Consider the following 70,789-nt stretch of genomic DNA (forward strand, 5'->3'; position numbering starts at 1 on the left):
TAGGGAAGGAGAGATCAAGGTGAGACAGAATGGCCCTGGCTCAGCTCACACCGTGGAGAGCGACCAACATGGACATTAACCCCGGCTGGCCCCGGAGCTGGCTGCGACTTCACGGCCTCCCAACCCAGCTCCTCCCGGGCCCGCTGCTGCCCGCTCTGGGACCCAGAGGTCACCTGGGTTGTGGGTGCCCTCACCAAGGTGGAGCTCCGAGCCTTCTCCCTGGGTAAGGTCACAGGGCATGTAGCTCTGGACACTGGAGTCTGCCTCTTGGCCCAACTGTGTAGCCCCTCAGCCTCAGTCTCCCCCTGCAGTGGGGTAGTAAGGGGCCCAGGCCAACCCGGCTGTGAAGCTAGTGTCACTGTCCCTATTTTATGACTATGAAGACTGAGGGTTAGAGAGACTGGGTGAGTTGCTAAAGGTCTCCCAAGGCAGAGCAGGATGTGGGCCCTGGTTTATCTGACTTCAAAGCCTGTACTTTAATCTACTTTGTTGTGCTACCTCTTCTACTGTCTGGAAGTCCTTCCTAGTGTCACGACTTGATCCCTCTGGTTGTGATCTCAGTCAGGGCCTTCATGCTTGGCACAAAAAGGAGCCCACAGCACTAGGAATTCCCCCAGCACATACACGCACATGCACATACGCGCACACACACAGAGACATACACGCACACACACGCTCTGAGGATGAACCACATGGCCCCCTACTCCTTTACACACACAGGTATGCACTCACCCTCTCACAGGTACATGTGCACACGTGCAGGCAGTGTGTGCAAGTGCATGGGCCTGTATACACACAAGCCCACCCTCACACAGGCGCATTCAGACTCACACCCTGCTATGCCCCGCCCCTTGCTCCCTACCTGCTCCTCGGAGTTCCAGGCCCTTCCCCAAGGTGCACAGCAGGCTGCGCCCTGAGCTTGCTCCCTCTTCATGTCGTCCCAGCCTCTGAGCTCTGCAGAGAAGAACGTGGTGGCCACCCTCAGCTGGGATAAGGTGACAGGCTTTGTGACCGAGTCACGGTAAGGGCTGGGGTCAGGGTCAACATGGGACGTGAGGTAGAGTGACTGTGTTACCTCCAATCAGCGGGAGGCCAGGGGCTTGAGGGAGGAAAGGGAAGTGGTGGGGCTTGGAAGAAGGTCAAGTTCAGAGAAATTATAGAATGAAATTTAGATTATGTTAGGGTCAAAACTCAGATAAAATTAGGATAAGATTCAAGGTCAAAATCCAGAAAGTAAAGTCAAGGTCAGATCAGGATTAGAATAAGAGTCTTGGTCTACTTTCTGTGGGAGGCTGGAAAGAGATTCAAGGTCAGGGTTCAAAGCAGGATGAGAGTCAGAATTCAGGTCAGCATAGGATTAGGCTGAGGTCAGGATCAAGGTCAGGTTAAGGTCAGACCAGGTCAGAGTCCACAGGAGGACCAGGCGGGGCTGGGGCAGGGGTCCTGGCAAGGCCAGGCAGGGGTCCTGACTGGACGGGGGCCCGTGCATGCACCACGTACTCCTGCTTGAAGCCATAGCCCTCGGCTGTCTTCATCTGGTTGATGTGCTGCAGGAGGTCCGCCACCCGCACTGCAGGGTGCAGCTGCCCCGTGTGTTACGGGGAGCCCTTCTGGACACATAGACTCCAGGGTGAGCCCTCAGGAGGCTGCTGGCCTCAGTGCTCCTGATGCTGCACTGGTCTCCTGTGGTCAGAGGAAGGAGAGGGGTTCTTGATATGCCCAAGCCCCAGCCTAGGAACCCCAGGTGGACTCCATATTGGCAGGGAATACAGCCAATGTGGTGGACATCTGGATTGTTCCCTGGGGCCAAGAGACCTCACTAGGCCCGCCCTGTGTGACACTGGGCAAGTCCCTTCCCTTCTGCATCTCGGGTTTCTCAGTTGTGAAACGAGTGGGCCTTAGGCCTCCTTCAGTGGGTGGGTGGATAAGGAAAATGTGGTTGGAATATCATGAAATACCAAAGAGCTAAGCCCTGTCATTTGCAGCAACATAGCTGAGCCTGGAAGATGTTATATTAAGTGAAATAAGCCGGGCCCAGAAAGACCCATGCCGCCGGGTCTTACCTGTGGCTGTGGGGCAGGAGAGAGGACGGCAGGGTGTGGGGGGGCAGCTGGCAGGAGGAATGACTTCTGATGTTCTCTAGCACAGCAGGAGAACTAGGGTTGGCAATAATTATTGTATATTTCAAGATAACAGGGGAGAGGATTGTGAATGTTACCAACCCAAGAAAGGGTGAATGTGTTATAAGGTGATGGATACATGATTTTTACAATGTGGTATACACATACGGAAGTATTGCACTGTTCCCCATAAATAAGTATAATTATTGTGTGTCAAGCAGAAGTTTAAAAAAAGAAAAATGGAATGAATGGTTTGATCAGATGACTCCTGGGACCCTGTGACGGGCCACCTCATGGGACTTCTCCATGCGGCCTGCAGGGGGCAGTGCTCAGCAGAGAGCCCCCGACAGCTGCCCTTATCCTCCCTCTTCCAGGGGATAATTTGGATCACTGGCCCCTCCCAGCAGCCCCCGCCCTGTCCCCCCACCATTTTAAACACTAACAGAATTAGCTGCCACCCCCCCACTGCCCCCTCTGCGAGGAACGAGGAACGTGAGGCATCTGAATAGACACATTTCTCCTGTGAAGGACTTTCATTGTCAGTCTGTACAATGTCCCTCCAGGGGGACAGGTTGGGAGGTTCACAGGGCCCCCCACACCTCCTGGGTGAGTTAGCTTTTGTTGCTGTGACCAAAAAACCTGACAAGGAGAACCTGAGGAGGGAAGCTTACTTTGGCTGACGATGTCAGAGGTTGGGCCCTTGGTGGGCGGGCTGCCTGGCTCTGGGCGCAAGGTGAGCAGAACGTCATGGCGGAGGGTGTGGGGGAGCAAAGCTGCTCAGCCTTAGACCAGGAGGCAGAGAGAGGGGGGAAGGTGGACCTTCCTAGGCCACCTCCCGTGACCTTCCTCCTCCAGCCCGCCCCTTCTGTCCACAGCTACCACCCAGTCCGTCCATTCGGACCAGGACAGACTGACGGGGCTGCAGCCCTCCCAGTCCAGTCACTCGGCCTCATTCACACAGGAGCTCCTGGGGGACCCCTTATGGCCAAGCCATGGCAGCTCCTTCCCCCAAACCCACCCCCGGACCCAGCTCGTTGGGTCAGCATCCCCAGGGACACCCCACCCTGGTTCTCTGTCAAGTCTGCGGTGGAGAAAGCAGCCGGCTGTCCCTCCTGTCTTGACACACAGGCACTCATGGGCCTCACCTTGTTGGTCTCCTCTTCTTGGGCACCACTGTCCCCAGCTGCCCAGGGCGCTATCTGAAAACGATTGTTGCACACCTTCTGTTCATCTCCTAGGTGCTCACGGTGGGGGGAAGCACTGTCACTTCAGATGGCCAGAGGCTCCAACCTGGGTGTGGAAGTGACACGGCCACCTTGGTGTCTGCACAGGGTGCTCTGGGGGGCGTGGGCCGAGTGCCTTGACATCGCTGTGCACACCCTCCAGAACAGGTGCACCTTGCAAAACCGAACCCCCAAACCCACCAACAAGCCCCTTCTCCCCTTCCCCAGCCCCATCACCCCCGTTCTGCTTTGTGTTTCTATGAACTTGACTCCTCTAGAAACCTCATATAAGTGGAATCAGGTAGCATTTGTATTTCTGCGACCAGTTTATTTCACGTAGCGTGACATCTGCAGGTTTCATCCACGTAGCGTGTCTCAGAACTTCCTTCATTATTTAAGGCTAAATAACATTCCGTGGTGTGATATATGTGTCTATCCCATTTCCCTTACCCATTCATCCATCAGTGATCACTTGGTGGCTTCTTCCACTTCTCGGCTCTTACAACAGTGCGGCACTGAACACGGGGTACAAATGTCGTTTTGAGACTCTGCCTTAATTCTTTTTGACATTCTGTGTACCTAGAGAGAGAGAGGGTAGATTGTCATTTAGTTCTATCTGCGAACTCTTTGAAGAGCTGTCGGTTTTAGCTCATGGTTGCTGAGGTTTCAAGTTCATGGTCACTTGGGTCTGTTATTTTTTGGGGCCTGTGGTGAAGCTGCTTACCTCATGGTGGCCGAGAGAGAGAGAGAGAGAGAGAGAGAGAGAGAGAGAGAGAGAGAGAGAGAGAGAGAACAAGAGATATCATTCAAAAACATGCTCCTGTGACCCACCTCCTGAAGTCTATGCCACCTCTCACAGGGCCACTAGCTAAGGACAAGGCCCTCAACAGATGAGCCTTCGGGCAACATTATTTTACATTCTCAACAACAGAGTGCAAGTTTTCTAATTTTCCCACATCCTGGCCAACACTCATCATTTTCATTTTTTAAGATTTTCTTTTATTGAACCCATTCTAATGGGCCTGAGCTCTTTATTCCTTTACGTGACTGCATACATGTGGATATACCACGTTGTGTTTTTCTACTCATCACTTGGAGGACATGGGGCTATTTCTATTTTGGGGCGATTATGAATAATACTGTCCCTCCTGTCTTGACACATAATATGAATATTTGTGTGCAAACTTTTGTCTGGATATGTTTTCAGTTCTCTTGGGTGTGTGTCGGAGTGGGATTGCTGGGTCCTGTGGTAACTCTGTGCTGAACTTTCTGAGGAGCTGTCAAAATTTTCCCAAAGCGGCCTTAAGTATTTTTATATTCTCAAAGCAATATATTTCTTTGAGCAATATATTTCCAATTTCCCTGTATCCTTATATTTTTATTTTTCCATATTTTTATTATAACAACGCTGGTGGGTATGCAGTGGTTTTTATTGATTTTTGATTTGCATATCCCCAGTGGCCAAGGCTCTGGAGGGTTTTTTTTTTTTTAATTCTTATTGGCTGTTTGTGTATCTTCTTTGGACACATGTCTATGCAAACCCTTTGTCCGTCCGGTTTTAAGTTGGGTTGTCTTTATATTGTTGATTTGAAAGAGTTCTTTACATATTCTGGATACGAGGTCCTTATCAGACATTTGCAATGCCCTCTGCCGTTCCCCAGGGGGTCTTTTCACTGCATTGAGTGTCCTCTGAGTCCCTTCTTTGTCTCTGGTCACTGTGCGAGTCCTCTGTGGAATCCAAGGTCAAGGTGATTTACGCCTCTGTTTTCTTCTAGGGGTTTTAAACTGTAGTTCTTACCCCTGGCGGCCCCCTCCCTCGGGCCTCAGGAGAGTCTGGGCTCTGGCCAGAGCTCAGCACGTGCTGCTTCCCCTCAGACACCGGCAGGCCTAGGCCCGTCACCGAGGACCCCGAGTGGAAGCTCCTGGAGGCCCTCTGCCGCCACCTCCCATCAGCCCATCTGGCCACCGAGCAACGGGTGACAGGGCCCAGTCCCTCCACCCTCCAGATGGGTAGAGCTTCTGAAGAGCCCCTGGACAGGCCTGGCTTGGTGGTGGGGACAGCGGTCACAGGGGAGACTTCTGCAGCAGGGAGCCAGCAGGCAGCACCTGCTGAGAGCCAGAGCCCCCTGCCCAGGCCTGCTCTCTGCAGGGGCCCAGGACGGGCGAGAGCCCTGAGTTGGGGGGACACGTGCAATGTGCTCTCCCTCACCTCCCCGCAGGTGCAGAGTCACTCATTTCTAAGGTCCAGTCCCTTCCCGACCTCCTCCCTTAACCGAATCCCGCCCCCATCCCAGCATTTCCACGGAGACGGAGGCAGACAGGAGACCTTCCCAAACCAGACGGGACCATGCCCGTCCCTCTGCGGAAGCCCCTGTGACTTCCCATCTCCCTCCTCCATGGTCTACGGAGACTTAAGTGATCTGTTTCCATGCTTTTCTCTATGCTCTGGGAACACGCCAGACTTGTCCCCACTGTGGATCTTTGTCACTTGACCTTCTTTCTGGTGGGAAGCTCAGAGCGATACCTGCCTGGCTCCACTGTCTTCCTGGTCTCAGACTAAACGTCCCCATATCCCACCTGCTGTGCTCTTAGCCCATCTCCTGGCTTCCCTCTGTGCTGGGTGTGGAGGACTCGGGACAGTTCCCTGTCTCTGACCCTGAAGGCTCTATTGAGAAGAAGGAAGGACGAGAACAATGTCAGTCACACACACACACACACACACACACACACACACACACACACGAATGAATACAAATGCAACTGATTCAGCCACACAGGAAGCACATGGGTGGCATGGAGTGTGTGCTGGGACCTGGCCTATGGCAAGGGTTGGGGAGGGCGTCCTTGTTTCTGTATTCAATGGTAAGATTTCTGTTTCCCCCAAGATGAGCCCCGGTCCCCCAGGCTGTGTTGTTATGTTTTGGTTGCTGTGACCGAATTCCTGAGAAGGATCAACTTAGAGGAGGAAGATGTACTTTGGATCATGGTTCCAGAGGTGTAGTCCGCTGGTTCCATTCTGGAAGGGGGCGCATCGTGGTGGAAGGGGGTGCTCGCCTCATGGCAGCCAAAGAGGAAAAAGAGAAGAAGAAGGAAGAGGAAGGGGAGGGGAGGGGGAGGGGGAAAGGAGTCAGGGACAAAACACACCTTTCCTAGGCACACACTCGCTGCCCATCTCTTCCAACCAGTCTCCACCTCCCTGGCCTCGGGAGACAAACTACAACCCAGGTCGTTGCCATTACAACAGCAGCAGCTTCAGTGACCACAACAAAGGACAGACACACTCAGTGACAAACGGAGTCTGCAGACGGAGAAGGTGGACAGCCTGGAGACCTCAGTACCTGAGAGCGCAAGGGCAGCGGGTCCCTGGTCTCCTCGTTGCCTCCAGTCATCTTGGACCCAGTGCTGCTGAGGCTCCAGTCCAGAGCCACCAGCACAGACTAAGAGAGCAAGAAACAGGACAAAACGACACCAACCAGCCACCACCAACAACAAAAACCCTGTCGCTCTCCCAAGCAACCAGGAACACTGCTCCTGCTGCTCCTGCCTCAGCAAGATGGAGTAGGAGCCTGGTTTCCACCCACCCCTCTTCTGGCCCGGGGTAGCAAGCGTGGGTGCTCTGACTCCCCCACCAGGTGGAGACAGCCCTGACGCTGAGCTGAACACCTCTCCACCACCTCCCCACCCCTGGGGGGCAATGGGACTTAAGGTGCTGATGCCAACTCAATGCCCCCAATCCCCTCCAGCTGGCAGACGTGAGCAGCTCCTGACAGAGACTTGCATATTGTCTGACTGACATCCAGGAAGTAGGATGTGGGGGGAGGCAGGGATGGTTGGTGCTTTCGCTCCCAGCTTCCCCTCCCGTGGTGTCAGCAGGTCGAGGAGCTGAGCTTCTGCCCCGTCTCCTGAAGGAACAGAGTGGTATGAATTTGTCCTCAGTTTCCTCTGTCCCTGGGCTCAATAGGGCACCATGGGAAGCTGAGCCTAACACCACCTCCATTCAGCAGCCACAAGGAGCTCAGTGAGGGTCCTGTTTTTGTAGCAGCTGCAGGAGCTGAGCACACACACACATGGGTAGCCCTCTTGCTATAAACTGTTGGGGGTGGGGAGGAAAGAAAATAGAAATCCAGAGTCTTACAATCTATGAAATGTTCAGAATACAATCACAGAAGAATTACTCATTGTATCATATCAAGAACAGGGAAATTGCAACTTGAATGAGGAAAGATAATCAACAGATGCTGAAGCAGAATCAAATGGCAGAATAATTCTGACAAGAACTTTAAAGCAGCCGTCGTAAAAATGATTCAACAGGCAATTATGAATTCTCTTGAAACAAATGAAGAAAAAATATAAAACATCTCTGCAAATAAATAGAAGCCATAAAAAAAAAGGAGCAAGATGGAAATTACAGTCCTGAAATACACAATGACCAGAATCAAAATGCAGCGGTGGATCCACCCACGGAGAGGGCAGAGATGGAATCCATTAATTGGAGGACAGATCAGTCCCATTTACTCCCTCTGGGCAGCAGGGAGAAAATAGATTGAAGAATCAAACAGACACCAGAGTGTCACACCCCCCCCCCTGTTCCTCTTGAGTGTGCACCTCAGTGATCCCACCAGGAGGCCAGCAGCACAAGAACTAATGGTTATGTCATTGGAGTCTCAGAAGGAGAGGAGAGAGAGCGGGGCTGAAAAAGTATTTGAGGAAATACTGGTTAAAAATCCCCCCAGTTTAGAGAAGGACATGCGCCCATAGAGTCAAGACGCTGAACAAACCTCGAGTAGGGTACAGCCGAAGAGGTTCACGTCAGGACATGTCATCATTCCACCTCTGAAAACTAAAGGCGATGGAGACATCTCGGAAGCACTTAAAAAAGAAACCACACGCTCCTTATGAGGTACAGAGATGCGAATGTCAGCAGATGTTTCTTTCGAAACCAAGGAGGCTCAAATTAAGTGGCAGATCAGTTTTTCAAGTTCAGAGAGAAAAGAACTGTAGACGACCAATTCTACACGTGGTGAAAGTAGACTTCAAGAAGGAAGGGAAGATGAAAGGTGTTCTGAGGTGGAGAAGAGAGTTTGTTGCCAGAAAATGTATCCTTAAAGAACATCCAAGAGACATTATTTAAACTGAAAGGAAACGATGCCAGGAGACTTGGGATCCCAGAAGGGAAACAAAGAGGATTAGAATTGGCAGAGATGGACAGACTAGATCGCCCTTTTCCTCTCAGGTTTCTTCAATCCTATTTGGGAGTTGAAGTAAAAAAATTCAGAACAATCTAATGTGTTGTCCAATGTATGCAAAAGAAGTAGTTAAGACAATTACTTATAAGGTAGGGAGGGTAAAGGGACCTGAATGAAGTAAAGTGTCTACATTTTACAGTGTAAAATAGCAATGCCCATAGAGTAGGATGAGCTATGTCTGTAGGCCGTAATATGTAGAGAAAATAGTAAGAAAACTATACAAAGTGATGTTTTCAAAAATACTACACCCAGATCAACATGGAATCCTAAAAATGTTTAGGACAGCAATACTGAGGAATGAAAAGCAAATAAAATATAGAAGATGAAACAGCACACTTAAGTCCTGACAGTTGTTAAATATAAATCATCTAAATGCATCAATTAAAAGACAGAGATTAGCAAGGTGGAGCAGAAAACAAACTAACAAACAAAATCTCAAAAGAAAAAACCACCCACAATCCAACAATATGCTATATGTAACTCATTTCAAATACATAGGTGATTAAAATTTAAAACATGGAAAAAGATCTATGAAAATGTTAATAAAAAAGCAAGAGTGCTATATTAACAAGAGGAGAAGTAGACTTCAGAGCAAAGAATATTAATAGAGACAAAGAGGGAAATCACATAATGATAAAAGGATAAATCCACAAAGAAGACATAGCAATCCTAAATATTCATGCGCCAAATAATAAAGACTCAAAATACATAAGAAAAAAAATCTAATAAAGTTGTAAGGAGTAATAGGCAAAACCAGAATCTCAGAAACTGATATAATCAATAGAAAGACAATTATCAAAGTCACAGAAGATCAAAAGGATCTAATGGACATGTATCCTACGCTCTACCCCCCAAACATACATTGATTTCTAAATGCCCAATGGGACGTTCACAAAGATAGTCTATCTTGTGCCACGAATAATAATCACTAAAATGGAAAGTCGACCAATGGTTTCAATGAACAAATGAAGCTGGAAGGAAAAGAATTGTCAACTTGAAGACAGAACAACAGAAGTCACCCCATCCGAACAACAAAACAAAATCAGACTTAAAGGACTATAAACAAAGATCTGACATTCATGTCATCAGAGTCCCAAAAGGAGAAGACCAATGGGAGGGTGTGGAGGCTGAAAAACACTCAGAGAAATAATGGCTGAAAATTCCTCAAATTTGACAAATGACACAAACCTACAGATTTGAGAATGAACCCCAGACAGGATAATTTCAAAGAAATCGACACCAAGTCACATCGCAGTCAAAATCCTGAAAATTAAAGACAAATTATCTCGAAAGCAATAAGAGAGAACTGATACCTTAACCTTATCTTTAGGGCACACAGATTTGAATAACAAAGATTTCTCATCAGAAACCATGGAGGCTCAAATGAAGGGGCCCAACATTTTCAGCTGCTGAAAGAAGGAACTGTCAACCCAGAATCCCAAGGTCCAGGGAATGTATTATTCAAGAAGGAGGAGGAAAGTCAGGACATTCTCAGATGAAGAAAGACTGATTTGTCACTGGCAGATCTACCTTAAAAGAATGCCCCTAAATTCCTCAAAATAGCCAAGGAACTAATGGACGTGTATCATACAGATGTATAAAAAGAAGAAAATTTGAAACACCAGGACGAGGAAGAGGGTACCCATAAATATGACTGTATTCCATAGATTTTTTTTTTCCTTTCAGGTTTCCTAAATTGTGTTTTATGACTGAAACAAAAACTATACATGTATATAAGAAATACTGTGCAAGAAATAGTTAAGACACTGATATGACAAATGGGGGAGGGGAAAGAGAGGTAAGATTTATATATTTCATTCAAAGTGGTAAAATAATAATCAGAGTATTTTGTGATAATTTATGGACTGTAGTCCCTTCTTACTCTTGGGGATACATTCTAAGACCCCAGTGGCTGCTTGAAATGTTGGAGAGTACTGCATCCTATATACCAGCACTGTAATACTGAGACAATTGATCTGATAACCAAGAGGGTATCGGGAGGGTTGTGTATACAGTATGGATACACTGGACAAAGGGATGTTGCACATTCCAGGTAGGATGAAGCAGGATGGCACTAGATCTCTCATACTTACTCATAATGACATATAATTTAAGACTTATGAATTGTTTATTTCTAGAATCTTTCCATTTAATATATTTGGACCAAAGTTTACCTTCAGCAACTGAAATGGAGTAAACTGCAGATAAGGGAGTCCTGCTATATAATGTAACACCTAAAGGGACCACTAAAGTTGCTCTACTGAGATCTGCTTTTCAAAAGCAGAATAGACACATCAGAACTGAAATCTAAAATAAATGTCAAGTAACTCCTCACAGCCTTTTTAAAAAAAATCAGGGTGGAGGAGTGGTTGTTTCAAAATAATGCAAATTTTCAACGAAAAATTGGGGGATAATAGGTGTTACCTCATAGAGAAGGCTGTGAAGTTTAGGGGGGCCCAGGTACAGCAAATTCATTAATGCCTGACTCATATAGTTTATAATTCACCTTCAATAAATGATAACTATAGGTTTTCCTTAAAAACAGTCTCACAAGTCATTGTTTCCCTGGTCTGCAGTCTCAATTGACTTACTTTTTAAGCTTATACATTCCAAAATATATTTGAAACATTTATAATTATACATTCAATGCAGCATAGTTATGTAGAAATGGGGATGATGGGGGAAAGGAAGGACTTATAGTTAAATATCTGTGCCCTGGTGTTTTTCTATTCTTGGCTCTGGTCTCCACCACCAGGTGAGTCTCACACTCCCACAGCCTGCCTCCTCCTGACAGCCCCAGTTCCACCATCACCCCTTGGAACCACATCTCCACCAGAACGACTTCTCCAGGAAGTCCCAGAATAAAGCCTCATTAGCTCGGACTGGGTCATGTGCTCATCTCTGAACCAATCGTTGTGGCAGAGGCATGCAAGGCTCCAATTGGCCAGTTCTGGAGTGCTGGCCACCCCTCAATCTGGGGACTGGTTGATTTCTGCAGGACCCCCAAGGACTCAGAGGGCTACTCTTGGTTTTCCAAGGGAAATAAAGAGGCTGTTATTAGAAGCGAAGCCCGGGCCGTAGGTGGACAGAATCACTGAGGCTAGTGAGCTGGAATCAGAGCTGGGCTTTGTATTTTATTTGCTTGGACTTGACCAAGTCCCACCCCTTGGGTGGCTTAGACACCAGCAATGGATTGTCTCACTGTAGTGGAGGCTGGAAGTCCTGGATTAAGGTGTCAGCAGGGTCGGTTCCTCCCGAGGGCTGTGAGTGGAGGTGTGCTGTGTGTCCCCTAGTTTCTGTTAGGTTGTGGCGCTCTTAGGTTCTCCTTGACCCAGCACCCAAAGCACCACCTTTGTCTTTGCAGATGTCCCTTGGCATGCACGCACGTCTCTCTGCTCAAGTGTTCCCTTTTTTATCAGGACACTAATTTATTAAATTAGGGTCCACTCTAATGATCTCATTAATTCAATTGCTTCTGTAAGACCCTGTCTCCAAATGAGGTCACATTCTAAAGTACTGGTGCTGAAGACTTCAGTATGAGATATTTTTTTTTTTCCCCGTACCAGGGGTTGAACCCAGAGGCCTTAACCACAGAGGGACATCACTAGCCTGTTTTAAAATTTTCAAATTTTGAGACAGAGTCTTCCTAAGTTGCGTAGGGCTTTACTAAGCTGCTGAGGCTGGCTTTGAACTTGCAATCCTCCTGCCTCAGCCTCCCGAGCCACTGAGATTATAGGTGGGTGCCACCATGCCTGGCTCGGTATAGGAATTTTTAAAGGTTATAACTCACCTATAACAGGCACGGTGCCCACCCAGGTCCTCTTTCCTGGGCCAGTGGACCTGTTCTTAAGCCAAGGTGAGTATGAACATCAGCCAAGGAGGGCTGACTGCGCAAAACTCTCGCCACACAATGACCTTCTCCAATGACCCCGTGCATGTCTCCCTGTGAATCCCCACGCGGCTCCCTGGGGACCCCGCAGCACCATGTCCCCAGGCTCAGAGGAGGGCAGGGCTCTCACCCCCAAACTCCGGCACTCACTCTTCGGGATTCTCCCCACGTCTGCTCCGGGGCCTCACGAAATCCAGCCCCTCGCCCCCTCTCCACGTCTCCCGGCTCAGGGTTGATTAACAGAACCGCAAACAAACCGCAGAATCCAGGGGAAGGCGCGTGTCCCCGGCAGCCACGGTCTGTTGGCAGACGGCAAATTGCTTTGCAGCCAGTATTTTTGTTTCCTTGATTTTTTTATATAGATAAAGAATTAAGCTAATTAATATATTTTTCTTTCTGTCTTCAGGTCTAGGAACCTGTCTGCCCCACACTGAATTGGTTACCATGTTTCAATAAAGGCTCTGTTTTTGCAATTACACTTCATTAATAGATTTACAAGGGAGGGCGGATGGTTGAGACCCACTAAGAGGATTATTTTGCATTTCCCTTCTTTTAATTACACAGTTATCTCCTGGACCAAAGCTCTGTGAAAAATGGCGGAGGGTGGTGGTGATGGGGAGTCCCAGTACCTCATCTTGTTCCAGATGTGAAAGCAACTGATATAGGACACGGCAGGCACCGGGCAGGGGCTTTCTGTTAGATGAGACCAGGAGCTGCCTTGGCGGACAGGCTGGGCCACAGGAGCCCAGTTGGCATCAGGTGTGCTGGCATGGGGGTGAGGGGCCGATCTGCTCCTGGGGATGCGCTGTCAGCCGTGAGTCAGGACGGCCCTGGACCTCTATTGAGCTACCATTTCTTGGGCACCTCCTATGTCCTAGGGGCTTTTCTAATTTGAACGGCGCAATGATCTGCTAGACGGGCACATTGTACAGATGGAGGAACAGATGTGGGTGCTTTGCTAGGTGCGGAAGGGGATGGTCACAAACACTTTACAGACGTTAGAGGAGACCCCAGGGCCTGGGGGACTGACCTAAGGCACTGGCGCTGGCGCTGGACCTGGAATTTGAAGTTGGGCCTGTCGTCCCAGCAGTTTCTATCCTTTTACTTTCTCTTTGCCATTATCCAGTGGCTCTTTCTGGGCCTCTACTTCCCCATCTGTGAAATGGGTCCTGGATAGCAGATAAGATGAGCAGGAGGCCGTCTTAGGCTTGTGTGGAGTGTTTGGATGAGCATGACCCTGGAATGGAAGGTGGGGGGCTAGTACGGTGGGGGACGGCACCAGGGAGCTCTGTGATTCCCAGAATGAGGGGCCTCTGGTCCCTGGCACTAACTAGGGTGGGTTTCGGGTCAGGAGCTGCTTTTATCCCTGTCACTTGAGGCACATTAACAGCATCTGATCCTCCTCCCCTCCTCGGCTTACAGCTCCAGAGGCCTGCAGTGACCTCTCTCCTGGGCAGCCACGGTCTGTGGTCTCCTCCAAGGAGGACACCCCTTCCCCAGCTGGGCCACTCTCCGCGGCTGGCCAGATGTCTGTGTGGGGGCCGTCCCCCACCTCTCTGGGCTCAGGATGTTCAGACACTGCCAGTCAGGAGGCAGCAGCCCACGCCTGGCTGTGGGGGTGAGGTGACAGAGACACCCATGCTGAGGTGTCTGAAGACCCAAAAATAGGAGCCACAGAGGACCACAGTGGGCAGCCCCGCCCTGGTGTGTGTCGGCTCTGTCCCTGGTGTGCAGGTGGCAGTGGGCCTGTGACTACACCTCTGGGGTTGGCTGCTCACTAGGAAGTGGGGGTAATAATCCCTGTCGCCGGGTGGAGCCTGTGGGATGAGGTGTGTAAAGTGCAGAGTGCGGCCGGGGCTGGCCAGGGGAGGTGGTCTGCGCCTTCACAGCTGGGCTCCTTTGCATGGTGACAGTGCAGAGTCTGGGCCCAGGGACAGGCCTCAGTTTCCTCAGGAGGAGGCAGCATCTCCTGCAAATGACCAGCTGTCCTTTCCTCCCTGTTGGAGGAATGTCCAGTGTCCCTCTTCCTGCTATCAGTGTCCTTCAAAACATCCCACACAAGCTTAAGATGGCCTCATGCTCATCTTGTCTGCTGTGTGGGACCCATTGCACAGATGGGAAGTTGAGGCCCAGAAAGATCCACTGGATAATGGCGAAGAGAAAGCGGAAAGAGTAGAAGCTTCTGAGACAACAGCCCCGACTTCAAATTCCAGGTCCAACCTAGGGCCTGGGTGGCTCATTTATGTCCTTCCTGACCCTTAGTAAAATGTGGGCAGCGGCCATATTCAGTTATGGTGACAGGAATCTGGGTGCACAGGGGCCTGGTCTAGAGAGTGGTGTAAGAGTGGTCAGCTGGGAGGATGTGATGACACTGACCAGGGACAGGGAGCAGCTGGGGTCTTGTGCAGTGCAGGACTCGCTTGATTATCTTGAGTCCCCGTGTGACCAGTAGGCCCCACAGGAGCCGTGGTCCTGGGCTGGCTGCCTCCTCCCATTGCCAGAGTCCTAGGTCCGAGGCCTGACACTCAGGATTGGCTACTTTCCTGTAATAGCAGACAGAACAAGTGATGGTGAAGGGCAGAAAGGTCCTTGAATCAACGGGCCATATTGGGAAGGCGCAGTGAGACCCGCCTTCCCGCCCTGTCTTCACGGTGCTGAAGGTTTAAATGCAGCAGCAATTGGGGCGGGGAGTCTTGGTCTCCGAGCCTGGTTGATCATCCTCACAGTTCTGGTTCTGCCAGGTGGCTCTGGAGAAGTCCTTGTCACTCGAGGGGGACCATCTCCACTTCTTTCCAGGGAGTATTCTCCACTTCTTTCCAGGGTGTAGGAAGTTTGTCTAGCAGATCCACGATCCAAGAAGGGGGCGACTCAGTTCCCATGAGATGCCTGCTCCTGCTTAAGGGGGGGTGATCACCTTGGGGTGGCCTGTCAGCAAGACTCTGCTGTTCCCACAAGGTGGAGGGCAACGACGGGAGACTTCTAGGTACCTTCCAGGGTCCAGAACAGAGGGTCGAAAAAGTCCTGTGGATCTTACACCTTAGTTCCTCTTACCTGAGCCTTGCAGGGTACTGTGGCTGGGATCTGGACTGTCCCCAAAGCTCGTGTGTCAAAAACCTGGTTCCAACGCAGGAAGGCTCAGAGGTGGAGTTCTCAGGCGGTGGTTGGCTCCTGAGGGCTCCGACCTCATCAATGGATTAATCCACCAAATGGATGGACGGCTGAATGGACCACTGGGAAGTGGGGTTAGCTGGAGGAAGTGGGTCCTGGGGGCGGGCTCTGGGAGGGGTCTTCATCTTCCTGCTGCTTCCTCTTTCTCTTGCTCCCCAGCTGCCATGAGCCAAGCAGTGTTCCTCTCCACCTCCTTCTGCCATGAAGCCCCCTCACTCAGCCCCAGAGCAATGGAGCCAGCCGACGGTGGGCTGAAACCTCAAGGCCAAATACACCTTTCCTCTTTGAAGGTGTTCTTGTCACTTGATGAAAAACCATGAACACAATAAGGTGGGCGGGTAGCTTAGGTAAATTTAGGGTTAATGAACCGCGTGTTCCCAGTTTTCAGATGAGCATGTTTTCAACAGTGATGGCGCCTGTGGGCAAGGGAGCTGTCCTCTGAGGAGGGACAGGATGAAGGTGGAGATGCCAAGCTCCTCCCTCTTTTAAGTACCCACCCGGCATCTGCAGGCCCAAGTGAAGTTGGCTGCTTTCAGCAAATCAGCTTCTAATTCTGTTACACCCTCTCCTCCTCCTCCTCCTCCTCCTCCTCCTCCTCCTCCTCCTCCTCCTCCTCCTCCCACTTCCTTCTCTCCCCTCCTCCCAGCTCCTCCCTCTGGTTCCTCCTCCCTCAGCCTCCAGCCTTTCCCCCACCTCTTCTGGAGCCTCCCAGGGAGTGGAGCATGCTCACTGAGGACACGAGAGGTAACTTCAGGCCAGGCACAGACAACACTCTGTATGCTACCAGCCATGCACGTACTTTAATGGCTGTTAGAGAAAACCCCACAAGCAATTAGCACATGGAGCCTTGGATTTCACGGATGTTACTGCTGTGTGAGCCTCGGAGGACAGAGAGGGGCCATTGCAAGGCAGCTGGAAGGGCATGAGGGCGGGGACACTGTGCAGGTGGAGACAGGGTTGGGAAGTTGCTCCAGCTTGGGAGGCACTGGACAGGCCTGTGGCTGAGGAGCTTTGGAAAGGTCACCGCACCTCTGTGAGCCTCAGTTTCCTCTTCTATTTGATAGGGATGGGAAGCAGCAGCTCACAGGGGCGTGGTGAGAGTTAAAGGGGACAAGGGGTGCTGGCAGGAGCTTGTCATGGGGTGGCCCCAGCCGTGGCCGTGGTAACTAGTCACTGTTATTAGCATTCATGTCACTATCACCCTCAGGGGCTTTGTTCTGCGTGAGGGGACCCAGGGCTGAGAGTCAATCATGCCAGCCTCTAGCAGAGCCCCACCAGGGGCATCCTCCATCCTTAAGCAGGGCAGCTGCTGTGTTGGGGGTCCCCTTCCAGTGCATTCAGGGGGGAGCAGCCCCCCAGAGTGCAAGTCCTTGATTCCAGGCTGAGGCCACGAGACCTACGCGCAGGGTGTGAGAGGGAAGTGCCCTGCCCGCCCCCATGGCCAGCTCTGTGGGCACTGGACCCCATCCCTCTGCCGCCTGGGCCTCCGCCCTGCTGGGAGCTGGGAGGCTGGGCTGGGGGGGGGAGGGGGGGCGCGGGATGTCCTGGGGGCTGAGCTCAGATCTGGCCCCTCCCTGCCTTTTGCTCACCCCCCCCCCACCTTTGGGAACCAAATTTCTTTCCAGAGAAGCCTGTTGGGGCCTGGCAGGACAGCGCTGCCCAGAGCCCACGGCCAGCGCAGCAGGGCAGGCAGTGGCCAGGGGAGGCCCAGGTGGAGCAGGCGGCCATCAGAGGAGACAGGCCGAGTGACAGCGGGCTCCTGCTTCCTGTCCCCCAGCTGCTCCTCCCAGGCAGACGCACCAGAAACCTCCACTCAGGCTCCTGTCACCAACACACAGGGACCCACAGGGGCCGCAGCAGAGCGTCAGCAGGGGGCAGCCGCCCAGGCCTTGGGCTCAGGGCTTTGACAGCTGAGGCCTCAGGGCCCCTGGACCCGCTCGGCCTGTGGAGGTCGTGGGCAGGAGACACTGGGGTGAGCCAGGCCAGGAGGGGGCTGGAGGTGGGGTCTCCCAGGGACCCCACAGCTTGCTAGAGGGGAGCTTGAGACGCTCAACCCCACCTCCTCCTACCCTCGATCTCAGCCCAGGGCTGAGGAGGCCCGGCCTCCTCCTCCTGCAGACGCTGAGGCCCGGGGAGGTCTGGAACATCCTCCTCTCCTGCGGGGGATCTTCAGATCTCGCCGTCCCTCCGCAGCATCTGCGACACACGGAATCTTGGGATCAGAGCTTCTTTCAGAATCTGAGCATCTGGACCCTTTCACAGAATCCTGGAATTCTAAAATCACAGGATCCTTTATGGACTCAGAGCCAGGAGTCTCAGAATTAAGGAAACTCTGGGGTGGACTGGGAACCTCACTCACTGCTTGTTGGACCCCTGGAATCCCAGAATCGACCCTGAACAACATGGAATTTTCACAGATATCCTGGAAACAGAATCTCGGCCCAGGAAGGGACCTTAGTCAGCTCCTCACAGGGAGGTCACCATTAGACAGGGCCCCTGGTCCCGTGGCTGGGCAGATCTGGCTGCTGATGCTGAGCCTAAATTTACCACCCCTCTGGTCTGACCCTTCTCCCATGAGGGCTGAACCTGGACTCCAACCCCAGAGGCTAAACCTGGCCACATGCAACTTCACCCTTGGCCAGAGGATCCCCCTGGGGTAGAGGACATGGGAATGTGATTGGGCCACTCTGATCATGGGGACTCTCTTCATTCACCAGAATGAGCAAGAATCCAATCTGATTCTCTCATGGAGGAGGGGACAGTCCGGGAGAGGGTGGCAGACAGGAAATACCACAGGGAGGAAGTACCAAGGCCCCCTCCCAGGGGGTAGAGGATGCCCAGGCCCAGGGGTGCTGGACCAGGCTGCTCTATGGTCCCAGCATCAGTTCTCCCAGCCCTGACACTGACCCCTGGTGGCTTTGGACAGGTGACTCAGTGTCTCCGAGCCCCGGTTTGCCCATCTCCAAGATGCACTAGTGAAGCCCCTCTGTGGTCGGTGCTGGGCTGCGCGGGGACTCACCACCAGAGGGCGCTCACCGGCAGCAGGGCCCTTGGCTTGTGTCGGGATAAAGTGTGTCTCCTTCCTCCAGCCTCCGGCCTTGGGGGGTGGGTTTCTCCAGGTGGAGGTGTGGGGAGGGGCCTCCAGGTGAAGGGGACACAGCTGTGCAGAGGCCTGGGGGTCCCAGCACCTGGGGTTGCTTGGGAGCAGCAGGGGGCTGGGGAGCCAGCACGGGAGTGAGCTGCTGTCTGGAAGGGGCAGCGGCCCTGGTGGGAGGGCAGTGGGAGCCACGGCAGGCAGGGTGGCCTCAGCAGAGACCCCAACTTCAAGATGGGGACAGGGCAGCCACCCACCTCCTGGGACCCACCAGCCAGGCAGGCGGAGAAGTGGAACCACCTGAAGCACCTCAGAGAGAATCATCAGGGACAGGTCTGCTGCTGCCGCCAAGTCCCAGCCCCGACCACGTGCCAGGATTTGATCTGAGACCAGCGCTGGGACAGGAGAGCAGTTAGAGGATCTGAGGGGGTTTTATTCTGAGATTGGGTTTATTAAGTTCACTTCAGATGTCACCTGCAGAATAAGGAGCAAATCTTCAGATGAGCTTGGACCAGTGCACCAGCCCAGGACAGATTTGGGGAAGCAGCCAGAGGCATGTCATGGGGCCACCAGAGTCTGGGCTGGTACCTCAGTTATGCTGCCAAGAGCTGTGTGATGTGGAGTAAGTCACCTAACCTCTCTGTGCCTCCCTTCCTCCCCTGGGAATCGAAGCTGGTGATGACAGATGCTCCTCGGGGCTGTTCCCCAGGAGCTGGGTGGTCCTCTCCTCCTCCACCCACTCCGCTGTCACTCAGGATCTGCCTGGTCGGCAGGTGGGGTTCCTCCTTCCTCAGTGCAGTCCTCCTGCCCTCTCCCTCCTCCAGGCTGGCTGCCCCATCACTGTCCAGTCCTTCCCCAGAGTGTGGACGGCTGGTGCATGACCCTGGCCTCTGCTGTGAGCAGCCCTGGTCCCTGCCCAGCCCATAGAGGCTGGGTGTGACCTTGTTTGGGTCTCAAGGACCCAGTTCCCACCCACCTCTCTTCCTGTGTCACCTCCTCCTCCAGGGTCCTTCAGGGACTGGCCATTAGTGTCTGGGCCCTGGAGGATGGGCTGAAGCCGCCCATCTGCTGTGGAGCCTGCTACTTCTCCGTGGATTCTGTGTGACCTGGGTCAGGCCACCTGCCCTGGCTCTGTCCTGGGAGGAGGTTTCTGGCTGGTAGAAGGTTCTGCCTCCTGTGAGTCAGCTGAGGACAGTAGTCCGTCCTCCACACTGGTCCTCACGGTCCTAGGTTCATCTACAGTGTGTCCATGTCTGTGTCTGTCCATGTCATCTATATCTCAATTGTCCTTCCAGGAAGTGGAGCATGGGAGGGGTCTGCTGAACCAGGAGGTGACGAAATGGATCACTCTCAAAATCAAATCCCTTTTTGCCTCAGTGAAGTATACCCTGCATCTAAGTGCTCATTGGTTGGTTGCACTAATTAATTGGTTTATTGCCTCCACTTGAACCTCTGGAGCCATGGCATGCAAATATATGCAAATGAGCAGGGGAGTAGGCTGAACTCAACGCTGGGGGAGCGTCTGCCTGAAGTGGGCTGGTTTCTCTGCTGGTCTTTCCTACTGTAATTCTGAATTCCCAGGGAGCAGGTGGGGAGCTGGAGAGAAGTAGGCCCCTTAGGGCTGGAGAGATCTTGGTTCAAATCCCAGCCCTGCCTTTTTCTGCGGCGTGTGGTCTTGGGCCAGCCCTGTCAGGTCTCAGGGCCTGGAGACCCCGTCCCTGCGAGGGGAATGATGATTCTCGTCACTGCAGGGAGCTGGGTGGCCCAGGAAGCAGGCACCTGGTGACCACGGCTCACACAATCGCTGGGAGCACCGTTGCTGCAGGAAGCGACCCTCGGGCCCCCTCATGAATGGCACCTGCTCCCTAATGGAGCCCTGGTCTCTCGTCCTGTCCAACATGGCATGTGTGTGACCCTTGCTGAGCGCAGTCCTTCCAGGGAGAACTTATTTAATTGAAGTTGGAACAGCCTGGAAGGTCTGGTCTATACAATGGACTAGTGCGCCTGCGCAAGGATCACACAGGCTATGCCAGGAGGTCAGGTGAGGGGCTCCAGGCCCAGCTGGGGCCTCTGCAGGTGTGGGGGGGGGCAGTGAGTGGGAGGTGGCTCAGTTACAGGAGGCCTCAGAAGTGTCCCTGAGTGGGGGGCTCTGAATTGGACGGAACTTAGCTCTGCTCCATGGGTGGGGGTGGGGCTGTGCCCCAGGACCTCGCCTGCTGCACTGTCAGCGCCCAAGGCCCCCACGCAGACATGTGCTCCCCCTTTCTGGAGGGGAGTCTAAGTCCTGAGGGTCAGACTGACCCTCCAGGTCCCTCAGCTTGTTAAGTAGCAGGAGAGGGATTTGAACCTAGGCCTGGTTGACCGAGTCCCTGCCCTTCCCTGGCCTCAGGTGAGGGGACATGGATTTTGTGCATCAGGGGCTGCTGGGCCTGCAGACTTGGAGGTGGGACTTGGCACAATTCAGCTGAACCCTGAGCAGGTTCTTGTCATGTGCTGGACCAGGCACTTTGAGGGGGGCCCAAGGGAGGCGGGTGCTGAGGATGTTCTCACCAGCTCTGATTAGGAAAAGAGGCAAAGGGGCCCTGTGGGGAGCCCTTGTAGGGAGCCCTGTAGAGACAGGCTGTGGCGACTGCAGAGGCCCCAACTGGTGCACAGACCAGGAAGGACACAGGGCAGGGGTGCTAGTAGGGGACAAAGGCTGGGGTGGGGCTGGATTGATTGACAGGTGTGTTAACTGAACACAACTCCACAGGCACAGCCAAGCCCTGTTTTTTCTGGTTCTGGAAACAAGAAGACTCAGGGGTGATTCTGCTCCAGTTGCTCACGACCAGCAGGACCAGGGCAGGGGACACAGGGCCGGAGAGGCCAGGCAGGCTGCTCCTTGGGCACTCTGCTGGGGCCTGGGGTCCCGGTGCCTACAGGGGTTATTACTCCTTTCATCCTTATCTGCCCCAGCCAGGAGGGGAGCTGTTCCCACTGTCCCCAGAGATGCCCAGTGTCTTGCTTCAGGGTCTCCCAGCAGGAGCTGGCATGAGGTTTGTTCTAGAATCCCTGTCTTAAACCCTGAGCTCATCTCCGGGGATCTTACCACCCGTCCCCAGCCACCATCCTCCCCACAGCTCCTCGTCCCCAGCTGGAGCAGCCTGGCCGCAGCCCTATGCAGGCCTCGACCCTCTTGTCTCAGCCTTCGAGCTGGCTGCACCGTTTCTCGCCCTCCTCTCCTTCTCTTCCTTCTGCTCTTCTCCTCTGGGCAGTTTATGCCCTGCTTGCCCCCAGGCCCAAGAGTAGCCAGCACTTCCTTGGGGGGCTCTGAGCCTCCAGGCTACAGTAGGGCCCCTCCAGGCTCCCAATGTCCTGTGTCCTTCACCAGATCCCTCTGTGTGCTATCTCCTGTCTCCACTGGCTTGGGGACCTGGAGGGTGGCACGGAGCCTTGGTCCCTGTGGTGGCCGCAGGGCTGGCTTCCATCAGTGCTGATCCGAGTGGTCCCACTACGCTGGCTGCGGGGTCCTGCACAACTGCCTGGCCTCCCGGAACCTCAGCTTGTGCAGCTGTAAGATGTGGTGAGAGTCGCATCTCCCAGGCCTGCACAGGGTGACGGGGTGACGTCAACATGGACGCACAGCTGGGGTCCAGCCATGAGCAGTGCGCACAGGCAGCGGCCGGGTGGGGCAGAACTCAGCCTCCCTCCCTCCCTTGCTCCCTTCCAGCCTCACCTTCACCTACCAGGGGCCCTGGCTCCACTTTCCTGGGGGTCCCTACCACCCATCTTTTCTGACCTTCGGAAGAGAGTTAATTAATGCTTCCTCCATATTCACATCTGAAGTTCTGGGCTTAATTAGCATATCCTACTGGTTGGGGACTTGGGCAGCACTGACACGGCCTCCCTGCCTTGGAGGGTACAGTGGCTTCTCCCAGCAGAACAAGCTGCCTAATTTGTGGGGCCCATTGAAAAATAAATACGTGGATCCCTTGTTTAAAAAGCTGGGTGAACGTGTTGTGAAACATACTACTATAGAAAACTGAAAATCCTCGCCTGGTTATGGGGCTTTTGATTTGCTGTTTTAATGTGGAATTGATAATTATCAGCATGAACTTTACCATTCATTTTTATGTTGTGCCACAGCAGTTTTCCATGCAAATAGAGGAGCGTTGAACTTGCAAGTTGAAGCGCAGCACATACTCAATTGGTGTTTCCTAGCTCGTTCGCGGTTGAGGCTTCATTCTTTCCAGAAAGACAGAAACTGCACAAAATGAACTTAACCTTGGCTTTGCATCTTGATGTGCATTTTTACCAACGCGCTGCTGCTTCCAGAGCAGGGGCGGATTCACGGTCCTCCCTGGCTGTTTGTTTCTTAGGATACATTCCTTGGAAATGTATCCTAAGAAACATTCTTCCGCCTTGGAGGAATGTTCTGCTTCAAGTGGAAAGAGTGGTCCACTGCCAGCGCCCCCACCTGCTCCATCCTGGATGTGACACATCATCTAGTCTTGTCCTCACTCTGAGCCTTGCTGAACTCACACTGATGGGGCTGCCGGGACCCTCGGTTAGCGGGCCATCGTGCCCACCCTGTGGGAACGGGGCAGCAAGAAGCAGCAGCTGCTCCGGCCCCTCTCTCCCTTAGCAGCCCTTCCTTCCTCCAAATCCTGCTCTGCTAATCCATGGGTGGGTTCTCTTTTTGCCCAACCAAAGCTCCCTAGCAAGAGTCCCGGCCTGGACTTCTTCTTATTGTCTAGGGATGGGGAAACATGAATTCCCACCAGACCCTCCTTGTGTCCCTCGGAGGCCTCATCTCTGAGCTCTGTGACGAGGAACTAGGTCCTGAATAGGGGAAGGCAACACAGTCCTGAGATCATGTTTCTTTGTTCTTAGAGACATAGGCTGCAAGGAGGGGAGGAATAAAAGAAGAGAGGGAAGAGGAGGGAAAAGGAAAGATGCTCTGAGCTGGGGACGGAGGCCCAGGGCTCTGAGACCTACCGCCAGTGCCGGAGTGACCCCGGGCTGGGAAAGTGGGCGACCCGGGAGACCAATAAGCCTGCAGACTCAGAGGTCAGCCTCAGGTCCCGGACGCCTGTGCACAGGGTGCTCTCCATGCAGTTCAGCTCTGGTAAAAATGTACTGATTTGTTCGAAGAAAAAGATCAAGTGCTGCCAAGCTCTACGAGACATGGGCACAGACTTGGGGAGACGGTGTGCGGTGGGGTCTCTGTGCACAGAGCCCTGGATCCTGCCACTATCCTGCCATCACGGGCTCTGTTGACCCCAGGGCTGGAGGTGGAATTGGGACTCATACTGGAGGCATCTGACTCTTACCCCTAAGGTATTCTTCCTCTCTCTAACCCTGACTCTAAGTTGCTGGGGCTCTTGGGAGGGAGCAGAGGGGAACTGGGCCCTGGCTGGGCTGAGCCTCTGCTGTAGCTGAAGATCATGTTGGCCTGAGAACAGCAAGGCCGAGGTCACAGGACCAGTGTGACCTCAGCAGCCCTAAGGCTCCTGCACCCCAGGGGACAGTTGTCCCTTGCAAAAGCCCCATCAGGGAGCCCTTGAGGTTGAGACAAACCAACCTGTCAGCTAGTCACAAGGCAGAGCTGTCCTTGGACTGTCCCTAATCACCTCTGGGGAAGCATCTAGAGGTGCCTGGGGACGCCTCACTGGATGGGCCCTGGAGGAGAGGGGTGGCCCTGTCCTGTCAAGACTGCAAGTCCTCACACTCCCAGAGGCTCTCACCTTCCAGTTCCCAGAGCAGGGTCCAGTTTCCCTCAGAAGCAGGAAAAACTCCCACTTTCTAGCTCGGTGACACACTTCACCTCCTGGATCCTGAACATCTACTAAGTGCCAGCCCCACCAGCAATGAAGCCATTGAAGTAAAGAAGAGGGGTTTCTAGTATCTGCTGTTTGGGATACTGCATCTCCTGGGGGCAGGAGAGTGCAGAAAAACAATTCCAGATGAGAATATGGACTTAACACAAGTGGGAAAGTCACAGCAGATGATAACTAGGTGGATAAATCATAAAACACTTTTTCTTAATCTTTAAATCTCTTTAGAAGACAATGACTCTTTATAAAGCAAAATTAGTGGTGATGTATTTTGGGGTTTACAACAAATTTGGAAGCAAAATGCACCAGAGAATAGCACAGAGGCCTGGAAGGGAGGAGAGCAAGCGTCCTGTTCTAAGGTTCTCACGCTGTGTGTGGAGTTGTGGGATTCGCCCAGCTGCTTCGCCCCGTGCCCTCCCACCTCAATTTGCCAGGGCATGAAACAATAGTGTTAAAGAGTGTGTTAACGGGGCCTTGAGAAAGTGCGGATCCACACCTGTGCATGGGGCAAAGATCCATATAAATTTTAAAAATCACAATCTCCTTGATAACGGCCCTGTCCAAGATGGGCAGCCCAGAAGTAACTGAGAAGATGATTTATCACCTGTGTGACTGGAAAAGGGGAGGGGTGGCTTTGGAACCACGTTGCTTCTACTTGGGGTTTTGATGAATGAAGAGGAGTTTTCCCATTGGATGAGACGGGAAAGTGCCCTTAGAACAATAATCACAGTGTGTGTCAAAGGACGGAGCAGCAGGGAGTGCCCAGGGGTGGAAGGGTCATGTGGAATGAGAGGGGAGGGGGTCAGGGTCAGGTCTAGAAGGACCTTGAATATCAGGCTCATGAGTCTCTGGCCTTTGGCTCCGCGGGGTTAGTTTCCCGCCGTCTGTCCTTGGCGCTGTGAGTGTTTGGAAGATCAAAACCCCAAGAAGCCTTAGGGTTGGGCTTCTGGGGACAAAATCCTTGAATGTCAGTTCTGGACAAATTAATCGCCCGCAGCCCCGCCCTGTGAGAAATGTTAAAGGGAAATAACACCAGATGGCAACATGGACGGCTGCTACCTTAAGAAACCAGAAAAAGAGAATAAATTAATTTTAAAATTAGCCAAAGAAAGGAAGTAATTAGGATCAGGGAGACCATCAAGGTAATTCCCAGGACCTCTGTGGAGTCCACTGGGAAATAGTGCTTTTCTCCACTACCCCACCCCCACCAAGTCAGCACCTCTGGAACCCAGTGACCTGTCCCAGCCTCCGGGGTCCCCAGGGCCGAGCCAGAGGGAGGGTGCAGGAGGTGGGGTAGGGATCTGAACTCTGGAAAGGGCCAGGTTTAGAGAAACATAGGGTTCTGGAAAATAACCATCAGGAAACTTGCTCTGGAGTGGATGAGTTGGTGGAAATTGCACAGCGTGTGTCCAGGATGGGGGTCGGTCAGCTGACTGCACGAGGGTCAACGGCTCATCCAGTGCCGCACACAGCGGACCTGGGGGAGGAGAGACTTCGTGAGCTTCCATGTTCTGGGTGTCGCCTGTGCAGATGGAGATGTCTGCGGCCCGATGTTGCCTTTATGAAATATTTGGTGGTGGGTGGCGTGCTGAACCTCTCTGAGCCTGTTTTCTTTTCTGTAAAACCTCATCGGAGGGTCTCTGTGGGTATTACATAAAAAGTATGCATGGGGAGCCCCTTGTACAGAGCTGGGCAGGCAGCAGAAAACCAAGGAGTGAAGTAATCGACGAGGAGAGGGTTTCCATGGACGGGCAGGAGCCTCTTCTGTCTGTCTTGCTGCTGTTCTCTGGGCCTGCCCTGGTCCAGCACATAGTAGGTGCTCAGGAAATGGACTGGAGACCCTCAGATGGTGGGGCCCACACAGCTGAGTTGACTGATGTTTTCTGCTTTGCAAAACTGACCTGCGCCCTGCAGGCTGAAGGCCCCTGCAGCAGCTGCACGTGCTTCTAGGGAGCTGTGTGGAACTGACATCCCATGGGTCCCCGCGGCGTTGTCCCTTCTGCCTGTGGTCTGCAGGGTCCTCTGCTCCATTGGTGGAGCCTCCCAGAACCGGCCCCATGCTCCTCTGCCCAAAAGGACAGCAACTGTACCTCGTGGCCTTGGAGGAACAGCCCGTGGGCACCCTCCCTCCTCCCCCTTCTTCCTCTTTACTTGGATCCTTGAAGCACCTTGTTATCGGCTCTTGTGATTTAATGGGCTTGAGGGGCCCTGATGGAGCTGGTGGCAGAATGTCAGGGAGTCAAGGTCTCCGCGCCTTTGCTCAAGTTTTTATCAGCACAATTTCATGTGGCTTGGAGCCCCGGACACCAATGACTAGAGAAATTTGAAAACCACGTGACATCCCGGGGCCCCGCGGGAGCAATGGAAGTCACCCCCTCCACACCGCCGCGCCCTGGCCAGGAAGGGACCTTCTTGGCCTTCCTGGCTGTGCTCCGAGGACCTGGCTCATTTCATGTGCACTTCTCCATAATTGCTGTCACAGAATCGAAGGCAATTTTCCTGAGATGAGAGTTAAATGGCCCAGCGCACTCTCCCCAGAAGCCGCGTCGTCCCTACTTCAGGGAGGCACAAGGAGGCAGAGCCCGGCAGGAAGCGCCCATCGAGGCTGATCCCGGACTGGGGCTGTTCCCGCCCCCACCTGAATCTGAGTGTGCCTTTCCTTTTTTAATTAAAAAAAAATAATAATACAAGTGCATTGTAAACATTCACACTACGGGAAAGTAGATCAAGAATAAAATGAGGGACTTGACTGTTGACTAAGACAGATTAACAGGGAGGGACTGGATTTTTTTCCTGCCACCTAAAAGGACGGAAAAAAAAAATAGGCAAAATACACAAAGCAGTAGCTCAGGGGTAGGTGTGATCTTAGCACGTGTGAGAAGCCCTGGGTTCAATCCCCAGTGCTGAAGAAGAACTAAAACCAAATAAAGACAGCAACGGTTTGCAGGAGCCGGGCAGTGAGCAAGATCCGTGTGCGCCTTCCCCACCCCGCAGGCTTCCAGCAGCATGCGGTATGGGGAGGGGGTTCCAGAAGAGCAGTGGGCTGAGCAGAGACAGAGCTGAGCGTCCAGGGCACCCACACACCTGAAGTTCACAGGACACAGCTCTGGCGAGGAGAAAGGGTGGGCAGGGTGGGGAGGCATTCAGAGATCTGTGGGGCCTTTGCCAGTGCTTGGCTGAGTTCTAATCAGGGCATATATTCGAGAACTCTACCTGTGCCCAGGGGCAAATGTCAGGGCTGGAATAGCATCTGTCTCCACATGCCAGATAGGGACGTCTTGCAACTCATATAACACTGAGTGGAATTCACCCAGGATCTTGCCTCAGGAATGGGGCAGAGTTTTCCCCAGACTGAACACCTGTCCTCTGGGCCTGCCTAACTCTGCTTAGGCAAGACCCGAGAGGGTTAAACCATTTTAAAGTAATTTAACTGCATTCCAGAACGAAGCACGGGAGTACATATAGGAATATAGAAATATCCAGCCCCTGAGAGGGTGTGACTCACAATGAGATGCCCAACCAAAAATCACCTGGCATGTAGACAATCAGGAAAAGATGAACCAGGACCCATGAGGAGGAGATGACCAATCAACTGAGACTAATCCATAAATGACACAGACCAGTAAAGGCCCAGAAGATTCCAATACCACTATCATCTCTCTTAATATAAATGACATTTATGGAAATCTCCACCCAAAGAAGAATACACAGTCTTCTCAGGTACACATGGAACAGTCACCTAGATAAACCATACCAAGGGCCACGGGATCTCACTGTGCTGCCCAGACTGGCCTTGGACTCCTGGGTTCCAGTGATCCTCCTGCCTTCTGCTCCCAAGTAGTTGGGACTACAGGTGCATGCCATCTTTCCTAACTAAAACAAATTTTAACAAAGTTTAAAAAAAAAACAAATTATGCAATGTATGTTATCTGACTTTAATGAAATTAAAATAGAAACTGATAATAGATATATGTCTGAAAAATTCCCTTAGAAACTTTAGAATTTAGCAACGTATTTCCAAATAACCCAAGGATCAAAAGTGGGGAAGCCTCAGGAAAATAAAAAATAATCTTGAACTCAGTGAAAATGAAACTAGAACACATCAAAATTGCAGGGTGCAGCTAAGGCAGTGTTTAGAGGAGGATTCATAGTATTGAATATAGAGACTGAAAAGAAAGATCTGAAAATCAATAACCTTACAAAAATTAGAGAATGAGAACAAATTAAACCTAAAGCAGGTGGAAGGAAATAACACAAATTAAAGCATAAATAAATGAAAATGAAAACAGGTAATTAGTAAAATCAATAAAACCAAAAGCTGGTTCTTGGCAAAGAAAAATAAAATTGGTAAATTTCTCATTAGACCAATGGGAGAGGGATGGAGAAGAGAAAGAAAAAACACAAATCCACCAATATGAGTCTTAAGCCCAGAGACATCACGAGTATAAGAAATTGTTTGAAAAACTCTATGTGCATAGATTCAATAACTTACACACAGTGGGCTAATTCCCTGAACTAGACTAGTACAACTCATTCAAGAAATAGATGTATATTTTTTTATATTTGTATGAATAAATTAAGAAAATAAATAAAATTTAAAAAGAAATATATAATCTGAATAACTCTATATAGATTAAAGAAAGATCAATGTCAGTCACCACATTAACAAATGTAAAACAAAAAAAAGGTCATTTAAGCAGCAAAGAATTATCAGAAATTTAAGAAAAATCCCAATAACAATGGTATAAACACATGAATTGCTTGAGGATAATTCTGATACGTGGCTCACGTAAATCTTGTAATGGAATACTACTTGGTGGTGTAAAGGAGTGAACTCTTAATACTTCCATCAACGTGGCTGAATAGCTCACTAATGATACTGAATGGAAGGAGACAGATGGAAAAGCACATGTATTGTAGGTGTTCGTTGATATTAAATTGTAGAAAATGTGAACAAACATGTAATGACAGAAAGCAGGTCAGGGCTTCCTTGGGCATGGAGAACAGGAGGGAGGGACACCAAGGGGCAGGAGGAAGCTACCGCTGGTGACAGATATGTTCACTATCTTGACTGTGGTGATGGCGGGTTTCTGGGTACGCATTTATGTGAAAAGATTTCCAATTTGATACTTTAACTATGCTCAGTGTGTTGCATTTGAGGCAGGAGGATCGCAAGTTCGAGGCCAGCCTCAGCAACTTAGCATGACCCTAAGTGACTTAGTGAATCCCTGTCTCAAAATAAAAAATAAAATAAAAAGGGCTAAGGATGGGGCTCGGCTCAGCACCCCTGAGTTCCATCACTTGAACCAAAAAAAAAAAAAAAAATACAGAGCAAGCACAGCTCTGTGTGTGTGTGTGTGTGTGTGTGTGTGTGTTGAGTCTATAAAGATCACATACCACACTGATAACATTATTCCAAGGGGGAGACTGAACATCGGGGGTGATTGTGCAGGACAGAACAGAGGCGCTGTTCAATAAGATCCTTGAAGGAAACAACTAAAGCATTGTATTCTTTCTACTCCCCAGATGAAGCCCTGTAAATAACAACAAAAATATCAATCCTGACTGAGCTCACTCTTCTTTCTGCTCAAACAAGCATTTTGGATACATTGGATCAACCTGCCCTCTATGAACCCTGGGAGGTAGGTATTGTTATTGCTTTTTTTTTGGTACTAGGGATTGAACTCAGAGGCATTGGGCCACTGAGCCACGTCCCCAGCCCTACTTTGTATTTTATTTAGAGACAGGGTCTCACTGAGTTGTTTAGTGCCTCCATTTTTGCTGAGGCTGGTTTGAACTCACAATCCTCCTGCCTCAGCCTCCCAAGCAGCTGAGTGTTATTACTTTTTAAAGACGAACGAATAAGGCTCAGAGATGTGGAGTGATCCACCTGTTTTTATACTCCCTGCAGAGATCCGAACCCAATTCTTTGATTCCAAAGCCCATACTCCCCGGCCCATATATATATATATCTCCAAAATTTTATTTCTTTTCAAAAATGGGCTCCTACTTACAGTGCGGGCTTCTTCCCAGTGCTGCTTCACTCATGTGCCCATGTGAGGCCGCTCTCACGGGCTGCCTGGGATTCTGTTGCCATAGGCACCATCATTTATTTAGTGAGCTCCCTATAGGTGCATTTGGTTGCTTTTGTTTTTCTGCTATTACAACAGTGTCTCAATAAGCTTATCCTGCGTTTCCTTCATTCATTTAAAGTTATTTTTAACGACGCAAGCGCTGCACCCAGACGTTCTCATTGTTTCACATTTGAGAATTCAGACAAAGGAACAGCGCCTCTGTTCTGTCCTCCACAATCACTGCGATGTTCAGTCTCCCGGCTTGGAATAGTGTTATCAATGTGGTATGTGATCTTTATAGACTCAACACACACACACACACACACACACACACACACACACACACACACACACCTGTGCTTGCTCTGTATTTTTTTTTTTTTTTGGTACAAGTGATAGAACTCAGGGGTGCTTGACCACCAAGCCCCATCCTCAGCCCTTTTTATTTTATTTTATTTTTTGTTTTGAGACAGGGACTCATTAAGTCACCTAGAGTCTTGTGAAGTTGCTGAGGCTGGCCTCAAACTTGCGATTCTCCTGCCTAAGCCTCCGGAGCTGCTGCGATCACAGGCATGTACCACTGTGCCCTGCTGCTCTGTGTGTTTACAGAAGCACAAATGGCGTGGTATTGTGCTGTGGGTGTTGTTTTGTATCTTATCATTTAAAGTCCCTGACCCCCTTCAGTGTACAGACAGAGCTGCTGCAGTTTGGCTCACAAGGCCAAAGTGTCATGTTTGCCCCCACACCCCCCACCCTTGATTCCCCCTCTTCTTTCTTTCCTTTCCTATTCCTACTTAGGGATATTCAGGTTGTTTCCATTTTTTTTTTTCTATGAAGGTACTGCATTCAACATTGTGCTGTGCACACGAGAATTTTTCTTGAGCCTGCCTGCCCACGAGTGAGGTGGCTGGGTTGAAGGGTTTGCCAGACGTGGCTTGTCTGTGGCCACGGGAGGCTTGGGAGGGTGGGTTGGTGGGTCCCAGACTGCACCGAAAGCCAGCCCTGGGTAAAATGGGAGGGATCTTCTCTTTATCCAGTAGCAGCCATTTGAGCAGAAGCACGGGAAGGGCCCTGGGGGCCACCTGTGGGCTCAGCCCTGCACATCATTTGACCTCCTTCCCTCTCCCCCCTCGTGCTGACCCGCGATGGCTGACGCACTGCCAGGAGTCCCACAGGAAGGCTGGGGGATATGCAACAAACTGCCCCCAAACCTGCCTGTGGCCAGGGGGACCTGAAGTGGCAGGGCCCAGGGGGAGACATACTTGCACCAGCTCTCAGGGCTGTGACGGTGGGACCCATAAGTGGGCTTCCTGGGGTGGTCAGGGAAGGTTCCTGGGCTGGGTCTAGAGGATGAGTGGGATGCACCCAGGAGGAACAGGCTTTAAGGGTGAGCCTTGGCACACCTGGCAGAATTTCTACTTCCTTTTGCTTTATTTTTCTAGTAAGAGCCCGTCTTCCCCTTGGTGAAAACTTCCCACTGTCTTCCCCTGATTGTGGGAACTCACTTCCTGACCCCGCCTCACCCCAGCCAGCCCAGGGGTGGAGGCGTGACCCGGGCTCGGCCAATCAGGCTACTGGATCACACTCTGGGCCGCAGGGATTGGTTCAGAGTTGGGCCAATCAAAATCTTCCCTGGTACTTTCTGCAGGAGCTAACGGGAGCAGCTCTTGGCTTTGAGATGATGAAGCCCGGAAGAGCTGCTTGGGGCCACCTTCCCTGTTCTCATGGGGGTGCTGAGAGAAACAGGCCACTTTGCAGACAGGAAGCAGAAGTGAGCAGAGGTGAGCTCAGTTCCTGCAATTCTTTCTTTCTTTTCTTTTCTTTACTTTTTTTTTCTTTTTTCTGTCTCAAGCTCATCCCTGGGCCTGGGAGACCTGTCAGGGAAGAAGTCCAGTCTCACAGGGGGTGGCAAAGAGCAGCCCCGACACCAACCCCTGGGTGTCCAGAGGAGACCTCACTCGGGACATCAGAGCAGGCGGGTAGGTTACTGCTTACACACAGCCCAGATCCCTTGTCCCAGGTCCCCCAGGGCAAAGGGATGGGGTGCAGGCAGCCGGCAGGGGTGGAGCTGTGGAACCAGGCCGAAGGTTCGAGAAGCGACGAGTCAGCAGCGAACATCATAACAGGCACCCAGCAAGCTCATTCCCTTTCTGCAAGGAGCAGGAAGTCGCTCCGGGGTTTGGACCCACACCAGGCCTTTCGCCTGCCGACAGCTCCCGTGGTTTCTCCCCAACATGCAGAGAGATGGAGCCCCTTGTTTTGAGCTCGCCGGGCCAGGGTGGCGGGGTTGCTACGCTCAGTCCAAGATGATCCAAATAGCGAGGCTGGCCGTCTTTCCATTCCGTCTGATGGCCTGCACAGGGGTCCACGGACGTCCCACTAGAGTGTGGCGATGGATTTTAGAGTCCCAGGTCCACAGAAAGCTGTCCTTAATATACCTATGAACCACCCCCCGTCCCTGACCAGAGACCCAGCCATCAGGTGTCCCCAGAGCTGGCAAAACCACGGCACAAACAGTCCTTAGGAATAGTGTCCAAGACCAGGGTGATGGCTTCCAGTTTGGCCCCACATGGAGGGTGGCTGGCCAGCAGGGTCAGGAGGCGGTCCCCCTTACTTCGAGGAATACCTGCAGACAGAGGCTACCTCCCTCCCCAGAGGCTGTGATCAGCAACAGAAACCTGGGGTTAATGGTGTCCTTGTCCTGGGGGATGACCAGGTCCCAAGGGCGGGGCTGCTAACACATCCTGCAGCGCTGCCTCTAGCGCCACCTGCTGTTCAGGTCTGGGGGTGCCTTCCACAGACCTGGCCAAGGGGTGCAGAAGGCTCAACAGTTTCCCCCAGTGCTGGGGAGTGGAGTGAGCGGGCTTTCCTCCTTAGCTGGGTGGGGTGGTGGGGCAGTGCAAGAAGTTTCTTTCCAGTCTCAGAGGTAAGTCTCTGAGTCACAACCCATGCACGTTGCTCCCGGAATTTGAATTGGGTGGCTGGTCCCTGTCAGGAAGTCTGATCCCTCTTTTTACAGATAGGAAACCTGAAGCTCAGAGAGATCGGTAACTTGCCTAGAGTTGCACAGCAAGTGAGTGGCAGGGCCGGGATTTGGACCCACACCAGGCCTTTCGCCTGCGCCGATGGCTGTTGGTCTCTCCTCACGGGAGGCTCCTTCCCCGTCTCAGGACCATCTGTGTCCTTATTTTTGTTCCATCTGTAGGCTGATCTCCAGGACTGCCTGGGACTGTGGGTGTGGGCAGCTGCTGACCCAGGCTCCCTGGGCCTGCTTCCTGCTGCTGATGTTTATCCACCAACTCAACCTGGCAAGGCCTGGGGGCAGGTCCTGGACCACCCGGGCCAGTTGCCAACTCTGGAACTCAGGGGGTCCTGGGGATGCAGGAGTGGCTGTGTTCTGTCCTTCCCGTCCCCGGCCAGCGCCCAGCTCACCTGTGCCATCTCTGTGGCCTCCTGAATGCCCCCACTGGAGTCCTCCAGCCTCCCTGCCTCCCTCCTCCATTCTTAATCAAATGGTGGGGTGGGGTGACCTGCTCACCGCTCAGGGTGCACCCCCATCACCTAAGCCAGATGGCCTTTGGCCCTGGAGCCTGGCACGGCCCGCGTCATTGAGTGGGATATGAAGCTTGTGCTCTGACTTCAGGGAAACTGTTCTTTCTTCCCTTCAGCAGCTGCCGGAAGAGACTTTCTCCCTGCTGAGTAGCAGGATGTGGGGAGGTGACCGGTGGAGAACCTGGGTCATTGGAGGTGCGGGTGGAATAGGGTGGGAGGTGGGGGTGGGAAGAGAAGGGGCGAGGCATGGATGATCCTCTAGGGAGCCTGAGCGTTAAATTGGCATCCCAGAAGCCAGAGCAGGGAGATGGAGAGAACCTGCATCTCCCTTGACATTTGAGCCACTGGGTCAAGCCACACCTGATACCCACCGTATGAGTCTGAATCTCTTTCGGAAACAAAATCAGGTAATTTGAGGAGCGTTTAATGAACAATTCATAAAGGTGGGGCGGGGTGAATGCTGAGCACCCCAGGGCCAGTAATAGAGGCGCTGCTACTCCTCTTGGGTCTGAAAATGGTGAGGGGAAGGAGCAGGCATTAGGCCTGGAGAGAGGAGCAGGTGGAAAGGGTGCTCAGCCCTTGGTGGCCCCCGCAGGGACACGAGCCATGAAGAAGCAAGAGGTGTTCGCAGGCGGAATCCACGAGGGCCATCCTCTGGGCGCAGAGGCTCTGGGTGAACTGATGGAGACCACCCAGAATGTTCCCTGGTCGGTCGGTCTCCAGCGTATGTTCCCTTGACCGTTGGAGAGGCCGGGCGAGTGGCCCTTCTTCTTGCCCCATGAGGGACCAACTGCCACAACCCGAGGCCCGGTCCCAACCCCATGTCTTTTCTCAGCCTCGACCCTTCCCTCACCTCTGGACCTCTTCTCTCCCTGACCTTCTCCCTCCCCTCCTTAGGGTTCCTAACCCAGAAACTGAAGAGAAAAAAGCAGAAGAGCACAACTAAAAGATGCCTGGCTCAGCTCCATGTTCCTCTGCTTACCTTGCTGTGAGTCCTTGGGCAAGTGGCCTACCCTCTCTGAGCCTCAGTTTCCTGCTCCATCACCTGCCAGGCACCCCCCTTCCTCCCAGACCTCTGTGCTCAGCAAGGCATGCTGGGAACAGCCCTGACCTACCTTGACCTCTGGTTTGCCGTTTGTCCTTGGGCAGATCTCTACCTTCCCCAGCCTCAGTTTCCTCATCTGTAACCTCAGGGTCTATGTTGGGGGGTTTCCAAGGCCCCCCGTAACCCCCTTTCTCTCTGGCTCTTCTGTGACTCTCTGACTCTCAGCTGCTCAGCTCGACACGCAGCCTGGTGGCTTCCTCCAGCCGGGAGGGGAGTCACTGAGGGAGCGGGCTGGCGGCTCGGCAGGGCCTGGCACGTCTGCCGTTTGTGTTTAATTACTCTGGCAACTGTTTACTGCCTTCTCGATTTCCTGAGCAAACAGCCTCATTATTTGGAGTAATTTTCTGGCACTCGCATAAGTTGTGAGGAATGGAAGCTTCGGGGCTTGTCCCTGATCCATCCCCCACAGGGACACCAGGACCCTACGGCTCTGGGTCCCTGGGCCCCTCTGACCTCTGCAGGTTTGCTCAGTCTGTAGGCTGAGGCTCTGCTGCCTAGTGGTTAGGGCTGAGCCTCGGAGCACAGTAGCCCAGGTTTACCACTGTGCAACCTCGGGCGAGCTCCTCTGCTCTGGGAGCCTCAGTTTCCTCATCTGTGAAAGGGTCTTCCCAGTTCCTCTCCCTCCTCAGGCACTGGCCTCCTCCATTTTTACCTGGTGGCACTGGGGGCTCCCACAGTCTTTCTTGATCTTGTCCCTCTCCTGGTCATTATTATTTAGTTTAAATTTGGATTCTGACTAACGCTGGGCTGGTCCTGGATCCAGCTCGCAGACCCTTGAAAGGTTGGTCTGGACCCCTGCTCCACTGTCCCTTCCTGCTGTGGTCTGGGTGTTTGGGCTCCGCCTCACCCCACCTCTGGAAGCTTCCGGTGGGGCCTTGGGCACCCTCTTGCTCACCTGCCTTGTGTCGCGTTCCACGACTGCACACTCAGGGTCCCTCCAGGTGGACCCGGCTGCACAAAATAACCACACAGAGACACAGAAATAGCTTTTCCTTTGGGTTCTGTGGCAGCTCCTCCACCTTAGAGGTCCGTGGACAGAGAGTGAGGAGCACGTGCTGAGCCCTTTTACTGGGGAGAAGCCATTCAAATGAGGCAGGGGTGGGATTACAGAGGAACAGGTGAGCGTAGCCCAACCCCTCTGGGTGCCACCTGCTCCTAGGGCCACGCCTTGCTATCCCATCCAGGGAAAAGCCCGCGTCAGGGCACGACTGAGCCAGACTACAGTGATCTTTCAGGTCCCCGTGGTGCTTCAGGACTTAAAGGCGTGTCATTGGAGTGGCCCCCCACAGCCTTGGCCCACCACCCCAAGCTCCTCTTGCTGATTTTACCTTTCCCTTCCCTCTCCAAACCGGGTACCCCTGGGAACCGACTCCCCCACTCTGCAGGGTGGACCCTTCATTTCAGTTCAACTTGGCCATTCAGCCTGCCCGCCAGACCCTGCGCCAGGCCCACTTGCCACCCACCTCCCACTGGGTGCCCAGCAGAGCCACCTTTTGTGCCTGCCCGAAGCCCTGAACCTGGGGCTAGAAAGCCAAATGCAGACCTCCCTGAGGAGGGAAGAGTTTGGCCCCAGCTCCCCGACACCTGGGGCAGGACTGGCCAGCAGCCAGGCTCTGCAGCCAGGGGCCTGGGCCTGCTTTCCTCTGGTGTGGCAGGTCTTGGAGTCTTGCCCCTTGAGACTGAGGAAGCCCTGGGTCCTTGGACTCACCCCGGCCACTCTCTGCAGGAAGCACCACTGTCCTCCCTCAGCCTAGCCAGGGCTTTCTTGGTGTGGTGGACTTTAAGGCCTGGCCCCAGACTCCTCCCACCTGATTTGCATACCACAACATGCAACTTTGTAACACCAAGTATCTACTTGTGTCCCTCTTGAATCTGGATAGCCTGTGGCTTGCTTTCACCACAGGCTTCAGGAAAAGACATTTTGTCCTCTTGGAATGTTGACCAAGACCCCCTCATTAGGACCCTGCTGCATCTGGTGGAGGACAAGGGGCAGGGAGAACTGAAGCCTCTGGTCACCAGCCAGCTGTGAGTGAGGCTCCCTGACTTTCTGGACCAGACTGACTGCAGCACAAGAGTAGGTCCATGTGGGACCAGCAGAGAACCATCTCACAACTGTAGTGTCATAAGAAAGGGTAAGTCTGTGTTGTTTCTAAGCTTCTAAGTTTGGGTTGACTTGTCACATAACCATGGTTAACTACAACACTCAATATTGGTGAGATTTTTCAAGAAAAAAAAAATTTCCTGAGAATTTTAAGATGGAAGCCAAGAGTCAAACAACTTTGAATATCATTTTGTATCTTAGGTTGGTATTCTGGGTATCTTTCATACAAATCTCCCAAAATTTAGTAGTGTGAAATAGAAACCAGTCTATGTGTCAGGACTTTGGATGTAGTAGGATGATTGGATCTCTATTCCACAAAATCTGGGACCTCAGATGGAAAACTCTTAATGGCCAACAGTGACATGAATAGTAGGGAGTTGGAAGCATCCAGAGAATTCTTCATTCATGCGCCTGGTGCTGAGAGGATGACTTTGAAGGCTGGACTTGGCTGAGAATGCCGAGACCTGTGCCTCCTCATGCGGCTTGGGCTTCCTCACAGCATGGCAGCCTTGGGAGGAAGGCAGGAAGTGACATGGCCTCCACCACACACTATTGTCAATGAGTCCCAGTTCTACATTCAAGGGGTAGAAGTAGACTCCACCTCTCTATGGAGGAGGACAAATCGAAGAATTTGAGATAATGGTGGAGAATCTCGCTGTCGCAGGAAGCTGGTAAAGATCATCCCTGCATTCTAGCTGCATGTCTGCAGTGGACCTGCCCAGCCCCATCTATCTCTTCACTGGCCTGTTCCCTCTGCCCTAGAACACAGTGAGGACTGCTCTCTGTGAACCCCAGACTGTCAGGACTAGGCACATGTGAAAGTTTCCTCTTCTTCAAAAAGTAGTGCTTGGGGATGGAGCTGGTCAGCTTCATTTAGAGCAGCGTGTCCTCAGGAAAACCTGGGCTTGCAACCGCATGTCACAGGCCACCAGAAAGGCTTTGCCCCTGCACTGGAGGCCTGACCAAGTGGCCACTGTGAGTTTGTCCTTGGCCACCTCACAGGAGGAAGAGTCTGAGACTCTTGGAGGGTGTTACTTCGGGGCATGAACTTAGGTGGCCCCCGTCTGACCCAGGTAGATTCATCTGGAGTGTCCAGCTGATTTCTGGGGGAGGGGGATGGGCTTAGAGCTCCTAGAGCAGGTCTCCAGCTTTGCCACAGATCTGGACTAAGAAGGGGATGGATGGGAAGTCGAACCCTGATGTGGGTGAGGGTGCATTTGTGATAGATGCGTGGTCACAGGGCTCCTTGCCTGCCCTGGAGACACGGCTCCATGCAGACCTGCAGCTCTCTCCCTTGCTGCCTGGGTCTCAGGTGTTTCTGGGCATGTGACTTGGCAATGAGAGGGGAGGACTGTAGGTAGGACACCAGGCCGGGTCTGGCTGGCCTCCCTGGACATTTGGCTTTGCAAGGGCTCAGTGCAGGTAGCGTGGCCTTCACGGCCTCCGCTGCCTACTGTCTGCACCCCGCTCAGGAGCCCTGGGCCTACACTTAGACATAAATCTCCGCTCGGCTGTGCAAGAGCTGTAGCAACGGCTGCTGGTGTCGCCCAGCACCTGGACTGGGCCAGGGGACAGAGGGTGGGCAGGACAAGGTTCTGACTGTTAGGGAGCCAATGGTCTGGTGTGGAGTGGTGGAAGACAGGGGGTAGAGGAGCCCCTGACCAAACCTGGCCAGTCAGAAAAATGTCCCTAGACCTCAAGGCCTCTGTGAATTGCTTCTTGAGTTGTAAGGTGCCCTGTCTGGTGACATGTGACAGGGGAACAAGGAGTTGGGGTGGAGATACCTGGTGAGGAGAAGCTGAGACTCAAAGATGAAAAGGAAGTGAGAGGAGGGCAGGAAAAGACATGCTAACTAAAGGGAACTGCATATGCAAAGGTCCTGTGACAGAAAGGGGCTTGGGGGAACTCAAGGGAGAAACAGCAGAGAGCAGGGAAGAGAGAAGAGAGAACTGCAGAGGTGGGCAGGGGATAGATCACATGGACCTGGTGCCATGGAGAAACATCTGCACTTGATCTTGGGGCAAGTAGAAGCCACACAGGGGGCCCAGAGGGGAGGGGCATGACCAATTCATATTCAATAACATACTCTGAGCCCAGAGCTTAGCATAAGGCCTGGCATACAGGTGGTGCTCAATGAGTGCTTGCTGATGGTGACTTACCATAAAGGATGGTAAAAAAACTCTAGTTAAGATAATACTGACTCTCCCTGGGCAGACCATGTGACAAGAGTGTCCATTTGCTGCAAGGGGAGGAGCTGGCACCTGTCTGTGATTGGGCACAGACTTCTCTCTGGTCAGCTCATGTGAGATGAGGACCAGGAGAAGGTACATAGGGGTCCCCAGTGAGGACCAGGAGGAGGTTCACATCTGTCCCCAGCAAAGCCCAGGACGAGGGCACAGATGAGGCTGTTTTCACAGTGAGACAGGCCCCCAGCCAGCCGCTCCCACCTGGTGCTCATCACCAAGGGGCGGGCTCCCCACTCCAGGGCACTCGGGGAAACATTTCCGCCTGGAAATCAGTGGAAAGAATCAGCAGCTAAATAGGAGGACGGACGCGTCACGTGGGCAGAACTAGACCGCAGCTGAGCACGGGCATCGAAACTCAGTAGACCTGCAAGTCGAGAAGGAGGCGGGGACCAGCCAGCGGACAGGAGGGACCCTGGGAGCCCGGAGCTGCTGCGGGCTGAGCACCTCCTAGCGCAGGCGGTTCCAGAGGCCCCTGCAGCGGGGGTGAGGCTGGTTGGCTCCTCCCCTGGCCCCACCCCTCCTGGCTGCTCCCAGGCTTGCAGTGCGGTCCCCCAACACCTTCCCTGTTCGGGGGCCGCCCAGGCCCACCCTCCTCTCCATGCTCCGTGCGCAGCCCATCCCGGGAAGTCAGCCTGGTGACCCCAGGCCCCACCGTCCCAGGACGCTGAGCTGGCCACCCTCCCCTGGACCACAGGTGGTCACAGCGCGCAAGCCCAGGGCTGTCTCTTCCCGATTTTGCAGGGAGGGCAGGCTGGGAGCCAGAAGTCACCCAGGCGCTGCAGTTGAACGGAACTTGGCAAAACCTTTCAGTCCTTTGCAAGGCCAGGGGCTTAGGGCAGAGCTGGTCTATATACGGGACAGGAAAGGGGTCCCCAGAGGCAAGCAGCATGCCTGAGCTGGTTTGAAGGACCGAGAACAGCACCTAAGTGCTTCTCCGTGCAGGCCTGCCTGGCCCTCTCCCTTCCTTTTGAGGCAAATGGGGATGTCAGGATGGACGATTGCAGAGCAAATGGATCTATAACTAAGAGCTAATTGGGTGGGACAGAGCTGAGTGTCCCAGCAGCCAGAGAGGAGGGAGAGAAAACAGCCTGGCACAAGGACAGCCTCACCAGGCCAGGGGTTCTTGTTACTAACATCGATCCTTTCCCTTCACAGAAGCGATGTGTCCTGACTGTGAAGCTAAATAGTAAGTATGAGAGCGTGTAAGTCACCACGTTCCTGCCTCCCAAAGGCAGCAGCTGTGTCTGTCTTTTTCATCCATTCTTCTGTCTACCCACGTAGGTTTCATTTTCACCAAACAGTCAGGGTGAGTGAGGCTCTGGTGCCGTAACAAGCAAGTCCCGAAGAACTGACACAGGCTTTTCTTGCTCTCCCAACTTGTCTGCTGCAGTCAGCAGGGGGACTCATCACGGACTCCCAGGCTTCCCTGTCTTAAGATGCCAACATCTCAACATGTGCTTCTATAATTCCTGTGACAGGAGCATTAAGGTGACTCTCAAACGCCCCCTCCTGGAAGGGACACTCATCACCTCTATCCATCTCTCTCTCCCTGACCAACTTAAGCGTCCTGGCTACCTTTGAGATCTAGACCAAGGGACGTGCTATTGTCCTGTGGCCCTGAAGAAGGACTGATCATTGGCGACCCCAGCTGTGTCCTCCGCGTGGTCAGATGCAGACCTAAGACTTTATGACCTCGTGTTCCAGGCTGCCCTGTTTCACCTCCTGATGTGTTCTTAGAAACTATTCATTTTATTATTGCTCCATGATTTATGCAACTTGTCTTCTATTTATATAATCTGGATGGAGTCACTTTTTGCTATCACAAATGACACTGCAATTAATATTTTATTCTTTAATTATCCTCCAAATTTATATTTTGGTTAGAAGAGTCTCTCATAAGGAGACGTTAGTGAAGTAGAATAAAACTACAATTGCCTCCTATGGAGTGAGTGATCTTCCTGGCTAAGGGGCAGGCATGAGTAATCGGGCCACTTGTGCTCCGGAGTCACCAGGAGCAGCCTCACAGAGGTGCTCCTGGCTAGGGAGGGGTACCTGGGATTTGGGGTCAGGACCGTCTCTTCCCTTGGACCCCAGGTGTGGTCAGCCAGGCCAGCTACCTGTGTCTCTGTCTGTGGAATGAGATCCACGATGGTCCCTGTCCTACTCACTCGCAGGAAGTGGGGTCTGAGGGGCTTGGTAAACTGGACATTGCCTGGGTAACCAGTCACCAGGAGATGCCGCTCTGGGCAGCACCGTGGCAGGGCAGAGGCAGGGCTGGGGGTGTCCACCCAGAGTTGTCCTTCCACAGCATCTCAGGGACATATGGAGGAAACTGGGCACTTCCCAGAGGCAGACTAAAGGCTGCACCAGATTCCCAGATGCCTGTCGGATCAGGAGGAAGTTGCAAAAGTAATCTGTGTGGAAATCCAAGGCTGAAAATAGGAGTCACAGTGAGAAAATCCACCTGTCCCCTGTCCTGTCGGAGACTGTGGGGGAAGGGCCAGTGTCTAGGAGGCAGGGGGGGCAGGGTCACTCTGAGCTCCATCTCCTCCCTCCCCAGGGAACTCAGGGCAAGCGTGGCACTGTCCCCTGCACAGCCACGACCCTCATCTCTGCTCACAGCCCAGGGAGAAGGGGCCTCTGAGCACAGCTGCTTTTACATCAGCTGCCTCTGAGTTTTCCGCTGGTGCCAGCCCTGATTTTCTGGGTAGGGGTGGAGCTGAGCCCCCAGGGATGTATGGAGAAAAGGAAGGAGGGAAACAAAATCACAGAGGTGGCCAAACCAGCACACCAAGAAGAGGCCGGGACTGGTCTTAGTTAGAATATAATTTGCTTATCTGGGCGAGGTGGTGCACACCCGTAGTCCCAGCCACTCAGGAGGCTGAGGCAGGAGGATGGCAAGTTTGAGGCCAGCCTCAGCAGATTAATGAGGCTTTGGTTGGGGTTGGGGGTATTGTTCAGTGGTACAGCACCCCTGGGATCAATCCCCAGTGCCAAAATAATAATAATGATAATAATAATAATAATAATGATAATAATAATAATAATAATAATAGCCTTGATGACTGCCTCGTGTCATCTCCTCAATGGCTCCGGCTCTGGCTACCTCTCTGCTGTCCACACCTCTCCCTGGGTTATTTTTTAAATTTTTACCCTTCACTTTCCACCATGTCTTTTTCATAAAAATCCTCCAGGGAGACGCACAGCAGCGTTGGCTCCTGCAGCCTCGTTTGCAGGAACCAAAGAAAGCGCTTTGCAAATGGCAGGAAGTGATTAAAACGGACGTCAATGAGCAGGGTGGGGGGAGAGGGTGGGGGAGGGGGGACAGGGAGGCCCCTGGCGGGAGAAATGGCAGCCAGGACAGAGGAGGGGGTCCTGGCTGGGGGCCAGGCCTGGAACCAGGGCTCTGCTGACTCCTTGGCCAGGGCTCCGCTGTGGCCAGCATGCAGCGCACACGACAGTGCGAGGAAGAGCGTGGCCCTGGTGACCTGTGCAGACCTGAGAAGGCGGAGGACTTGCAAGGAGAGTGCAGACAAGACGTGGCCGACCTGGGAAGAGAAGAGATAAACAGGGAGCATGAGGGCGCCCAGGGACGCGGGGATGCGCCGGGGTGGGGGTGCGCGGCTGCCTGGGGTCCCAGCGGCCCGGCTCTGCTGAGGCCGGGTCCCCTGGCAGCTTCCCTCCACCCGCTGAGAAACCACGTCACTCAGTTTCTCTTGGCCAAGCCAGACCCAGCCATTTCCTGTTGCCTGCCGAGAGCTCTGACGCAGACACCAAGGAAACCTATTTATTTAAAAAAAGCTTCTTTTAAAAAAAAGCACCTTTTCCGACGATGACGACAAGAGTGTGTCCTGCTCAGAGAGGTCTTGTCAAATAAGAGGAACGAGGCGTTTGCAAATCTACACGAAAATTAAACCCACAATCTGGGCACAGGCTTGTTTGACAAGTGATAATTAACTGCTGACAGCATAATTTCGGTTTGGATGCAAATGTGTTTTCCATTAAAAAGTCATCAAAGAAGAAGGTGCGTGAGTGGCCCACAAGCGTCCCAGAAGGTGCTCCAGCCATCAGTCACCAGGGATGCAGAGGAAAGCTGGAGGTGCCGCGGAGCACCTGCCAGACGGGCTGACACTGAAAAGCCTGGAAATAACAAGTGTCGGTGAGGACGCGGGGGAGCTGGTCCTCAGGATGCCGGGAAGACAAAAAATGTCGCCATGACAACGGCGGAAACCAGTCTGGTGGTTAAAGGGGAACACGCCTCTCCGTGAGGTCCGGCGTCCTCTCTCTTCCTGCATTTACCTGACTCTGAGCTTCTATGTGGGGACTCAGCTCTTCTGCTGGAAGGATTTTCAGAATCGATGTTGAATGTCTGCTGCTGCTTGATGGGACAGGCTTGAGCCCTGGAAACAATGTCAGGATTACAGGTCCCTGGGCTGTCGGTGCCCCATGGACCAGGGGACAGCCCCCAGAAGGTAGCTCAGCCAATCCATCTCTTGCTAAAGGCCTATTATCCCCCTCTGGGCATGCCCAGGCCTGAAGGTACCCAGGGCCAAATGTCAGGGCCCTTGGCATTGACCTCAGAGTGAAGGGATGGCATCTCTCTCTCCAGCCCCTACTACTGCCCAGGTACTGCAGGGGTCCTTTCCCCGCTCCCAGAAGTTCAGACATGGACTCATCTTCAAGGCCAACCACACCAAATGGAGACAGAAGTGAGCTCCGAGCCTCCTGACCACCAAGTCAAGCATGTCCCCACTCACCTTCCTCTTCTAAGCCATAGAGTCTCGGCTTTCTTATCTATAAAATAGGAATAATAACGGTACTTTCCTCCTGAGATTGTCACAAGGGTTAAGTAAGTTAACGCACAGAGACAGGCTTGGGACCTGGAAATCCCTCAGCTGATATGAGTGTGATGACACTAATTCAGGTAATAAGGGATACTGTGTCACTTCCACGGGAACAGTAGGCTTTTCCCCTTTTATCATCTCTGTCTCTGGATCCTCTCTGGACTCTGTCCCCGGGGTGGTGGTGGGGGGGGACCCTGTGACTATCGAGAGGATTTGTTCCCTGGTTTGTAAAGATCACACTCTCCTGAGGTCAGACACCTGAGAATCCAAGATTCTGTCCCATGGAAAGAGCCTCAAACTGCCATTCCCTTAACTGAATCCTCACTGCGAGAGCAGTGCACGATGGGTGCCCATGGAAAGGAGCTTGGTCACTTCCATCCTTCAGTCGCCATTTACTGAACACCTACTATTTGCTGGGTCCTGCACTGGGTGTGAGAACATACTTAGGAGTGACACTTGGTCCCCACGTTCAGTCTGGGGGCCTGGGCTTGGACTCATACCAACCTTGTTCCAGGTTTATGTTGCAATCTTATTGTGTCTGAGGCATTGGGGAACTAGGTCCAGATAAGGGATGATTTATTGAATGCCCTGGACCAGAGTCTTCGAAATCAAGCTCTGTCTACAGCATCACCAGCCTTGGGGTCCCACTGGACACTCACAGGGACAGCTTCTGTCAGTTCCTCATCCCCAACCTTCCCATGCCAACATTAATCACATCTCCCTGAGGTTAATTTGCAGGGAGACAGTGAAAATGTGTTATTTAAACAGCGATTATTAAAATCATGCTGGCATTTTGCTACATAATAGGTAATTATCTGCAACATAATTGGAAAACAATGCAGTCAATTCTATTTAGCTCTTTCTGCTGAATCCAGAGTTAATCCTGAGGAGTAAGTGGTTTTCCAACGGCATTTGTGATATTTGTTCAGTCATATTCCTATTACATCTAAATTGAAGTTGCTTTAGGAACTTTCTCTGAGAGGAACACACTCATTTTCCCAGACCTGGGACCCGGATGGGGGAGCGGAGACACTTTCCCACAAGTTGGGAGTTTTCTGCTCTGAAAACTACTCCCCCCCCCCCAGAACACTTGGAACCCTTTACCTATTTAGGCATTCGCACAATCGTTCCTTGGCTTATCTGAAAATACTTTTGCATTGATTCACTTGCCTCTGTGACAGGTGGTTTTCATTCACACTTGTCCTGTGTGAATTTATTCCTCCTTCTTTACCTTAGTTTATTCTTTCCTGGGTCCACTTAGGGTGATTTCTCTCATTTTCCCCCATCATTTCTTTTTTTCATCTTGGTTCCTCCAAGGGCCAGTGACTTCCTCCTCCTTTCTTACTGTAGTTGGTTGGTGTGCCCGTGAATTACGCGGTTCCTGCACGAAAGTGCTGACGTTCACCCCTTCATTCATCCCCTGGCTCATGCATTTATCCAGCGGTCCACGGGTCGCCAACGTATTCGTTCACTCATCCTCAAGTGATGAGTGCTCTGTTCAGATGCAATGTGTCGGGCGAGTCTCTCTGGTGTGATTGCCCCCAAAGCTCTTGGCATATTCGGGCATTTCCGCAAAAAGGATCCTGGGTGCGTTGTTTTTAGTGCAAACTTTTGATTACAGCCTAATGCAAAGTGCAGCTCATGTGGAAGAAAGTCCATGAATCTTCAGGGCAGGGTGGGAAGAACTTTCTGAAACTCACATAGCTGTGGGGCTGGCACCAGGTCAAGAAGGACACGTGCCCCAGCCCCCTGGCCCATCACTGTCCCTCTAGGAACTGGATCTGAGAGGAAGAGGTGGACGGAGGAAACTTTGCATGAAGAAGACTCAAAAAAGCTAAGATCTATTTACTGGGAGGGGCCATGTCATGGGACGGACAGCTGGACCTGATGCAGATTCCAGTTCCTCCAAGTTCAGCTCTGTGCCTGGAGGAGGCTGGCCCCTGGCCTAGTGATGGGGACACTGACTGTGCATCCAGATGTCCAGAGATGCAGGGAGGACCCGGAGGGGCAGTGGGCAGACCTGGAGACAGAGGTGGTCTCACCTGGATGATTCTCTCTGGAAAGAGTCAAATCCAAAAAAAGTCAAATCCACATTTCTGGCTGTCCTCTTTCTCTGATTCACAGTGTGACCTGGAGTGGGTCCTGTCACCTGAATCTCAGGTGATACCTTCATGAAATGGGATAATTGTACGCACCTTTGAGGACTGTGTGGAGGACTGAGACAGTGGAGCTCTGCCGTTCTGCCCCCAGGGCTGTCACCTGGGGCTCCGGAGTGGCCCTCTCCCTCACTGCATAATCCTGCATTACACTCCCTCCCCCATTCCCTGTTCACTTACTTTCATTTATTGTAATCTGAGCTTCAGAAAGTTACTGGAGACAAAGTGGCCCCTGGTTTTTATATTGGAGAAACCAAGGTGCCGAGGAGGGGGCTGGTGGCGCTCAGCTCCCTGCTCACTAAGGTGCTGCAGGCCAGGACCCAGGAGTCCCTGCTTCCCTGTGGCACCTCCTCCCCACCCTCCAGGCCTGTCCACCCTTTCCTGGGAATTTCCTGATTTACATTCTCAACAGGTAGAAAAACCAACAGGCAGGCCCTCCACTTCTGAAACGCTGGAGGCTCATTTACCCTGGGGCTGCGCTTTCTTTTCAGAACCCACCAAAAGCCATATTTTCTGATCTAAACTGGTTGTCGGTTTCACTCCAAATAAAGCACACTTGATCTCCCGTCTGTGTAAACATTGCAAGCTGTTGGTGTAATCACCTCTGGCTTAGACATCCCATCAAAAAGGTCATTACAGAAGAAGCAATTTGATTTTGGGAAATTCAAGTGCATGCCCGTATGTGTGTGTGTGTGTGTGTGTGTGTGTGTGTGTGTGTGTGTGTGTCTGTCTGTCTGTCTGTCTGTCTTCCCAATTTTTATTTAATTTTCAAACCAATAAAGAGAAAAAAAATATATTTTTTAATATTTATTTTTTAGTCGTAGTCGGACACAATATCTTTATTTATTTATTTTTATGGGGTGCTGAGGATCGAAACCAGGGCCTCGCACATGCTAGGCGAGTGCTCCACTATTGAGCCACAACCCCAGCCTGAAAATATGTTTTTTTAAATTTTTCTTTTGGTACCAAGGATTGAACCCAGGGGCATGTAACCACTGAGCCACATCCCCAGCCCTTTATAGGTTTGATCTTAACTCAGGGGCTCACTAAGTTGCTTAGGGCCTTGCTAAGTGGCTGAGGCTAGCTTTGAACTTGCGATCCTCCTGCCTCAGCCTCCTGAGCCACTAGGATTACAGGTGTGTGCTACCGCACCCAGTGAGAAAGTGATTTTTAAAGTTTACCTTCCCTTTAAAAATGCTCCAGATGATGTGCTGGTAGATTGGAAAACAGTGCAGTCAATTCTATTTAGGTCTTTGCACTGAATCCAGAGTTAGTTCTGAGGAGTAAGTGGGTTTCCAACGGCATTTGTGATATTTGTTCAATCATATTCTTATTACATCTAAATTGAAGTTGCTTTAGGACTTTCTCTGAGAGGAACACACTCATTTCCCCAGATCTGGGACCTGGATCAGCGGGGCGGAGACACTTTCTGTGTCTCCTGGGTCATGTGTGTGTGTCCTTGTGCTGCACCCGGGCACGTGTGTCCTTGATCACTTGCCTCAGTCTTTCTCCAGTGCTGAAAAGACCTTGGGAAGGAGCTCCCTGCCCACCCACCTGGGCTCTCAGCAATTTCTCTTTGCAGCCGAGGGTTTGTGTTGTTGTTTTCTCCCCAATTCCCTCTGCCAGTCTGGATAGAGCTTCTGGATTCAGGTGAGACCAGGCAACTGCTCAGGTGGTTTCAGGTTGATTGGCACTTCTGATTAACTGGTGACAGTAGCTGCTGTCCCCCGAGGGCCTGCTCTGTGCCATGCATGGAGCCAGGTGCCTTTTTGTTTGTTTGATTATTGTTCATTATCTGCTTCCCTTACCACAACCCTAGGAAGTGCATGGTTATGCAAGCTCCTGACCTGATCTCAGCTTCCATCCACCTAGATATGGCAGAGGCCTCCCAACATCTTCTGATTCCTCTCTGTCTGTCCACTGTGGTCTCCTTTCCCCAGAACAGCCAGACAGAGCCTTGAATAATGCCAGGGCCACCACTTCCTGTCTCTGCTAACAGCCTCCATGGCTCCCATCTTCCCCAGAAAAGAGCAGGAGGTCTTCACTGACCTCCAAGACCCTGTGACCTCTGACCTCACCTTCTGACCTCTGACCTCACCTCTCCTACTGTACTCCATGGGCCTCCCCACTGACCCTCCAGTGCTCCTGCGGTGTCTGTGGCCTAGGACACCTTCCCCACCCGGACTCATGGCTCATCACCTTGTGCCTGGGTGGACGCTGGGGTCAGGGTTAGAGAGGGTTTGCATGATCTTTAGGAGGCCTGTTGGTTAAGGGCAGAACATGCTTCTGAGAGTATTTCCTACGGACTCCACCCCAGGGTAGCGGGTAGCAAATGCTCTCTGGGAATCTGAGACATTTTGAGGACTGATTACTTACTTTAAAAAGTCATGTTGGCTTTTCTTCATTCCATAGTATGTTTATATTTTCTTGAGTTGCAAAAATCTGCCAGCAAATCTTTAAGTGATATTGATGTTCTAGGAAGATTGGCTTAAAGTGTAAAGAGGAGCTGTGGCCGGGACCCCACCCACTGGAGAAGCAGAGACTGCCGCAGCAGAGGTCTGGGGACAGAGCAGGGCTGAGGCCAGAGTGGGCAGAGAGGGACTTTGAGAGACTGAGAGTAAAGTGGTGAGGCACTGGCTTGGTGCTGATGCCAAGCTGGAATGGGTCTTGAATTCCATAACTACCAGCCAAGGGGGCTTCAGCCTCATTTCTTTGTCTTTAAAATGGAGCTATTGGATGGAATGGTTGCCAACGCACTTCTAGCTGGGACATTCTCCGAATCTGGGACTTGCTTTCTTGACCTGACACCATTTCAGTGTTTGATGGGGTTCCTGATAAAGGAGTTTCTAACAAGGTCTTTTAATTAGTTTGGTGCCGATAAACATGGCCACATTGGTTAGCTGTTGTTCAGGAATCTTCTACCTAAGAGGACAGAGGGGTGGAAGAAGGATTTGGAAAGCAAAAATTCATGGGCAGTGAGCAGACAGGGGTCCCTTCCCTCGCATGGGGACAGAGGAGTGGGACCCCAAAGGTATCTGTTGAATCTTACCTGAGAAGAGGCACCCTCAAGTCACAGGAGTTAGGGCTTTGCAGCTTGGACAGGAGGAATATTTACCCAACATAATGTCTGACTCATCCAAGACGGAGATTTTCTGGCCCTGTGACCTTTTTCATTGAACTATGTCACTCTTCCACTCTCCTAGCTTTACTTCACCTGTGAAAAGAACAGACACTCTTGAAGTGAGCGGGTCTCTGAGGTTTCTTTCCACTGTGTCACTGGCAGGTCCTTGAGTCCAGAAAGACACACAACCTGGGGTTAGAACCCAGGGCGGCAGAAACTGCTGTCCAAGGTCCTGAAGAAGAGAAGGTGCCTGCATCCAGGCCTTCCCAGCCCAGGGCACCGGGTCACGGGTGCACTCCATGGTGGGTTGGCATCCATAGTGACTCTAGGAGAGTCACTATGGATGCCAACCCACCACTTCCTTGTGTGCCAGGCTCCCGGTGCCCTCCCCACTGATGCCTGGAAACCACCCATGACAGGGGCCTTTGGGGACAGAGGAGCGTGGTGGATGGTGGCTTGACAGTTTGGTTTTCTGATTGAGGAGACGCTGAGACCGTGTCGAGTGCAGGCTTGAGCAGTCAGGCAGAGGGAGTTCCCAAGCCATGCTCTCTGCGTCAGCCTTGCTATCTCCATGCCATGGCGGACAGGAGACTCCTGGCTGGAGTCAAGTGGAGTATTCACGACTTGGGGTCAGATTATTGCCCCATACTTTAGATGGCTGCTGTCAGGACCTTAGGAGCAGATGCACCTCTAGGGTGGGAGACCAGAAATGAGGAGGAGGTGGCCAGGAAGGGCAGGGGACGCCATGGCTCTGATACACCATTGGTCTTCAGAACAGACCAGAGGCCAGGAAGGCAGAGGTGGAGAACCTGGAAGACCAAATCCTGGCACCCTGCAGTGATGTCAGCGCCCCCTCTCAGTTCAGTTCTGCACACGGTCCCCAAACCCTCGCTGCATTAGCCTGTCTGCATGGCCTGGTTTTATTTAAGTAATTTTGACGACCTCATGAAGAATGCAGTGCTATTGCCATTTTGCAACACAGCCTCCAAGGGGTTGAGGAGCGAGGGTCTTGCTTTCTTGACCTGAACGCCATTTCAATGTTTGATGGGGTTTCTGATAAAGAAGTTTCTAACAAGATCTTTTAATTAGTTTGGTGCTGATTAACATGGCCACATTGGTTAGTTCAGGAATGTTCTACCTAAGAGGACGGAGGGGTGGGCTACTTGGAAGGCAGAATTGACAGACAACCTGTCTGCCTGTAAGACCCTCGTGTGCTCCGGGGCGAGCTCCCCACCCCGTCTCTGAATGCAGTGGCGACATGGCTGGGCTTGGCGAAGAGCGTGTTGGTCCTTAGCAGGCAGAGTGGGGACAAAAAGGAGGCTGAGCCTCTTCCATGCTCGGTCAAAGGGAGGCCTTGAGTTGGGGTGGCCTGGAACCCACTCCTGGGGACAGACAGTGCTTACTGGCATGGCTCATGGCTGGCTGTGGTTCTAAGTGCCCGTGGAGACAGGGATGTGGTCAAGTCTCCAAAGGAAACTGACTTTGGGTCACCTTTGGCCTTGGTCCAGGGGTCACTGACCGCTAGCTGACCTACCAGATGTCTCTGGAACATCAGGCATCTTCTCCCTGGGGGCATCGTGGGATTGCATGAGGCACAGTGACAGTCGCCGTGGTTGAGCACCTGCCCCACTCTTTCTACCTGCGTGTGCCCTCCAGGGACCAGGCAAGGGGTGATGACCTGAACCCACAGAGCTGGCAGCCACAGGGACAGGCCATGAACTCCCTGCCCTTCCGGCTGTGGCTGCTGCTGGTCCACGCTCCTGACTCCTCTGCTGGGTGTGGGCACGCCTCCTCCCCTTGACATGCTGGGCTTCAGGGAGCCAGGGCTGGGGACGAGGGGAGAGAGACCGACGAGCAAGCAGAGGAGGACTCACCTGCCAGGCAGGGATGGTCTTCCCGCTCCTTCCTCTAAAAACGGACAATTTTAACTCAAATTAACTCAAACTCAACCTGAAGAGGAACAAGGAGCCAGTTAGACTCGTTTTCTGGGTTGGCTGTTCAAGCCTGGCATTAAGCCACTCGTCAGCCTGTGGCCGTCAGCAGCAAAGGCGCTTCTTCAGGAGTTTCCTGACGGGAGTCAACGCCTCATTAAGTCCAGCATGTTAACCTCAGAGCACAGCAGCAGCTCCCTGCAAATGTGCGCAGCTAGTGCAGGGGCAGGGGGGAAGGAGGGGGACGGGAAAGGGGCTGCGACCAGAGCCACCGTCACGGCCGTCCCTGCGAGGGGTGCTCTGACCTGTTCCAGCGTCTGAACTCTTGTGAAGGGCATGAGACCAAGGGGGGAGCCACAGGTGGCCTGCCTCTGGGTGGGGTACAGGAGGGGAAACGGGGTTAGTCTCAGAAACAGGAGGGAGGACGGGAGGTCAGAGTCGGGCGTCAGAGCCTGCGCCCCTGTTCTGGGGTTCAGCTGCAGCCCCTCCTCACCACGCCGAGCACTGGGCCTCTCCACAGCATGGGACTCGTCAGCCTCCTCAGAAGCCCAGGCAGACGGGTGCTTCTGGCCCAGGCTTGCAGATGAGGAAACTGAGGCTCAGGAGCGTTAAGTGACTCTCCTGAGGTCCCCTGGCTTATGGGGAGAGCTGAGACGGACCAGGTTGGTGGCCCAGGCTCGGCCCACATACCTCTGCCTCTAGTCTGGCTTTAAACCCTCCGGAGCCCCCTCATCCAGGGCCCGCGGGCTCTCTCTAGTGCACCAGGACAGGAAGAGCCCTGTCCACCAGCACACAGGAGCCACAGGCTCGAGGAGGGTCCCCAGGCTTAGGACCCACGTAGACCTCAGTTTAAATATGGCTCAGGACGGCGGAGGCCGGGGGCACTGGACTGTTGCTGCTCTGAGCCTAGTTTCTTCATGGACACGATGGGAATGAGGTCGTCACCCCACGAGCTTGTGTTGGAGATCAAATGAGCTAACAAAGCCCCCAACAGCAGGTGCCCAGGAAGCCCTGGGCCTTCAGCTGTGTGCTCGACATTGGGTCCACCTAGCTCAACTGGGCCAGGTGGCGTGTGGGGAGCAGATCGCCCTTCTGAGGTCCAGCCCGGCAGGCGGGGACAGTCCCAAATCCCACCGTCCACTCACATTCATCAAGGACCCCGCCTGTTGCAGGAACTCCGGGGAATAGAGATGACGGCAGAGGAGCTCACAGGAGCGGGGAAATCGACCCCAGGGCACGGAGCGAGTCTGGGCTGGAGGCACAGGAGAGTGGGGAGGGTCTGAGACCAGGCCCAGCTTCTGGGGATGTCACAGAAGAGGATTTAGGTCCAGCATGGAGGTGACACAGCCCGCCTTCTACTGGGGACAGAGGCAGAAGGACTCTGTGTGAAGTTCCAGGTAGTTGGGGGCCTGGTTTAACGGTGAAGTCAGAAGAGAACCATGGCGGGTTATAGCTGCACACTCAACCTGTCATGTCAGGTGGACTCCGTGTACTCTCGAGGGAACATCCATACTGATGGTCTCATTTGTTTTAAACAATCCCCGAGAGGTGGTTATCAGCCCACATGTCTGCAAGAGTCACCCAGCTCCTAAGAGGCAGGTTTCACACCGTGTCTGTGTGACCCTGGGGGCCACGGTGTCCCCACTGGCCACAGTGCTCCCCGTGTCAGCAGGTCATTCCGGGCAGCGTTCCGTTTCCTTGCAAACTATAGAAAACATCGGCTGCTGGCTGCCGGCCGCTCTCCCTGCCCGGCTTGGCTCTCAGGCAGGATGCGTGTAGTGGGTGGAGGCGTAAGACCCCTGAACTCTGCAGAAAGGCTGGCCCTGCCACCACATGTCGGCACAAATTCCAGGGGCCTGGGACACCCCGCCGTGACCTTCTGTGACTCAGAGCTGGTGTCCCCACCTCTTGGGGAGCCCAGCTGTTCACCTCTGGGGGGGGTTTCCCTCATGGTGACCCCCCTGCTCCTGCCTTGCTGAGGATTCTGGCTCTGTGTTGAGGCTGCAAGATAATTAGGGGCTGGAGCCCTTCATGTGCTGGATGGTGGAATGCTGTGCTTAATTCTACTGGAAATCATGTCTGCAATTATTTATTACATTCTCTTATCTCCTGTGTGTTCTTTGGCGGCAGGTCCCGTGGTCTGTCTTATTCATTGTCTGTCTCTCTTTGGCTGGCACATATAATAGGCACACCTTGAACATTAGTTGGGTGGTTGAAAAAAGGATACACTGAAAGGGGGAAATGGGTTCCAGCCAATTTTGAAGACCAAAGATGGGCAGAAAGAGAGAATTGGGAGCGTCAAGGAACCCCATGAATTCTGTAAGGCAATTGAGGCCGACTGCTTTGTAGTGAGAGAGACAGGGTGTATCAGTCAGCTACCGCTGCATAACAAACCTCAAAATCATTGGCTTGGAATCATAGGCATTTATATATATGGCTCAGGAATCTGTGTGCAAGCCGAGTGCTGTTGACGTGGCGGGGGTTTGGTTGATCTCAGCTGGGTGTACTCACGTGTCTGCAGTCAGTTTGGGGATTGGCTGGCACTGGCTGACCTAGCCTGGCCTCAGCTCATTTTGCCTCATGTGGCCTCATTGGACATCAGGCCAGCGCAGACTTGACTTCATGTTAAAGAAGATAAGGTCTAAAAGCAGGATAAAAAGCACAAAACATATTTGGAGGGACAGGCAGGGGCTCTGGCTGTGTGGTTTTATTTTTTGTGCTCTTGATGCTCTTACATTGGGTCCTGATCTCGGAAAGACTGCCCCTCTCAGGGCTTGCTAGTTCCTGGGGGTGGCAACTGATACCCCTGTGAGTACCCCCTTGATGTACCAACCAACCAGGGCCCACCCTCCCGAGTAGCTCACTATCTCGCCTCCACACACCAGGCCAGTATTCTCCATGCTCCAAGTCACCCCAGACCCAAGTACCAGGGACCCAGGGACCAGTCCAGTGACCCTGGACCTGCGGGAATTGTTCTAACGATCCAGTCCTGGGCTCTCTGGGGTACCTGCCATGCCTCACCTGTCTCTTCACGCGAAAACCTCATGAAAGCTCTGGCCATGCTCTGCCCCCTCCTCTTCCGGCTTCCTGACCCCCCAGTGCTTCCCATGGGCCCTTCCTGGTGTACCACACCTCCTCTGTGACTGTCATTCCCGGGTGTGTGTCTCACCATATCTGATGGGAACAAGTCCTGGCTACATTTAGACACCATTTAAATGAGCAGGGTGGCTTGACACTGGATGGGGACGATATGCTCTTAAACTACTATTGGTTACTGACTGGGCCTGACAACAGAGGCCGGCTCTGTATGGAGGACACAGCTGGCTGCTGCTGTGTGCTGCTTCCTGGCTACACTGTGTCGTTGTCGTTGTGTGTTTCCGTGTCTCCCAACCTGAAACTGTGAACTTGAAAATCTGAGCCCCTGAGCAGCGATGTGATCTGGAGGGTCGAGTCTGGGACGAAGCACCCAGAGTCCAGGACAGGGTTCCCAGGGGTGTATAGTGATTGGCTCAGTTTCTTGAGAAGGTCTCTCTGGAGGGGACAAGTGACTGTCTTCCTGGCGCTGTGGGACAAGCCTGATCCACTGACCGGGCCACAATGGAGCCATCAAGTCATTTACATGAAAGTGTCTCCGTCTGGGACAGAATGTGCTCCTGGGACCACTTAGTCACTTCCTCTTCCCCTCTGAGCTTCGCCGTGTGGAATTCGGCCTGTTCTGTGGGGCAGGGGGACTCCTCCTCCCGAAGGCATTCACATGTCCTGAGCCATTTGTGGGGCCCGTGTGAGGGCCGAAGGGACACCACCACCTTCTCCCACCCCCCCTGGGGACCTCAGCGTCGGCGGCGCTGCACCGACCTTGCAGGTGAGCTCTGCCCTGCACCGGCCTCTCCCCGGAGCAGGGGGTTTTGGGGGGAAGATGCTCCTCATTTACAAATTTTACTCCAAGTTGAAAATCACCTTCTGGCGGAGCTGGGAGGTGCCGTCACTAGAGGGACGTGGTGACCTCGTCTCGTGCCTTGGTTTCCGTGGGGCACGTACGATGGTCCCAGGTTGCCCAAGGGCTTCTAAAGCAAGGGACTGCCTTGGCCTTGTGCTGTGTGCCACCAAGACAACAAGTGACCGCCCCATAGGGGGCTGTCCAGAGACACAGGCCTCAGACCCGGCCTGTGGGCATGCCCGGGCCGTGGACGCCGCCCTCCGCAGGTGTGGCTCAGCTCCTAAGGCCTCCCCAAGGCCGCGAGCAAACCCAGGCTCCTCTGGTAGCTTCCACCTGTTGGAGGGGCGGGTTTTTCAGTCCTCAGCCCCTTGCCAGATGCCAGGGTGCGGTTACCTCTCCACCAGGGTCCTGGGCCACCTGGGAAGGCCCCGGATCAACCTGAACAGCATCAGGAGTTGGCAGATGGTCTGAGTCCCGCTGCCGACCACCAGGACTGACAGGGCCCTGTGGGCTTCTGCTGCTGGCCCGGCTCTTAGCCAGGATGGCCCTCAGGAAGGACGGGGCCCAAGCCACCGCACATTTGGCCCAACTTGAGGTAGTCATCTTAGCCCTGGATGTCCTGGCTGGCAAACGGCCCCGCCTTTAATTTATGACAAATCATTGAGGCTTCGTCGTCTTAGAATTAAAAAAAAAATTCCTGGGAATCTCTTGCCTCATAGAAAACCCCAAATATAAAGCCCAGATATCACCCATGTTTCTACATCTACCACGGCCACGGCAAGGGGCCTTCTAACCGCACTCCTTCCTTCCTGGGAGTTACGGGGGTCGCTGGCAGTCACCCAGACACACGTCGCTTTCCCATGGCACGGCGGTGAGCTCGTGAAAAGGCCTGTAATAGGATTTTCATGTCCCTCACGGGTCTCAGGTAGGTTGCTTAATCGAGAGACATAATGTTCTCCTCAAATGTTCTCCATTTCAAATTCCGGCCCAGGATCTGGAGTCTTGAATGGCCTTCGTCTTGTCCCAGGCCTTCACTGGTCTTTATAGAATGTTGATCTTGCCCCAGTCCATAAAGGCTGGAAGGGGGGCACGTACCTATCCAGGAGCCACTAACCGCAGGTCATCCCACCAGCGAGGCAGCTGCTAACCTTCCACCCAAACCAACCGCAGCTGCCCCCACTCTGCTGGCTCTTTGACTTGGCGCTGCTGTCTGCGGGTTTTCATTGGCTTCCTCTCTGGGGGTGGAAACCCTCCGTGTCAGCCACTGCTTCAATCCAGCATGGCAGATGCAGAGACCTACATAAACCTCAGTGGTGTCTACTTGAAACAGGCTCCTCCTGGGTCCCAAGCCCCAGATGACATCGCCCTGCTAGAACTCACCCCACCCTGAGACCACACCACGGGAGATGGCCTCACCCCAGACCCTCCAACTTCCCCCCAGCGAGACCCCAGTCTGCCTCTCCCAGGCACCAGCCCACACAGGGCCTTCTGTTGTCAGGGATCCTCTCATGAGTCTGAGTGTGCTGCCTGCTGAGCTCAGGATTCTGCTATCTTTCTTGCACTCTGTCAGAAAGACACCACTACACTCCCACACCTAAATGAGCACCTTCTAGAGGATCCTTTTCTTGGCTCCATTCTCAAAATGAATGGAGACGATCACTGCTTTCTCCAGGCGGCATCTGCCTCACCCCAGTGACCCTGCCTCCCCTGGGGAGGGGACCACCCACTCCTCAGTGCCCTCCCGTGCCATTCTCCTCCAGCTTCCATGGTGACCTCCGGCCGTGGGTCTCTGATGTGCCACCGTGACCACTCCTTCTCCTTGACCTCACTAACCTCTCAGCTCACCCCTCCTCCCACAGAGCTGCAGAGTCTGACACCTTGACCTGAGAGACACACTCACGCACTCTGTCGAGCTCTGACTTTTACTGTACAATTCCGCCAAGATAGAGCCAGAGACTTCCAGAGTTTCCTATCGCTAGTCGCGGCCAATGCTGTCTGGATAGAAAGCCCAGCTGCGGGCTGGCCCACCAGCGCTCCCTGCGCTTCCGTGTGGGCTCCTCCTTTCCACTCTCACGATACGTGCCTCGCTGCGATGTTCAGGCCAATTTACGCCCGACTTCCTAAAAGCCTCTGCTTCCATCACCCCAAAGCCAGTGCATTACTGGGCCAATTGTGTTTCCTCTCTATTCTTATTTTCCATATTCTTGGTGCTCTGGGATTTGGCGTCTTGGTCCTGGTGTTAGCTAATCCAAGGGAAAGCAAATGACTCCCTTGGTGAGCACATCTTGGATGAATGAACCTAGCAATCCAGAGCCCACGGCTCCAGCCTCCTCTTCATCTAACCCTCACATACCAAGCCAACGCTCCCTTGCCCCAAAACAACACGGGGCCAGGAACCAGACAGCAGGGACGACTCCATGGCACACTGAAATCATTCAAACTGCCCGATCCTGAGCTCACGCAACCTCCTTACCCGACTTACCCTTGAAAAACCCAGGGAAGTCTTTGGCCAGGATCTATCCTCTCTTCTTCCTGCCTCATGATGGGTCCCAGTGCTTCCCACAAGGCCCTGCGTGGAGAGCTCTGCCTTTTTCTAGGGATCTGTGAGTATATACTTCCTCTCTCGTGGCAATCATGTCTAGGTCTATGTCCTTCTATACTCGAGTAAAACAGATCTTAGCTCTATTTTTAAGTGGTGGAGAATTGCCGCATCACTTTTGCTACTTTCTGTGAGCCAAAGTGAGTCCCAGGCCAGCCCAGATTCAACAGTGGGCAAATAGTCCTTGTCCCCTGATGAAGGAGCTGCAAAGTCACATTTCAAAGATGCACACTGGGAAGTATTGTGCCATTTTCCAATCACTCTTTCACATACATTTTAATATTATATTACTCACCATTTATATTCCTCATTTTAAAAAATTCTCAGAAAAAACTAGGAACAGAGGGGAGACTCTGCTGATAGAGAGTCCTTATGAAAAGCCAAGAGCTACCATCATACTTAATGGCAGAAGAGAGAATGTTCCTCCTCTGAACCAGGAACAAGGCAAAGACTTCTGCTTTCTCCATTTGTATTCAACACTGTGTTCAAGGTTCTAGCCAATGCAATAAGAAACGAAAAAGGAATTAAATGCATCCGTATTGGAAGGGAGTAAGTAAAACTTTTTAGTTGTAGACAACATTATTGTCCACATAGAAAACCCAAAGAAATCTGTAATTTATTAGACTTCAGTGAGCTTAACAAAGTTATAGAATAAAAGACCAGCATAGAAAAATCAACCGTATTTCTATATACCAATGATGATAGTCAGAGACTAAGTAAAAATATTTATAACTGTAAAAGACTATGAAACACTTGCCCTCTCTGTTTCCTGGCTTCACGTCATGAGCTGCTCTCCTCGGCCACACTCTTCTGTTATGACGTTCTGCTTCACCTCGGGCCACATCTCTGGACGGAGACCTCTGAGACGGTGAGACCCCAAGTAAACTTTTCCTCCTCTAATTGTTCTTGTCAGATCTTTTGGTCACAGTGATGAAAAAGCTGATTAAAACAGAAATTGGCCTGAGAAGTGGGGTCGTTGCTATGACTAACCTGACCATGTGATTCAGAAACTTTTGGAGCTTTTTTGGAATCTGTGGGAGGAATTTTGGAAAGTTTAGCCAGGCAAGCTGGAAAAGCTTTCTAGTGTTAAAAGTAGACCTTAATGGACAATTCTGGTGGGACTTCAGAAGACCAGAATGCCAACAGGACTGCAGACAGTAAAGACTGGGTTCATAAGGTTTCAGGGGAGGAGGAGGACTCTACTGGGAATTGCACTAGAAGCCATTCATGTTAGGTTCTGGCTAAGAAGCTGTTTGCATTTTGCCCATGTCCTGAGATTTTTTTTTTTCTGTGAGGGTTAATTTAAAGATGATGGACTAAATAATCTGGCAGAAGAAATTTCTAGGCAGCATAACATTCAGGCAGAGACATGGATATTGCTGGTGGCTTTTAGCCAAGTTTATTGTGATAATCAGGAGAGGAAAGCAGAGCTTAAAGAATTGAAAAACAGTTTGGCAATTTGGCCAGAAAAATGTAAATAAAACTGGGGCTAAGGAATGTGTGGTTGTTAAAGACATTACAGTCACCGAGGGAAGGCTAAAGACTGTGACCAGAGACAACAGAAAGATGCTAGAGGGCATCTCAGGAATTCGCAAGACCATGCCTACCTGGGACTCAAGGGCTTAAAGTAAAACTTCTTTTGAGAAGAGACCAGTGGGATGCCCTGCTTGCACAGGGAGGCCTAGGAGGTTGTTTTACCATGTTCAGTCACCTGGCTGCTGCAGCCAGGGTCCCCGTAGGCTTGGCCACTGACTGACATTGGCATCAGCCACGTGGTGCTGGTTCTGCAGGAAGGCAGGATGCTGGAGTTGGCTAAGGAGTCCTGGAGGCTTCCACTGAGATTTCAAGGGAGGCCTGGGAAGTTGGGCCAGGGGCAGCAGGGCTGGAGTCCCTGAGAGTGTGACATGTGGAGATGTGAGAAGGAAGCCGAAGCAGCACTGGAGACCCCCAGGATTAAGAAACGCCAGCAATGTGGGGTGTCTGCCAAGGAAAGCTGCAGGAATTGAGCAGAGATAAGCCAACAGAGAGGCCATGTGGGCTACAACCGGCAAAGCCATAGGAGTGGAGCTACACAAGCCCCTTGGAGAGAACATCACAGTGCCATGACCCCAGAGGCTGGACTTGGAGCTGCAGCACTTGTATTCCCAGCTGGATTTCTGTCTTGCTTTGGCTCCATTTATTCTTTCTATGCTCCTATTTCTCCCTTTTGGGAGGAAAATGTTTCCTCTGTACCTTTATACTGGAAAAAAAAATACACACACACACACACACACACACACACACACACACACATATATATAAAACTTGCATTTGATTTTGCCTTGAGTCTCCGAGGAGACAATGGATTTGGACTTTTGGGCGATCCTAGAACTGTTGAGACCGATGGGGATCCTTGAAAATGGACTGAATGTATTTTGCATTGTCAGATGGGTATGAGCTTTTTGGGGCCAGGGGTGGGATGTTATGTTTTGATATGAGATGTCCCCAAAAGCTCATGCATGAGACACTATAAGAAAGTTTAAGGTGAAATGATTGGGTTATAATCAGTTTATGAATCCCTAGAGGGCAGATTAGCCTGGTGGTAACTATAGGCAGGTAGAGGAGGTGAGTCATGGGGGCGTGTTTTGGGGGTATATATATTTTGTTTCTGGAGAGCAGAAGTCTATCTATCTCTATCTCTATTTCTATCTGTATCTGTATCTCTATCTCCATCTCCATCTCCATCTCCATCTCTATCTCTATCTCTATCTCTATCTCTGTCTCTATCTCTATCTCTCCTTCCTTGTGGCCATGTCTTGAGATGTTTTCCTCTGCCTCACTCTTTAGCCGTGATGTCCTGCTTTGCCTTGGGTCCTGAAGAATGGAGTTGGCTGGCCATCTATGGACTGAGGCCTCTGAAACGGTGAGCACCAACTAAACTTTTGCCCCCTCTCTCTAAAAAAAATATGCAATACTTAAGATAAATCTAAAAAAAAAATCTGCTGGTCTATACACCACGAAAAATCATCGCTGAGAGAAGAAATAAAAGAAGACCCAGATAGAGAGATAGATAGCGTTTATGAGCCAAAGGACTTCCTACTGATAAGGGCTGGGCTCTCCCCAGATGGATGCCTAAATTCATCCCAGTCCCCAACAAAATCCCAATTGGTACAAACTCATATAAACATTTATATGGAGGGACTGGGGTTATAGCTCAGTGGTAGAGCGCTTGCCTAGTAGGCAAGAGGCACTGGGTTCGATCCTCAGCACCACATAAAAATAAAAGAATTGTGTCCATCCACAACTAAAAAAATATTTAAAAAGAAAAATTCATATGGAAATGTGCAAGACCTAGAATAGCCAAGACACCTCTGAAAGAGAAGATTGCAGTTGGCATACTTAAAACAGTGTGGTATTAACATAAATAAAGGCAAAAAGATCCTATGGAATAAAATAGAGTGTTCAGAAATAGACTCACAGATATACAGGGAGCAGAGTTCTGATAAAGCACAGAGGCAAAGTTAAGTGAAGAGAGAGTTTTTTTTCAACAAACGATGCTGGTACAATAGGAAGCCTACCAGTAAAAAAGAGAGGTCTGGTTCATACCTTACACCACACAAAACCTTCACTCAAAATGGATCACAGAGCCCAAGTGTAAATCCTGAAACAATACAGCTTCCACAAGAAAACAGAGGAATAAATCCGTGTTAACTTAGATCAGGCAAAGTTTTCTTAACATCAAGAGCACAATTCATAAAAGAAAACATTGATAAGCTGGGTTTGATTAAAAGGTTTTTTAAAAAGTCTGCCCTTTGAAAGATATTGTTAAGAGAATTAAAATATAAGGCATAGCCTGGGAGAAAATATTTGCAAGGCATCTAGCTGATAAAATATTTATATTTAGAGTATGCAAAAAACTCTCAAAACAGGCAAGCAATGAAAAATAGGCGAAGGATTTGAACACTTCATTAAAGAGGAGGGGCAAGTTCGTCCAGCACGAAAAGATGCGGAACTTCAGGAGGCATTGGGAAAACACAGATCAGACCTACAGTGAGAAACCTCGACTCGCCCGCGTGTTACAATGGCTAAAATGAAAACGTTGGGTCATTCTGAGTTTTGCCCAGCTGTAGAGGATCTGGAACTCTCCAACAGCACCAAATGTAACAGGGTTCTACCGCTTTAACGGACAGCAGAGAGTCGTGCAAAAAGTTTAACAAACATCTACCCTGGGACCTAGCCTTTCCACTCCTCCTTAGTTACCCCAGGGGAACCAAGTGCTCATGGCCCCAAACTGAAGAGACCTGAATGTCCACCAGCAGGTCAGTCAGTGAACACAGCTGGGATGCAGTGGATAGCACTCAGCCATAAAATAACTTCAGCCTCAGTCCCTACCTGCCACCTTGGCCAGCCGGTTGTGGCATCGGGGTGACGAGCCAGCCTCCCTTCTCAGGCTGCCCGCCTGTGTGTGAGCATGGCTTCACCCCACACGGGGTTCCCGGATGCACGGACGCACCAACACGCTCACAGACTTTGGGGAGCAGAGACCCCTTTGCAGGCGTGATCCCAACCATGTGGGGCTGGCCGTCTACCCTCTGGATCATCGTCCCTGTGCTCCAAAAGGAACTTTAATTTCAGACAGAGGAAAAAAAGAAAGACTCATACCCCTGGTTTCAAACTGTGCTCCAGGGCTCCCGGAGGAGGGCCAGTCAGAGTTTTATCACGCGTGGGTCTTGGCAACGGCCCCCTCCGTGAGCGATGGGCCACTTAGCACTTGTTAATGGATCTCAGCTCCTCAGATTGTTTTCTTGGAATTGATCTGCCCGTGAAAAGTATGCTTTGGAGACACGACGTAACCATCAGAGAGCCCTCAATGAATCACCCCTCATCAAGAGGAGCAAAATAACGCGCTCCAGGAGGAAGCAAGGCCTCTCGTGCCACGACAGGAGGGCGAGGGTACCTGGGTGCCAAGCGCCTCGAACTCTGGTCTTGTCACGGGGTCTGCGTTCTCCAGGGGACGGTTAATCCTGGATCATATTCTCCCCTGGGATGTGGCCTTTCCTGCTCCGTCCTCACCCCAGCTCTGCCCTTTTCTGGGAGAAAGGGCTATTTGGGTCACTCTCCTCCCCAACAGGGTGACTGCGTCCCTGCAGTGGCTTCGGGAGTGTGTCCCTGTGGAGATGTCAGACAGGAGAGCAGAGACAAGGTCCCCACCCTCTGTCCCCCTGAGGGCTCAGGACGGGGCTCAGTTAATCCAGACACCGGGTCGGCCAGCTTCTGCCAGGGCCAGCCTGTGCCGGGCTCCGCGCTGGGCTGGGGATTCTGGAAGGACGAGCCCTGGTCCCCACTCTGACACCACACACAGAGAGGCCCTTTGGCCTGTCACCTGTGTGCCTGTCACCTGCTCTGTGCTCCCCTCGACCTGTCACCACCTGACTCTGGGTCTGCCCTGTGTGTAAAGGTCTGTGCTTTCTCTGTGCAGCTCAGAGCTGGGCTCCGGGCCTGGGCTGGCTCCGGGCCTGGGCTGGCTGCTCTGTGGTGAGCGTGTGTGTCCTGGGAGGGCGCTGGCGGTGGGCAGGAGGCAGAGCAGCAGGTGTCCTCAGCCACACCTCCCCTGACCGGAAGTGTGAGTGCCCGGGACAGGGTGGGAGCTCCCGCTGCCATCGCTTGGCAGGTGGCTGTGTGGGGAGCACTGGGGACTCAGAACCAGCACGCTCCCCCTCCAGGTCACCAGTGCAGCGTCTCCCCCTGCTGCCAGGTCATGAGGATTGGCACGGCCAGGCCATCTTGCCCCGCCCCCTGCAGGTGGAGGGTGGGCTCCGCTGGGGCCCCTGTACTGCGTCTGTCATTGACCCTGGATCTCTGCTGCGCAGGGCTCACTCCATCTTCCAGGTGGAGCCTTGAGGGGGCAGGTTAGACGTGGAACTCAGGGAAGAGGCCTCTGTGGCAGGAGAGTCAGGAACACTCGCTGAGCATGGAGACAGCTACAGAGGACCAGATCACAGACCCCAGAGCCTCAGAGCTGGGGGAAGGAAGGGGGGGTCTGTCACAGCTCAGCTGGCAGCTGGGCAGGCAGGGTCCCTGGGGCAGAGACCCTAGCCCTGCTGAATGTCTGGTCAGTGAGGGAAGCAGGGGAGGGCTCAGCGGCACAAGTGTGGGTGGCAGCAGGGACAGGCAGGGGGCCAGCCTGGCAGTGATTAGGGGAGACCTTTCCCATGGGGGAATGGCCAGAGGGAGGCACACAGAAGGTCCCTGGAGAGCCCACAGGGGCTCTGGAAAAGGCTGCAGTGCCCGGCAGGAAAGGTGGGGGTAGCAGTACATCATAGTGGGGAGTGGGTCTGGAGAGGACAATGGGGGCAGCTTGTGGCCAGGGTCCAGGGCCTTCTGTGCCAGCCCTGGAGGCACAATGAATTCCGGGGCCAGCCGAGGCTGGGAGTGAGCAGCTCACGGACTTCCTGCAGGGGCCTGAGTCTGGGTGAGACAGAGGAGATGGAGCCCTGTTAAGGGAGCACCTTGTGGGAGCTGGTGTGCTGCATCTCAGGCTCACTCACTGCTCCCAACAGTCCTGGGGAAAATGGGTGCCGCTGTGCCAGAGGAGGCAGTCGGGGAGGGTAGTGGGCTCAGGAGGCAATCTGACAGAGGGGCGTGGAGAAGGTGGGGCTGGAGGGGCAGGTGTGAGACGCCAGGGCTTCCAGGGGCTTGGGCAGGTGCAGGTGTCATCCAGGAGTGTTGCAGAGATATTGCACTTCTAATAAGCTTCCAGGCGAAGCTGCTGCTCCTGGTCCACGGACCACACATTGAGAAGCCAAGGCTGTCTGTCAGAGGTCATCTTGTTCATGCATTCATGTAACGAGTATTTATTGAGGCTCGGCTTACTACGCGTCGGGCACTGGGACAAGTGGGGAAAAGATAAGCTTGGCCCTGCCTTATGGAGCGCCCATTCCAGCCAAGAACACAGGCAAGGAGAGAGAGAGAGAGAGCGCGAGAGAAGGAGAGAGGGAGGACTTGAGTTCTATACGGGCAAAGGGGATTGGTTTTTTCCCCCATTTTACAAACGAGGAGGCTGGAATTCAGAGGTTAATTTACCTGACTGGTACAGACGGCAGGAGCAGATTGCCCAGCCAGCCCTGAGCTCTGCTGCCGCACAACAGCTGTTCCGCCCACAGCACCCCCAGGCAAGTTCTAGCGGAGCCTGGAGCCTGCAGGTGAGTGAGGCTCTCTCCTCCCTTTCTGAAGGCTCCTTCCTGGGGGAGCCGATGGGGGGAGGCAGGAGGGGAGACCTGGCTCTGTTTTCAGGGGTGTGTCTCACAAGGTCAGAGAACAGTTCCCTGAGGACGGGATGGCCCTGGGGCTGGGGCTGTTCTGCAGGGCAATCCTAGGAGTAGCGGTACAGACTTCCCTGGGAGCAGCATGACCTTGAGCTTGTCAGCTACCCGCTTTGGGTCTCTGTTGCTTTATCTATAGGCCTGAGTCGCTGGCCCAGGTGCTCACGAAGTCCTTCCAGCTCTGAAGGACAAGACTCTAGAGTTAGCATAATAGCAGTTCCAATCTCATTAAACCTAATGGGAATGGGGAGATGGAATGGGATCAGCATGCTCCATGGAGGCTAGGATTTTCTCCCCTTCTTCTTGGTTTAAGTTAAAGCAGGGCATCCCAAGAGATGCCTGGATACCCAGTGCTGTCCCTTAATGTCCCCTGAGACTGGTGGTGCCCAGGACAGGCTGCGTGTGACTGTTTCCAGGACTAAATGAAACTCTTTCCACCATCCTGTAGCCCCAGCACCTGCAGGGACAGGAAGTCATTCAGCCTGATGGAGGCTAATGGCATCTTGCAGGGGCTGCGTGGGGCCTCCATTTGCACCCAGGGAGGCATGAAACCTTCAATTATCAGAAGTGGGGCTTTTGTGCTCACCTGCTGGACCGAGTCTCTCCTTGAAGGGAGTAATTAAAGTGAGCACATGGGGGGGCTTGGTGAAGACGCCGGTAGGAAGCCCCGCCACCAGGGAGGAAAGAGCGAGGAATGGGCACTTCTCTCGGAGCTGAGAGCAATTCCTACCACAAGGGGAAGGGGCCCTTCGGTGCTTCCCCTGAGGGGTGTGGGAAGGCTGGGGTGAGCAGGGGAGGGCGCCCTGGAGGAGGAGTCTTGCACACAGGGCTTCGGGTCCTGGCTCCACCTCCTTCTGCTTTCTGGCTTTGAGCAAGTGGTTCTGTGAGCCTCTCCTTGCCGGGGTGGTTATGGAGATGAGCCCTGAGAGGGGCGCCGGGGACACCAGGAGGGGCCAGAGGGAGTGCAGCGGTGGGCAGAGGTTGGAGCGAGGGACTTTTAGATGCAAGCTGGGGGCTTGCTCAAGCTCTTTCATTTCTCAAGGTCTCAGCTCTCTCAACTGTAAAATGGGTTCACCATGATCCCTTCCTTCCAAGTGTGCGTGCACACAGGAAGCCCCCACCAACAGAGGTGGTCCCCCTGGCTCTCCACTAGGCCGAATGCACGGTGCACACGTGCGCGGGCTCTCTATGGACCCTGGCTCTGACCCTGATCCCAGTGACTATAGAGTTGGCCCCTCCCTTGCTCTTTTTGCTCTGTGTGCCAAAAGACTCCCCCCCCTCCCCGTCCCTTCATAGGCATGGCCTCTGGAAGGGGGCATGTTGCTTGTGCCTGGAGTTTGGACCACACTTTCTTCAAGGGAACATGTGAGGGCCGTCACGCTGAATGACTAGCATTTTCCTTCCCATGATTGGAAGAGGCTCTGTCGGTCACTTTCATTTGTAGTGATCTGGCCCCATTCGTAGTGGCCCTAGACACTGCCCCGAAGTAGCAGAATGTGTCTTTATGCATAGGCCTTCCTGCAGCCCCACGGATCGAGCTACGCTCTCCTGTTTCTTTGTGATATTACCCTGTTTGGGATAGAATGTTCCTTAGCAACGCCCTTTGTGTGTCCTCTTCTCTTGCTCTGCCTTTGGGTGTGGCCTTCCTAGATGTCGGTGGACCTGCTGACAGCAGAGATCATGAAGCTGGACTCAGCCCCCTGAAACCTGACCCTTGCCTCATTTGAATAGCTTCTCCTCAATAAAAGGGTTCAGCACCTGTGGGCTTTCTCTCTTTCTGTGAACCCTTAAGGTCAGAGGAGCCGTCAAAGCACCCCCCAAAGAAAAAGATATCTCGGTCTCTTGTGTGGTTATTTCATGCACCCCAGTTCCCCTGGAGTGACCCTGAGTGTTTTAGTCACGAAGAACTCGGCAGGAGCATTGTTGTTCACGGCGATGACAGTACAGCCATCAGAGCTTTTCAGATGGCTTTATGGGGTGGTGGGGGAGCATTCTGAGTTGCAAAAGGAACCCAATATTCCTAAGCTATTGGAGGAGGAATGAAGAGCCCTCTCACATCTCCTCTGCACGGGGTGTGGGCTAAGCGACTGTCCTGGACAACCCACTTTTCTCGTGACACAGTGGAGTTAGTCTTATCTAATTTATTGGTCCCCCCCCCCCCCGGGCTTGTATTTATTTGAATTAACCTTTTTAGTGTGAGATCATGGTAGTGCCACATGAAATGGCAAGAAGTGACCCAGAGGTCTTTTCCTGCTCCTCCTTGCTCAGGGTAGCTACCAAATCTTGAAACAAACCAGACACAAGCAGAGGAGCGCCGGGACAGGGGACAGAGGAAGGCAACTGGCTGGAGACCTCTGGAATAGGGAAACAGCCACCAGACCCTCACCCAGAAGGAGACCCAGGCCCAGTGTTTCCTGCTGCTCCTAATTTAGCAACGGAGGGGGCCTAAGCAGGGACCTTGACCTTCAGGGACCTCTGCCCGTGTTGCCACAGGACAGCAGCAAGGGAAGCCCTCCCACAGACACCCAGCCAGCAAGTGCTCTCCGTCCCTGCAGGAGGACTCTAAATAAGAGAGAGGGATCCTGCGTCCCTAGGCCCAGTTCCCCCATGGTAACACGAGGTAAAACTCCGGGGGTCACTGCAGCCGGGCACTGACGTCCATCCCACCCACCCTCCTTTCCCCTCCGCATCTTTGCCTGTGCTGCCGGTGTGAATGTGTACTTCACTCTACATGAAGGTGACACCGCGTCCGGCTGGGTTCCACTAAGCGGCCAGGACACTTGGGGCCTCTCTAGAACATCCGTGTGCCTTGGGAACCACTCCGCCTCGCCTCCCTCTGCCCCATCCCATCCCACCCTGCAGCCAGTGATCCGTCCTTTCCCAGATCTGAGCAGACAAGGGTGGGGAGGGTGGTCCAGGCCAGACGGAGGCCATGTTCAAGGTCTAAGCAGGAGGCCCTGAGGTGACCGCTGTGGGTCTCCGAGGCCCGTTCCTAGGGGGCAAGGAGATGGTTCTCCCAGTCTCGAGGCGCGGCACAGGGCCTCCAAGGAGCAGCCGCGGTGCCTGTGCTTACTGAGGCTCTTCATGGGGACTTCTTTGGCTCTCACCCTCCCCTTTGGGGTCCTGTCTGCAGGTGACCAAAGACAAGCGTGCTGGCTTGGATTTTCTTGCTGTCACATCTGTGCTGACTTTTGGTTGTGGCTTGTCACTCCGTTTCTGCTTCCTCTGCAGGGAGGCTGCGCCCATCCTCTGGGTGCCACGTGACCAGTGCTCAAGCCGCACTGTGCACAGTTGAGGCTCAGAGAGGCCACAGGAGCCCACAGACCCAGGGCAACGCCATGGGCCTTATGCTGGGGCTGTGGTGGGAGAAGAGGTCTCTCCCAAGAAGGGCCTCGGAGAGAAGGGGACCTTGACTCAGGACCAGGGGGGCCCTTGGCTTATGTGATGGAAAAGAATTTCCACACGCGCCAGTCAGGGGCATAGACAGGTTTACTTAGGAGAGTGAATACAAGTTCAAGGAGAACTGGGGCGATCTCGAGAGAGAGAATGGGGGTAAAGCAAGGAGTACAAGGTCAAGGGAGAATGTGGGCCGTCTTGAGAGTGAGAGATGAGGTTTTGGGTTACTGGGTGAGGGGTGGGTACGGAAGGATGTAAGGCTGATATGAGTCGTGTGACCTCAAGACGGGTTCTGGTGTCTGGTCCGTCTCGGGATCCTGGGGCTGATGGGGTCTTCATTACAGGATCAGCAGACAGTGCTGCCAAGCCCCCTAAGTTATAGGCTTCTCAAAATATCCTATCTCTTGATCTATTTACTGGGGGGTTAATTAACATTGGTGCACAACTAGACCCCCAGGTGCCCCAGGAATTGGGAGTGACTGGCGTCACTTGGAAGAGAGACTGGCGTAGGGAGGGACGGGCCTGGAAGGTGTGCAGGGCTTCTGGGTCCAGATCTTCTTTCCTGGTCCTTCCTTTGCCTCCTTCCTCCCGTCCTACCCGAGGGTTTCTGAGAAGAGACTTCTGCTCATCACCACCTGGAAGCTCTAGAGGTCAGCTGTCGCCAGCCGCTCAGCTGGAGCTGAAGAAAGAAGACAAAGTGGAAGGAGAAACCGAGACAGGCTGGGTCACGGTGGCGTCACGGGAGACCCCTGCAAACCACCTCTGAAACCGACCCTCTCCCAGAGAGCTTTCATCCCACCAATCAACCCTTTCCTTTTGCTGAAGCCCATTCGGGTTGAATTTTCCCACATGTGCCACAGAGAACAACCAGCTCATTTGCATAACCACAGAAGAATCTGCAAAGCAGAACAAAGATTTAGCAGAAGCAACCAACCCCAAAGGTAGAAACTGGAGTGAACTGTCCCGGGGCCTGGGGACCACCCAATGTGGCCCTCCCCGTCTCTCTCTGGGTCTGCCTCTGTCTCTCAGATTGGATCTGGAGTGTCCCTCGGTCCCCTTCCCTCTCTCTGTAGACTGGCATCTGTGCTCACTCTGACCCCCTTGGCCACACCCCTGAGGGACATGCTTCCTGGCTGGCTCCTCAGAGCTCAACACTCTCTTTGTTCCAGACTCAGATTCCCAGAGAGAAAGTCCGACAACCTGTCCAGGTGGGTCAGGTGTCCGCTCAATGGGTCAGTGAGCTGAGGGGTGGGGGTGGGGCAGAGGAACCCCAGGGGTGCAGGCTGAGCAGGGAGGGATGGGCCACGAGAAAACCAGCATTTCTAAAAAAGGTGAGCGCTGCAGCCCTCACTGTTCAGATAAGGAAATGGAAGCTCAATGTGTTGCTGGAGACCAGGAAGCCACCAAGCACAGCTTCACAACTGGAACCTGAGGTCGGATGGACCCCCAGCCCCAGCCCCTGGCTCTCTTCTGCCTCCTCCTTCCATCTGCTCCTCTCGCCTGCCACTTCCTGTTGGGACAATCTGAGCAGGAAATGAGGAGGAAGAATTTCTGGAGAGGAGAGAGGGAGGGCTCCGGAGGTCTGCAAAGGTGCAGCCCCTACCTGGGCCTGTTGGTAGCTGGGGCAGTGCCGCTTCCTGCCGAGCTCTGCACCTGGACAGGGGCTGCTCCGGCTTCCCCTGCAGCGCAGGCCTGGGAGCCCGCGCACTTGAATCCCATGCGCAATTACTCACGCAAGCAAGTGCTTAATTAAATTTTCATGACAGTCATTGTGTTTTACCCAACCTGCTAACTGATGGCCCTGTGTCTCTGCCTGCGCCCTGCAATCCCACTGCTGAGATCTTTATCCGAGGCCCTTCAACCTCCATAA

The 70,789-nt window shown here is 52.8% G+C and overlaps 1 long non-coding RNA gene across 8 annotated transcripts; it reads left to right on the plus strand.

The window, feature by feature from the left end:
- Positions 1-32,277: 32,277 nt before the first annotated feature.
- On the plus strand, positions 32,278-41,575 carry LOC120890679 (uncharacterized). Of its 8 annotated transcripts, none has more exons than XR_013427639.1 (7): positions 32,279-34,377; positions 34,474-34,589; positions 34,778-34,906; positions 35,080-35,170; positions 37,247-37,419; positions 40,790-40,820; positions 40,916-41,575. It is a non-coding gene; the product is annotated as an uncharacterized LOC120890679 (long non-coding RNA). The 8 variants fall into 8 exon arrangements; XR_013427643.1 differs by having other exon boundaries at positions 32,280-33,703; positions 33,836-34,377; positions 34,778-35,170; XR_013427646.1 differs by having other exon boundaries at positions 32,280-32,609; positions 33,650-34,377; positions 34,778-35,170.
- Positions 41,576-70,789: the final 29,214 nt, after the last annotated feature.

This window comes from Ictidomys tridecemlineatus, chromosome 11 (assembly GCF_052094955.1).
Source record: "Ictidomys tridecemlineatus isolate mIctTri1 chromosome 11, mIctTri1.hap1, whole genome shotgun sequence".
In the NCBI taxonomy this organism is placed as follows: Eukaryota; Metazoa; Chordata; class Mammalia; order Rodentia; family Sciuridae; genus Ictidomys; species Ictidomys tridecemlineatus.